The following is a 69,591-nucleotide window of genomic DNA, read 5'->3' on the forward strand; positions in this document are numbered from 1 at the left end:
GGTGTTTCACGAACTGACTCCGTAAGGATCTTCGAGAGGCATTTGTGATACTGATATTATATGTATCTATTAAAAACCAGATCCTGTTATGTTCTGAATAATTAAATGACACACATGAATATTCAACTAAGTACATTTTTGTCACGTGCCAAATTTTACACGCAAAATGTTCCTTCAACGCAAACTTCAAAGCTAACAACTCATTTAACGTATAGCTGCCGTGGGAATAAATTTAAGGCATTCGACTCGACAGGGCAGAATGATTACAACCACTCGTGTCTGTAGGTACTGAAAGAGGGGCTTAGTATGCAGACAGAACACCGATGTTTTGCTACTACATTTGTAAATGTTGTACGTTTTTCACTTTTCTTGATAGCGACAAGAAAATCTCTAGCAAAAAAAAATGTGTAATATGTGTAGGTATCATTTTCTTCTGTCATAAGTATTAGGCTTAGTGGGAGGAGGATAAACTATCTTTCCCGCTCTAGTTAGTTACTTAGTATAGTAGCCAGAAAAAATGGATAATCTCTATATCGGTATAAGATGGATATAGAGATATTGTCGCGGAGCACTCGTGCTAAGCCTGGTGAAGTGTGCAAATGAGATATTAGTATCTTCATACAATAACAATATGTAGTTTGCAAATGATCATACCTAATGGTTTTCCTATTTATCCCATGTAAACGCTTCATCGGTTACGTAACTTCTAAGAGTTCTAAGTAACAACTCGCTTTGATGTTGGATATTATACTTTAAATTCGATTTCCTGTGAAGTTAGGTACGTTCCTTTAAAGTTATTGAATCACGGCCAATTCTATTTTGCTTAAATAAATGCGGGAGGCGACAGCGGCGGCTATCTCGTTACTTCACGTAACGACACGTGCGTTACATTCACAAACATTTTTCACAACTGTACCTAACCTCGTTTCTAGCATAAGTTGAACCCGACGTCTGAAACAACGAAAACAGCGTTCACAGTTACACTGTTTTGTTTAAAAATCGGCAATACGCTGAGAAGCTGTTGTAAATAACAGCTCTTATGTCGTGTCGAACCCCTGTCAACCTCGATACGACTCGTGGAGGACACGTTTTGAATTAATAACCCCCTAGGTATTACAAACTTATTTTTGCCGCCCTTAATTTTAACGTACTAGAACAACTAGTACGAGAAAATGTTTGTGAAAATTATGGGTAGCTGCAAAATGTAGATAACTGTTAGTGGTAGCAATATGATTGTGTATTTTACCTAGGTACGTTATAATTTATAATCTATCCGTAATAGTCTGGTAATAGTAGTCAATGGGGAACACCGGTTAAATGGAATTGGGATTTTGGGGTTACAATTCAAGGTCAAAAATAAAAAAAAGTAGCCGACACGGTAGTTAAATAAATAAATATCTACGAAAAATCTCACATATACTAACCTAACCCTAAACTAAGCAGAGCTATGAGGCTACTAGGCGACGATATACATACTTAAATAAACAAATACACCGTACTTAGATAGATCCATAACTCAGGAACATTCATACATAACGAACATACAAATAAATGCTCTTGCCGGGATTCGAACCCGGAATCTCCAGCTTCATAGGTAGGTTCACTATCGACTAGGCAAGGAGGTCGTTAAACGTTGTTGCCGTATACATTCCTGTAAATCCAACTTTTTACATAATTTAATTACATATATACAAATCACGTCATCGTAGAACCGTAAGAAGAATTTTCAGATACCGAGGTACCTATTTATGGGGGATAATAAATTCAAGCTGAAAGAACTCTCAACTTGTATACGTAAATCATTCCCGACAGATATCGTGTTTTTTTGAGTTCAAATCCCCTCGTCGGACCACAAATTTCGCAAGGCATTTTCGCCAGGCTGCTTGAAGCATGCCTCCATAATTCATGTAGCATTCAACGCGGAAGGCTTTTTCGTTTGAATACTCGTAAAATACTCGTAAAAAGCGCTGGTGGCCTAGCGGTAAGAGCGTGCGACTTGCAATCCGGAGGTCGCGGGTTCGAACCCCGGCTCGTACCAATGAGTTTTTCGGAACTTATGTACGAAATATCATTTGATATTTACCAGTCGCTTTTCGGTGAAGGAAAACATCGTGAGGAAACCGGACTAATCCCAATACGGGCCTAGTTTACCCTCTGGGTTGGAAGGTCAGATGGCAGTCGCTTTCGTAAAAACTAGTACCCACGCCAATTACTGGGATTAGTTGCCAAGCGGATCCCAGGCTCCCATGAGCCGTGGCAAAATGCCGGGATAACGCGAGGAAGATGATGATGACTCGTAAAATACTGCCATTAAGGTGTTGACCTGAGCGTTTTATTTCGCTTTTACAATGCACATGAATGGTCACTTGGTGAATGGTGGAGTTCTTCTACTTAGGGGCATGACTTAATAGATGTTACGACTTACGACGTACTTACTTACGAGTACGCAACAATGCAATGCGTTTTTAGTTTATGTTATGTCTCAACTATTTAAAAAAGTTAAATGCTTAGTAAGATTATTTACTAACATGTCGACATATAGCAATATATTCTTATATAATCCAAAAGGGTAACGATAATAATTTAGTCTATAACACATGTAAGTAATTTAAGTAAGTACTTACAGCTTACAGAATTTTACGTCCTGATGATTTGGTAAGATACGAGTAGTATTAGTTTGCTCTATATAATATTTGGTAAAACATATTTTTCTAACGTTTTGCACCTGTATACATTACACACAACACATTGTCAAATTAACAGTAACCCTATTCAACGTACTGATATAACAAGTATCGCCGACAAAAAGAGTCATTTAGCAAACAACTCCTGCCAAACCAGAGCGCCTACCGCGAACCACATTCGACGTGTTGCCTCTCTGTCGCTCTTGTAAATTCGTAAGTAAGTGTGGCGAACGTGGTTCGCGGTAGGCCCTCTGCTGCTGTAATACTTACCTATTGCGTAAAGGAGTTCGAACATTCTCCGGCCCGGCTACATTCCGCTGCATTCCGCTCGTCCATGCAGCGGCATCTAAAACCACCCTCCTACCTAATAGATTTTTCTACATTCAATATTGACCGATCAAGTGATTTTCCAATAAAACCGCACAGATACAGACTCCGTTCCAAAGCACTCGTGGACGGAACGAATAACTAAATCATTGAAGTTGGGAATTTCGCTGCGCTAATATGAAGCCTGTTAACTGCTGAAACGTGCATATCGTTAGACGGGAAACTATGTCGGAAACATTTAAATGCATGTTCTACATATATACTTACAAATTGAACACTTCACCCGAACGGAGTGAGTAATGTTAACTTCTAAATTTTCGACGTTGCTCATTGTCGAGCTCAAAGAGTCGACGTCGAGAAACAAAGAAATATATATTATGTAGGTACAGTCACGAGCTTTAATTTGGGACCCACGTAAGGTTGAATATCGTGTAGCAAACTGACGCTATTTAGAGCTAATATTTAACGCAGTGTCATAACATAATTCATTGACATAATGTTTACCATCGACATTTACTTACGTTTACGTTTCTAGGGGCAACCACTCAATTACGTCAATAATATTTTTGAAAATGTCACCTTAAACATATTATAAAACCGGAGTGACAACTTTTTGCAAAGAGATTATCATTTCAAGGGTCGATTCGCTATGACTTTTAAATGTCTTTATTTGACATTTCAACATTTTCAACACCATCGAAGTGAAGTTTCAACCCTATTGCATTACGAATGTTCTAACAACATTTAATGGAAATGGGTCCTAAATTAAAGCTCGTGACTGTACCATTCTAATGTGTTCATCTTTAAGCTATTCTCATAGCAAAAAATATAGGTAGGTGCCTAAGCGCAGCGCCGCGTGACGTAGTCGGGCCATAAAAGGTTTTTCACTCTTTGTATCGAAAACTTTTTTGTGTCCCTGGTATCCGAATTTAGATATTTGCCATTTTCTAAATTTTATTACTTAAACCGGCTTTTGCAAAATGTTTTTCTATTGTATTTTTAAGTAAGATTTACTACGGGCACGTTTCACATTTGACCGCCACGAGGACGCGGCTGAGCGCCTCTCCATTTAACTAATATCGGGAGATCAACAACGCTTTGCTGTGAGTAATCCCGATCAATCTCCTACTAATCGAATAACATAAAAAAATAGATCGAGTGCCTTGCCTACACATACATTGGACTGCTCCCTAAACGTACTTATCATTTTAAAACTAGCATAAATTCACAAAAAGAAACTATGCTATGGGATGCGGCTAATCGACAAGAATAATGTGTGTATGTATATACTTTATTGTACATATATAGAAATAACAACACGAGATACACAGTTTGTGGCTAAACATTACCAAGAATTAGGTGTTTATGACATCTATAAAAAAAGTTAATTTTCAAAGAATTAGTACTTTCAAAGTTTTAGTAGGTAGGTAGTTATTATTTACATATTTAGTTTGTATTTATATTGAAGTCGATACAATAAATTATTGAAATTAGTACTTACTAATGTAAATCTACACATTGGGAAACAACGCTCACGATAATGTAAAAGATATAACATATTATAACTAATGTAATGTAGAGTTTTATAGAAGTAGTAAATATAACTAAGTTTCTTTTTCCGCACTTATTTAACACGATCCGATGGTGCTTTATCACTGAACATGGCGTACGGATGATGGATCGTTCAAGTTCCACATGATTCACTGCAGCTACGCTCGCTAGTCGCTACCTATTGATCTCGGACACTTGATGAATCATAATACAATACAGTAACACAAATCATGATCATAAACACGATTTTGTCCATAATTTACGTTGTGGCACGTCTATTATTAGGTAGGTGAAGGTAATGTGTGTAAATACGTTTTATAATAAGTAGGTAGGTAATTAATGGATCCGTCCATTAATTACAGGGAAACTTCGGTAGCACGAATCTCAAGGGAAACGCCAAACGAAGTTTTGTTTATGGTTTTCGATTGTATTAAAGAGGCTTCGAGTTATAGAAGTAACACGCATGAAAAATTCGTAGTCGTGAGGTAAATTCATATTAAAAGGTACCACAGTAAGGAAGTATAGCTTTTTTTCGTAATAACGAGGATTTCGTCTTATCGGAGGTTCCACTGTTCTTTATTTTTTTAGGATTATCCGTTCATTACTTATCTTCTTTAATTTTTTTAGGCAGTTATGGTTGATTTTTTAGGACTAGAATTCTGCTGACGTACCTATTTAGGTAAGGTATTAGGTTTTAAATAGGGCAAGTCATGGCATGAGCTCCAGTAATGCGTACCTACCTATATGTACCTACGCTAAATATCCTCGTAGTGGTAAGAACCAAAAAAACGAATGTACAATCAGCTGTACAATTATACCCGTATTCGTATAAATACATCTCAAATTACACACCTACTACTAATAATAAATATTTATAAACTAATAATTAACGTGCTTATGAGACACAGTACCTACAGCTTAACGCATATATGTTTGACTGACTATTTTCATGGACTAATTACATCACTCATCACTTTGTATGAGTATGTGAGGCAAATCCATACAAATCTAAGTAAAGCCACGTCTTATTTATTAATTGTAGCAGTCGTGAGCAGCTAATGGAAAACTAAAAGCCTGCGGTCGGCCATCTTTGCTTTTTAAATGGACTCGTACGAGAACGCAGAGGCTGGCCTACTTTAATAGAGCCTAGTCGGAAGAGGTTTTCTGTCACGTCACGTCGCACAAGTGGAATAACCAATAGATCATAGATCACTTACCTACCATAATGACCACCTAAAACGACTCTCACATGAGCGTTCCCCTTAAACTCCCTAGTCCTTCAAAGCTCTCTAATTCTGAACCGACTATTGCCAGAACAGAGTGTGGTAGCATCATTATAAATGTAATATTATAAATGTAAAGTGGTTTTATAATACATACTTTAGGGTTAGCTTGGTCCGATTCTAGTAAAACCACTCATTTCAGGTGAACCTTTACGACCTCATATAAATTAACAGCAACGAACATTTGCGTTTTAAGGGTACTTAAACACTAAACATACACTATTGTGGTATAAAACGGTGAAGGAAGTGTTATTAAACTACAGTTGCCTAACTGCCCGTCAGGAGTCAGGAGGGGTAATGCGTCATGAAATAATTTCTTCAAGCGTGTTGAATTTATGTAATTACGTTATTCTCTTATAATCCAAATACTTAATAGAAGAGATTGAGCGCATGTATGTTTTTTTAAATTAACTAACATGATATGTTAAAATACGAGTATATTAAGTAAACTTTAAACCAAATATAGCATATGCCATCAAGCAAAGTTAAATAGAATTTCCAGACAGAAAAATATACTTACCTTTTCATTTTTGTGGATACGATGATTTCGACCACATATAAATTTAGAATATACTTTTCTCCCAGTGTAGGTTGATTTAGACATGAAATTTATTCCTAAAATTTCTATGAAGATTTTAAAAACAAAATCGTGATTAAATGAAGCCAAAAAAAGATATTTAGTGAGAAAAAAGTACGATGACAAAGCCCTGCCCGCCTCGGAGCGAGATGATGACAAATTTCATTATTAGAGCTTTTTGGACGTTAGTCCAATCAATGAGGCTTTATCTACGCCCTATCACAACATTATCTTCTTCAATGCGTATATCACACATATTATATCAGTTTTTAACGTAAAATGGTATAAGGGTTCGTTCTACGTACCCTATAATTGAACTCGACAAAGCTGAATGGTACTAAACCTTAAAGAAAGCTTAATATTTTAGTAACTTTTAAGAAAAACTCGGAAACGTGAGATAGTTTTATTTGATTGTACTGGTAAAACTTAGTACTAAACTGTACAGCTACTTCTGCAGGGTTTTTCCTTTAAAACCTATTAAACGAGTACGGAGGCCGTGCTGTTATTAGACTACACGAGTTTTCACAAGAAAAAGGCATTTAATCCCACAAAGGGTCTACCATTAAAAGCAAAAATGTTGTAGACTAATTCCGGCTCTTGATATTATTATCTAAAATCTTAAATTGAATTTAACAGTACTATAATTTAAGTATATATAATACCGACTACTAAAGTATTACTTTACCGACCTATAAGTAAGGTGTATTCGGGTATTTCCGAATGAACGAAAGTGGCGGATAATTCCGAAAGCTGACTCTTACTACAACGGGATATGAGTGATTTTACAATGATGTTCGGGATTACCCGATTTCCGGAATTACCCCAATAAACCTAAAAGCTGCTAAATATGAGTAATTGAGTAGATAGTAGAAGTATGACAAAATAAACGATCGGGATGCGGAGAGAATACTCTTACTTTGGGGGGTCGTGCAACGTGTTTCGGTACCTAGCAGTTTATTTTTAACCCATTCCGCACCAGTTATGCATGATGCTGAATACCTAACCTTAAGAAACTTAATAACCTTTCTCCCACCCTCCTCCAACGTTCATTCGGAAATCGGTCTATGAATAAATATGTAAACTTTTTATGCAAGCTCAATCTGCTGCTAAAGAAAAGATTCCATCGGAATAGATTATCAGACCGTAGCAAGTAAGTACTTATTTAGCTAATTTTACAGTCTGGAACTCTCGCTTAATCTCGTGACAAAGCTATACAGACTAAAGTCAGTACGGAAGTTTTGATGCAATCTGTATGGTATTATAACGTTGGGTGCGCTTTAATGTGACAACTTTTTACGAGCAACGTGTCTAGTATTTGAAACAGGTAGATGTGTTCTGGTTATTGTTTCATTTAATGTGCAGGCAGTCGTTCGACTTTAAGTAGGTGACCCAAAAAATTACGATACATATTTGGGTTGTCTGCAACTCATACCTACTCGAAATTTTTCCTAATTCACTTAGTACTGCTGAGCTATGCGCGTAGCACTACGTAGCCCAGTTTCCCGATATGAACAAATAACATGTTTCAGGAGGCGTAACGCTTAATGTGTCGTCATTAGCGCTGAATATGTTAAGCAATTAACGTGAAATAAATGAATCTCACAGTAACATTTTATTCCGACTGTACCTAAGCTCTTGTTGTACATACCTGGGTAGTTCGACCTTAGAGACCCGTAACGTCAACACGCGTAATCGGGGATGTCACTTGGGTTTACCACGCACGTCTCCGACGTAATGCCCTCGGTAAGCGTTATATATCAGTCCATAATTGCTTTAACGTAGCTTACTTGAGACACATTGACATCAAATACCATCAAACCTCTGAGGGGCGGAACGCTACAAGCACACGTCGAGCGCTGACTAAGAGCGCCTTTGATGGTATTGTTTACTACTTAAACAACAAAGGTAGGTAAACCTTCCAGCAGCCAAGCAGCCATGATTTTAATCTAGACCACGGCTTTTCTATTTGCATATTTGGTAACAGTAGGTACATACTAACTAGCCCAAAGTAAGTAATTGTGTTAACGACATTGATGTGAGACCAGTTGTGAGACTCATCAAATGCTATCAAAGTGGGCGGGGCGAGCAGACAAGTACACGTGAAGTGCTAAGAGCGCCTTTGGTACTGCTTACTACTTAAACAATAAGGGTAAGTTAGCTTTTTGGCAGCCAAGCGACGTTCATTTCATCCAAGCACTCGGGAATAAGTATTGTTTTTTTTCGAGACCGACCTCTTTTGGATAGGTACCTAATAAGAAATTAGAATTGATAAGTATGTCGTAAGTGATGCTGTGAGACTTATGAGATGTCTACAAGCCTCAAAGGGGCGTGACGAGTAGACGAGCACCGGTCGAGCACTGACTAAGAGCGCCTTTAATGCCCTTACAGCCTTTGGCGGCCAAGCGGCCATGACGTTAACCTCGTAAGCCCAGGGCGGAATTTGCATACTTACTGACGCATTTTTCTTGTGCACCCTGTTGTTTACTGCGGGTTAGTACCTACCTATAAGACCTATGTTATTGTGTTATTTGGCATGTAGCCTACAATGACTAAACCAGACGTTTCGAAAGTACAAATATATCCTAAAACGACAGATCCGAAAGGTTGGAGCGAGCACTGTCGTTGGGCTGTCAAGTAAAGTGGTTTGAGCAAATTATCTTTAGTGACGCTGACGTGGCATTTATCTGTAAGTAAGTATTGCGTCTAGACTCGTTGTCGTCTAGGTCAGATATCTATATGAGCTTAGGTAGGTAAGGTAATATTGTAATCGAATAAAATGTGCAATTTTTTTAATACAATGTGCGATTCATCCTTGTTTTTAAGCTTAAAAAAGTCTTCCATTCGCATTATGCGGCTTAAGTGATCATCGTTTTCTTAGAGTTAAGCTGAATATTTCTTTCAGCGCGCTGTAAACAGTTTAAACCACGATGAATCAACCCACAGAGCATTGTGTAAACTGTAATAAGTACTTAATTACTTATGTAGGTGCCTAATAAAAGCGCCCTGTATATAAAAGTGTGAAAATAAGAATTCCAAGACTATTTTGTGCGTGGCGGTTCTTTAAATGACTTGAGCTATATACCTAAATTGTAATTTTCAGGCTGAATAAAATGCGCTTTAGCGGGACAGTAAAAAATAGTATTCTTTTTATTCTAATTTTTAAAAAAAGTCTAAGTCGTCTCGTCTCGCAACTTGCCCACCGTGGATGTTTCTAACTTGTCACCGCGGCGGGCGGAGGCGCTCGCTGGGCGCGGTGCGCGCGGCAATCCCGGGTTCACGTCGCTCCAGTGCTCTCCCGGCCGCCGACCCGGTTGCTCCCGACCGCCGCCCCCGTCCGCGATCCACGACTAACTTATCGCGAGTTGTGTACAATGGGAACCGACCTAATCGCCACTTGAGTCGGGTGCGTTCGAAGTGCTCGCGTCAAGAGTTCACAAAGGAAGTATTGGAAACTGCTAGTGTCTTGGATTGTGCCGAGTGGATTATGGAATTCATATTTTCAATTGGATCGAAATGCAAGTTAATTAATTTTATTGTTTTCGTTGTGGATTAAGTACATAAATGAATGTAAACTGAAACTGAACATAGGTTATTATATTCTGTGCCGATGTTATTGAAAAGACACGTTACATTTGTGTGCCTACAGATAAAGCTAATCTGAAAGAGGGTAGAACGTTATAGCGTGCTGCGAGTTTAATTGTGTTCTACTCACAAGTACATAGCCACATAATTAGTAATTTTATATCGGGTTGAATGCGATTTAATTTCATTATTTTTAACTTAGTATCCGACGTTTCGGATCAGTGTAGATACGAATATTTTAAGCGTTGTCGTGCCGTAGACAATTAACATACCTAATCAGTTTATTATGTTAAGTGTCTACGGGGTAAAGTTTCAATTTCTTTATTTGTCTACCCTGAACATTTAAATAAACTATTTTCGGGTAGTTTAGTGTTGTACCCATATATCTCCGTGACAATTTTGCTGGGACGTCAGTCATCCATGACCACAGCTTGTACAACCCAGTTGAAACGTCGGAAAAGGTGAAAATAATGAAATTATATTGCGTTCGATCGGTTAAGATTATTAACAAATATACACGGTTAATGCCTCGTTTTTAATAGTATTCTAAATAAATACTTTACTTTACTTTACTTTTTGCGTAGTCGCCTTCACTACTATTGATCCTGACTGTACCACCAACCAACAAATAATCCAACCAACTAATAATTATATTGCCATTATATGATTATGAAATTTATCCATGTAGGTATGTTTACATACATTTGACATGCGTTTTTTGTTTTTGACCTACTCGTACTATTTAAATGCTAAGTACCTATCTGCTTACTACCCGGCCAGAAGGTAGGTACCTATAACTACGGACCAAACTCATTGAAAATATAAAACAAATATTGAAACAATGACAGGCGCAGATCCACAACAACGGGGATTATTGCATATTTTTCCATTCGTTCGCTACGAGCATGAGCATGTTTATGTTTTTACTTGTTCATGATACCTGTATTGGAAATAACTTTAGGTACATAAATCTATATATTACCTATATAAACGTGAAAGACCTGACTGACTGACTTAAATCAACGCGCAGCCCAAACCGCTGGGACTAGAAAGTCCAAAATTGGCAAGTAGGTTCCTTATAAGGTCTAGGGGTACACTAAGAAAGGATTTTTCAAAATTCATCCCCTAAAGGGGTGAAATTTAAAAAAACGCTCCTGCGCGTGCGAAGCTGCGGGCAAAAATGTATATAACTAACAAGAAAAACAACGCCAATTAGGCGGGACGAAGTACAAACCCATTAGACGAGACGACTACCTAGACAGACAAAATAGGATATCAATTGATTGCCCTTCGATACAGACAAAGGAACTAAGAAATTATGCGAGGTGTGTGGCATCATGGAATGTCACATCTCGGTCTACATTTAATGCCGAAAATAATAAGGAAATAGGCGGTAGTTAGCTAAACATGAGTGCGTCGCGCTCGGCTTTAAGACATGCGCCTTACAAAGGGAGAAAACCTTATCACAAAACAACACAATTCCAGTAAGTAAAGTAAATTATTTATCGCGCCTCGAAATTTGGTTATTATTTGTTATCTTCGTATTTAAGTAATTACTTATAAATTAATTATTCCAACCTTACAACTCCTTAAATTTTGCGTTTACGTTTACACGCTTAATAAAGTTAATTAATGACACTTTACCCACGTCAAAACAAAGCGTGGTGCGTCTGTTTTAATAAATATCTGGGCAACCGAGCTTTGCTCGGAAAACATATAACAACTCAAAAATGCGCGTTTTCTCAGAGATAAGACCAAGCTAGATCGATTTATCGCCCCCGAAAACCCCCATATCGAAATCGTTAAAAGTATTATTTTATATTTCAAGTATTGTTAACGATGTTCTGAATATTGCCATGCGGACCCCACAGGCTCCCATGAGGCGTGAAACATTACCGCATGTGAAACATTAGAAAATTTAAAAAACTTCAAATGTGTGATACTAATAAAAATACCTAGATAAAAAAAAGAAATTTGGGTAAAATAAAACAAATTCACTGCCAGCGACCCGCTAGGCGTTTCGTTCGTAGGCGCTTTTTGCTACATAAGGCGTTTCTCATGTTCGGCTACGCCTCGTAGCGCGTAGCACGCGCTGTCACTGAATGTGTTAAACGCTCTTATATACTCACATATACTGTTCGTCACTGTTGAATACAGGTTATTGTTGTATCCATTCCATTGGTTTAGGTGTATTCATTATTTTCATTTTATCGTTTTACGTATGTGTTAGGAATGTTGAATCGAGCTTAATTGATAATTAATCGTCGTAATGGAGGTAAGTGAGGCTCGTGCGTCATACCTATCCAAAATTATATCACATATTAACGAACCATTTTACGCTAAATTAAGCGGTTTGATTTGTCTCGCTCAACTCTACTGATATACATTTATAGGTAAAACGTACAAGGTCTGAGATCAAACATTCGAGTGAAGTCTGCAAATGTAGGCAATTTGCGAATAAAATTAAAAGACACATATAATACCTACAAAAAAACGTTTGTAATTTTTTTTATTTGTAGGATTTTAATAAATATAGGAAAAGTAGGTATATACATATTTCCTTCTACCGAACAGGGAGGGGGGGGGGGGGGCTAGCCAAGGTGGCAATCGTATATCATGCTACGTTAGATTACGGTGATATAAATACATTCCGCCCAGCCCTAGTAGCACGGTCGCATTTTTATCATTTATCACCATGCCTGTCACGTTCTAACAAGTATGTAAGTGCGAAAGTGACGGGCTTAGTGATAGTGGATAAAAATGGAACCGTGCTGAGCCCGCAGGTATACTAATATGTATGTACTACCTCTCTTATGCGTAGAAATAGACATACATTTACACATATTTTATTTCAATTCCGGACACCGAAATGTTTACCTACCTATATTTTAGTGCTATTCAAACAAATATTCAAGTAAATTCATGGACACAACTTGAGTTAGTTATGCAATCACATTTTATATTATAACCTAACGTTTTATTCGTAAATTTCCAGGAGACGGGCACCAAATCTAATAACGGCTGATAAATATGCCAGGCACGGAACGGCGAAGCACCGAGATATTCTTTAACAGTAAATAATCCAGTTTAAAAGTTAAAAAAATAGCGAATAAAGCCTTGGTTTAGTTTTTCTGAACTCGAGTGTTACGTGCCTACGCTAATTTACTCGGACGGATAGCCGCTCTCATACTCTAGCTCAGTGGTTCCTAACCTGGGGGTAATTACCCCCGTGGGGGTAAAACTGGTATTTTACGGGGGTAATAAGCTAACCTAATATAACAATACAACAAACGTACACGTTTTATTTTTAATTACCATTGGGAAGAGGGGTAAAATCAGGTGACCGGACTGAAAAGGTTAGGAACTACTGCTCTAGCTATTTGAACGTGATTGAAGTAGTTCGCGGTAGTTTTTAATGGAACGTCTTGGAAAGAAGTCGCATTAGTGTTCGAACTTTATGGATAAGATAGGAAACTATAAGTACGATATTAAACATAAATTGATTTTTAAAATATAACTGAAATTTTTGTTTGTACGTTGCAAATAGTTTAATTTCTAGGTTTATACTAAAAAAGTATGTAATTAACAGGTCATACTAGTTTTTTCAAATGCTGTACACGAAAATAGGTACTTACGACGAATTTATCAACTCATTAATAATTATGCTTCTTTCGGCACTATAGTTTAACATTAGATAATGATAACCCATAGTCAAGATCGCGATAGAACTAATTAGTAATTACTTACAATTACCCTAAAACACTAAAGTACAAACTTAACCCTATATTCCACCGTCTTGAGAGATGATTTCTGGAATAAAAAGTATCATAATCATTATTAAAAAATACAATGCATGCCAAATGTTTCGGAAAGCCTTATCCCATTTTTGCGAAACAAAGCATACAAATACTTCTTGTAATATTGGGTTGGTGCATTAAATATAGATAGACGAATATTATGTAGAAAAAGTTTTGCAATAGAGCAGCGGTCGGCAACCCGCAGCCCGCGGGCCGCTCGCGGCCCGTGAACCTGTCACTTGCGGCCCGCGAGCCTCCCTGGCTATTTTATATGTAATATTGACAAACGACAATGTCTGATAAAGTCATAAATATTAGCAAAGTGCGGCCCGCATCAACTTCGTTAACTACTATGTGGCCCTTGGCTGCTAAAAGGTTGCCGACCACTGAATTGCGTCGAAGTACATGTTGCCATCCTATAGGTTCGCATTAAAATCCAATGAGGCGTGATGCGTACGGCGAGGGAGCTAAGCCCTTGATCAAAGCAAAACGAACTATTTTTAGGTACTTTTATACCTACTGCAAAAAACCTGTTGTTGAGCCCACGGGCAACCACGGTAATCAAAGCTCCCAGCTATCTCGGTTTATTGGAACATGATTTACATGATCTACCTACCGACCTAATCAGATATTTATTGAAGTGAAAACTTCTTTAGCGGCGCTGGGCACTTTTTGAGGTGGGGAAAAAATGATAAACTCGAGACAGCGTAAGGCGATCACGTGACCGTAAGGCGATCACGTGACCGTAAGCCCCGTAAGGTGGCCACTCATAATTTAAATGACATTTAAATCAATAAAGAACAACTTAATGTTATTTGACATTTATGTTGCGGACTCCTTTTCAAGACTCTTTACCTATGTTCAAATAATTTGACGTAGTCATGGCAATATGTAAATAAACATGTCAATGAAAAAGTGTGATCTTGTTTGAGAATGATAATAATATATAATAAATAAATAGAATACCTCCGCTAAACGTATGTATCGTGTTACCGGGCGTCGGTAACATAGTAAGGTTAGTTTTCACTTCTATCGGCACTCCCGGAGTGCAACCGTTGTTGCTTTTTTTAGGGTTCCGTAGCCAAATGGCAAAAAACGGAACCCTTATAGATTCGTCATGTCTGTCTGTCTGTCCGTCTGTCCGTCTGTCCGTCCGTATGTCACAGCCACTTTTCTCCGAAACTATAAGAACTATACTGTTGAAACTTGGTAAGTAGATGTATTCTGTGAACCGCATTAAGATTTTCACACAAAAATAGAAAAAAAACAATAAATTTTTGGGGTTCCCCATACTTCGAACTGAAACTCAAAAATTTTTTTTTCATCAAACCCATACGTGTGGGGTATCTATGGATAGGTCTTCAAAAATGATATTGAGGTTTCTAATATCATTTTTTTCTAAACTGAATAGTTTGCGCGAGAGACACTTCCAAAGTGGTAAAATGTGTGTCCCCCCCCCTGTAACTTCTAAAATAAGAGAATGATAAAACTAAAAAAAATATATGATGTACATTACCATGTAAACTTCCACCGAAAATTGGTTTGAACGAGATCTAGTAAGTAGTTTTTTTTTATACGTCATAAATCGCCTAAATACGGAACCCTTCATGGGCGAGTCCGACTCGCACTTGGCCGCTTTTTATCGTTTACAATCTCTAATCAACTTACACCACAGATATCGAATACCTACTCATCAGTCTTTGCCTGAACAAAATTAAAAGAATTTTAATTGCTTCATGAGATGATACGACGAACTGGCGCAAAAGATAGATGAGATAACAATATTTTTCGAAACCTGGCTGGCTGAATACATAGATGGCATACTCATACTAAAACGCGACCGTAAATAAACGTAGGTAAGTATGTACCTACCTTTTTTTTACGTTGGGGAAATGCGGTTACGCATGCCATCTGGTCCGGGGGAACCAGTGGGGATGACGGACTAACTACTGGATGACTACCGTCTAAAACCACCAACGAGTGCCAACTCCGCCTTAGATGGGGTGCCTACCCAAGTACCTACCTACCAGTGGCCGGCGTCGTCAGCTTTGGCTTATATCACCCACTTAAACTTTTTATTGGCCTCCCGGGTGCAAGAGTAAGCATAATATGTAATCTATGAAAGGCTACTACTAATTTACTTTCCACTTATTGATTGACACTCAATCATTCTCAGTGCAACGATTTCATTTTAGGTACGTAGTGATTTTAATCCTTTTAAAAACATATCTTGACACCAAATTCAAACATATCATGTGCTAACGCATATAAAAGGGATTACATTTTATTTTATCCTGTTTGAAGTCGATTTTACTTTTTTCAATTCAGAAACTCTCATCTCAATTTTCGATCATTAATAGGTATAGGGTATACCTACCTGCGTATGTAAATTCAACCGCCGCGCCCCTCCCTAAACGGCGAAACTATGTACCTAGTTCTCGATAGCAAGAGACCGATTCGAACTTACAAATATCTGGCAATTTAATTTAATTTTCACTGCCCGTGTATTTATCTCATTCGTATATATATCATAAAACATGTTTAAAATGCTAAATTTCAGCCCACCGTGAGGGTTAAGTTTTTGATACAAAGTAACTTAGTGATAAAATGTTATGTGGAGATACGAAACCTCCTACCAGCGATAAAATGTTATGGAAGGTATTACGTAAGAACGTCTGAATTAAACCACTATATTTCCACTAAATCTAAATGCAAATTGCAAATCTACATTCCCGTAGCATACCTATAATAAATTTGTAATAAATCTAATAGGCAATAGTACAAGTAGGTAGATACTGTGCGGAACCTCAGGCCATAACGATACATTACGTTACGACGCACATGTTGAGATATTCATTGAAATATCTACTGCTAGCGATCGAAGGCCTTAGGAAGGTAATTAATTATTTATGCCCATGGATCTTTTTCATAACAATTATAACTTTAATATTACAATACAATACAACCTTTCACCCTCAACCTTTATACTAAATAAAAGTTTGTATTATCAGCAATTTCAATTCACCGAAAATGTCCAACTTAAATAAAAATTTCGTAGAAAGGAACATAAATTATGTTCTCTTTGGATGGCAAAGGTTGAAGTTTCTCAAAGGACATCATTCTGATTCTGAAAGGAAAAAGTAGAACACCGCCAACATGCCTTTCCTATTCTGGCTAATATCTTATTTACATCTAAAGTTCCCTGAACTTCAGTTCCCCACACTCTAGTGATATACCTCCCCGTGAGCATGTTTGTGTCCACCCCCAGCTGCGAGGTATTGTGCAAAGATGAAATTGATTCCAATCAATAAATCCACAAAGGCAAAAACACAAAGAATATTCAAAGTTGTCTAGCACGGATGGACTTGAAATATGAATTGAATGAGATTGAACTTAATTAAATGAAAAATTCGTTTGCGAAAATGTGAATTAAAAAGTAAAGTTTTCAGCGTAGTAGCTGTGATTGCACTCTGCATTTAGTGTTTAATATTCGCTTGCTCATATCTCGTGCGAGTTCCTATTAGATAAAGCTGGAGAAATTAACTTTTTTTATGTCAGACAAAATTAAATAATAAAGCGCGTGCCAATGAATGAAATTCAATAAAAAATGTTACCGTTTTTCGTAGGAAGACCGGAGCTGGGGCAATGTTGTTTTGTTAAAACTGTCACGTAGCCGTGGACTACGTTCAAATAAAATCAAGCACGCGAAATATTGCAATAATTTTCGATGCTATTTCTGTAATTTGAGCACTAATGTGTAGGTATTGCGTGTTAAATTAACTGCACATTTTTTTAAGTTTATTAATAATGATACTAACCCCCGATGGACTTACGTCTGAAATAAACGATTTTTTTAAATTATATAATTCTAATTTTTATTTTGGTAGCTGCCAATGTTCAAGACATTGGAAACAATATTTATTTAAATGTAGTAGGTACACATTAATATCTATATAATTTACTATGTATACTTAGCAACAATACCTAAGTTATCGTATCTATCTATCTATCTAATACCTTTAAACGAGCAATTTTTGTTTATTTATTTATTTATACATATATAGGATATTTCAGCTTTCTCGGAAACGGCTCTGACGATTTCGATGAAATTTACCAGGTATATGGGGGGTTTCGAGGTCGATAAATCGATCTAGCTAGGTCTTATCTCTAGGAAAACGCGCGTTCTTGAGTTTTTATATGTTTTCCGAGCAAAGCTCGGTCTCCCAGATATTCGTACTTTATATATTTACATTGATTTACAGCATCGTAAAACTGCTTCTAGGGGCGTAAGAAGGTGTTGCCTCACCGTAAAATACGAAAAAAAACGTAAAATAAATCTTGTAACGTTGTGGGTTCACAATCACATAATATACAGTGTTGTTTTTACTCTGCCACTCGGTCGCAGTCACGCGGTGTCCTCTTGGTCGGTCCCGTCGGGCCTATAAATTTTACAGCAGTATTTGATTTTTCTATATATATATATATATAATGGGGTTCTTATAGTGACACAATAAAAAAATACGCTCAGGCAAATGGTTAGTGCGCGGCTCGGCACGGGGTCGGAATAGGTATATGCTAGGTAAATAGGTACTATTGCTACTTCTGCTACTAAGTTAATCCACCTCTGCAAGACATACCTACAGATAATATTTATAAAAGTTTCGTTCTAGGAATTAAGTAGTTAGCTACATTTGTGCGCTACCTATTTTCTTTGTGTTACCATTTGGGAGGAAAATAAAATAAATACAATAGCTATCTTAAGTACGTATATCCTGTAACCTTAAAAGTTAAGGATCCGTAGCTCAGCAGGTAGTAACACTAGTAGAGGCCATAAAAAGGGAATGGCCTCCATTAACTTGGAATGCGGTGAAAGCATGGGCTACGTGACAACTCTTTGAGCGAACGCGGTTTTAATTACGTGTAGGTACGGCACTAGTTAATGGGTTTCTTTTCTGTGGTTTGTGTTTCAAAATAAATATTTGAATTAGGTAGATGTGAACCAGTTATTTTGATGAAAGAAAAATAAAAAGAACGACATGTAATCACAATGTGTTGATTGTGTTGGTATGGCGCTCGTGTAGTGTAGGTACGTTATACCAATCAGTCACATTGTGGTAGTTTGTAAAAGTACCAAATAAATGTTTCGTTCACAAGAATTAACATTATAAGGGCGGATTAACTATTTCTTGTAAAACAATATATTTACACATAATCATTATAGCTATCTAATATAGTTATCTATGGTGCCAGCAATCTCATACTTATACATACTTTTGACTTTTTTAAGTTTTACTCAAGTTACTTACAAAAAAAACACGTACTTACAAAGTTTTACTCAAGCTACTTAATAAAATATTTTGAAAAAATATTATTTGGCAATAATTGCGGAATAACCTAGAGTGGAAGATACTTATTTCTTGAGATGTTTGGAATAACTAATAAGTAAGCTGAAAAAGTCTGAGGAAAAGGCAATTAGTGTCCTTATTTATCTTCCTTGAGCTCACTGACTGAATACCAATGACAAAAACCGGCCACAGCTTATCGGTTAGATGTATTACGTAGTTTGACGTCAATGTACAAGAGTCCCGAACCTCTTTATGAGCTAATAAATGTAGCCGCGCTACCTTACCTTGTGATGGTTCGTCTAGTATGGTTACTCTACTATTAATAATACAACAATGGAGATACTTGCAGGTACTTTGATCTGACCAATCCTTCACGATACATGTCTCTTTGACTGCCTCGACCCAAGTGAACGAACTGCACGACCCTGTCCAACTGGCCTCGTGTCCCCACTACCATAGAGAAATATAATAAGACAAGAGTGCTCACTCCATACATCAGTTCAGACTATTAATTTCAGTGTCGACATCTAGCATCGAGTAGCGGAACTATCAGTACTGCTACTTGACAATAGATGTAGCACCGACCGGAAAGGCTTATGCTGTTGAGATAAGACTTTCCTGTCGGTGCTACATCTATTGTCAAGTAGCAGTACTGATAGTTCCGCTACTCGATGCTAGATGCTAATAGTCTTTTTGGTACTAAAACTGATGTATGGAGTGAGCACTCTATGTATTTTTTTCTCTATGCCACTACCTACCATGTTGCCAGTAGTATAATGTTACTATAATATGTATAATGTTAATATGTATATGTATAATGGTACAACTACCCCTGTATTAATCGGGGTAACGCAATAATATTGCCACATTAAAATTATTATTCAACTGCTATTTTTAATGTAAACATAAATAAATCATGACAACCTTAACATACCTAATCAAAACCTTGTTGGAAACAAGAAATCTGTGGAAACAAGCGTGTCTGAAACACTGATATAAAACCAATCTCTACCTGATTCCGTTTTTATAGCTTAGAGATCAACAATGGCGTCTGTTTGTCTGTACTTCCTTTTAGTAAACGCTTTCCATTTGTTTGATTATTCGCTACATTCAGCTTCAAGTGAAAAACGCCACTGTTTCCGATTGACTGGATCGGATTCTTGTTCGTTCGGTTTACTTTACACGACTACAAACAGCTGACTATAATCAGTTGTTTGTAATAGTCGTGTAAACTACGGGTAGATAAAAACAACACCATAATTCTTTTTCTAACAAAACGAACGCATAATGAAAAGGGTAGATACGAGCGAAACTCGTAAATAAAGCAAAAAAAATCACGCTTTCAACGAGCAAATATTTTGTACGAGACAGTTGCAAACTCGCAACACAATGAACAAAGCGTGTTTAAACATTATATACCTATTCGAATTGTGGCTCGCTCGTTACATTAGGTGATTAGGTACCTATTCACATGAGTGCTTTTATAAATTTGTTTAGTACCTACACGTCTTTCGTCTGGAATCGAATTCTCATAGCGCCACTTGCATCATCCACCATCCCACTAACCCGGGGTTAAGCGGTTAAACCGTTAACCCAGTGTCAAATTGTACTGGCAACCATGGTAGCTTCAGGTTTAACCGGTTAACTTCCGCGTTAGTGAATGGTGCAAGTGGCCCTTGACAACTTTTAAAAACCGGACAAGTGCGAGTCGGACTCGCCCACCGAGGGTTCCGTACAAATTGAATTTTTAGTATTTGTTGTTATAGCGGCAACAGAAATACATCATCATAATTTCAAATGTCTAGTCACGTTCATGAGATACATAGGGTCCCGTTTTTACCCTTTGGGTACGGAACCCTAAAAACGTTCTCATACTTAAATTTAGTTAATAGACCATGGTAACATTGGATAAATTTAAATAATATTATATTATAATTTACCTACCTAATACAGTTAAAGAAATATGTAAGCTGTGAGCTATGTATTAAGGCTTGTGGATAAAATCAATCAAACAAAAGCATAATATCGTCATTAAGTGCTACGCCGTAACTTTTCAGGTCGTAATTTATCCCACTAGTCATAGACAATACTTTTGTGCTCATATTTTGTCTAAAATAAATCCTATTTCTGCCAAAACCTTCTAAGGCCCATGAGTTAGGTTAGGTTTATAGAAGACATATTATTAACATTCCTAACACGTTCCAAGTTGAGCAAAAAAGCTGGTAAAGCGCGAGCCGAGGACACGTGCTCTTTCTACCGGCAAAATACGAGATTTGGCCGTTACTGGGTAATTTATGTTATGGCGGAGCCGCGGTACCGTAGCTTGAGTATATCGCGGACAAGGCTGTTATTGTTGTCGCTTCCCGCACTATCGCCTAAGGTCCCAATTTGACTCGATATAGTGACTCAACCATATATAGGTGACGATCGAATTCAGATTGCACCAGCATTACTGCTGGAATATTGCAACATGACAATACTAGCTGCCAACTGCGGCAGTAATGCATTCGGCAGTATTGTCGCGCTACATGTCTACTGCATTACTGCAGGAAATATCAAAAAGGTAATTTTATCGAGAAATCTATAAATATTGTCCTTTTATATACGCATGTCAAGGACCTCCAGACTAACTGGTTCTTCTTTGGCAATGTTTTCGATAACCCTTGCAATAACAGGGCTGCTGAAAAATGCACCCTTCCGGAAATGTATATTTTTCTGGTTTTCAATTTCATTCCTTAGGAAAGATTAATTCGCGCACACAATTGTATAATATAAATATAACGTTACATTTTTCTGGCAGATTGTAATCATTATTTGTAAATTATGAATTTGATAAATGGTTTTTTTTTTACAGAAATGGCGATCCATAAAATGAATCTTCATAAGAAGAGAACATTTTGCAGTGCCTGAAGAACTGCTTGATTGGTGAATTTAAGAAAACGAAAAGACAACATATCCATGATGAGAATCATTATAAGTAAGTAAGGTATTTGTAAAAAGTGACTTTGTTGATTTGACTTATTTTAAATATTGCAGTATTCACCCCTAGATTACATAAAATACCTCTATGTTAACCAGGTGAGTGGACACAAGATGAATATTATGAACAAAGTACTTGGATAGCTTAGCCAACCCACTGTCCCACTGGTTGACACCGGGTTTTTTATTGTATAAAGGAGTTGACCTACCGCCAACTTCATCAGTCATTCGTTCGTCTATGTGCGTCTTATATCAGTTATATCGCTCTATTGTACTGGAGCGGTACAGAGGGCCTACCGCGAACCACGTTCGATGTGATGCCTCCCTGTCACACTTACTTCGTACGTGTACACGTTTACAAGTGCGACAGAGAGGCAATACGTCGAACGTGGTTCGCGGTACGCCTTCAGAGGCAAATCGAACGAAGTAATTAGCGTCTATAGCCCAGGAGGCCAATTCAAACTTACACATGGCTAGAATCCTCATAATAGACAAATTCGGATTACGAACTTCACACACATATTTCAGTTTTCTTCTTCAAGTTGTTTAAAGTCACACGTTAGGCTAACATCGCTCTCAAAATTGCACAAATGTAACAAACAAAACTGTACAAGTTTGATATTCCGTCTAAACAGTTCTCTAAACTTTCTTTCCTCAACAACTCTTCTTGAAGTTTTGTTTGTTGCTCAATTTTCCAGCTTCATGGTCGGATTTTGTAACTCCCCTTGTTTGGATGAAGTTTGCATTTGTTGAAGGTAAAACGGTTATTTGCTTTCCTTATACAGGGCGTCCCACGGCGATGCCACATGGAGGGAAAGTACCTTAAATATCATAGATAGCATATTTTGCTGAAAGAAGACTTCATTTTATTTTTAAAACTTAGTAAAGTTGCATTCATACTTTTTTTTATAAATTTTATGGAAAAAAAATATCGCGTCATTGCAGGAAAAGTACCTTAATTGTTGTAAATGAACATCTTACTGAAAGAAGACATTATTTCAATTTAAAAAAATAAGTTGAATTGCATTTTAAATAATTTCATGTTTAAACCGGGAATCGAACCCACTACACGAGAAAAAAAAAATACCCTGTAGCTTTGTCATAGCGATCGAAAGGCTTCAATGTGAGAATTACTTTTTTGCTAAATAACGAAATAAAAATAAAGGCCATGCATTTTAATATTTTTAATACAAAATTAAATCAATTTATCAAATGCTCAAAATGTTTTCCATCCTGTTCAATACAAAGTCTCACTCTTTTCATTATTTCACTCCCTGTCGATTTTTTAATTATGGTGTGGTGGATATTTAAAATAATACGCCTAAGTTCTGCTTGTAGCTCGTGGACATTTTCATACTGGTTCTTGTTGTGACGTTTAGCGTCGCATTTAGGGTTAGAAAGAGGTAGGAAGGAAATGAAAGTTGGAAAGAGGTAGGAAGGAAATGAAAGTTTAATTTAGAAAAGTTAATTAATATTAGGTATTTAAAATTACAATAAGTTAGCTAGGGCCGTGAGTCCTTATAACTGAGCCGGCAAGAATGGAATAATGAAACAAGTCTTTAATAGGAGGCACTTTCCTGGGACTCTACTTCGCAGGCGGGCAGTTGTAGATGGCTCCGCTGAACAAAGCAGGCATCGCAGTCGCAGGTCCAGAGTATTCTAAGATGGATCCTCAGCTCGGAATGGAAACCTTCCAGATTGTGGAGCATGCGCATAGCGCAACCCGGGGTAGTGCAGGCTAGTGGGTTTTCAGAGTGAACCCCAGACTTGATCCCTAGCAATATTGGTCTTATTAGAATATGCACACAACGGTGACTGCGTCATCCGGCCCGCAAGGAAAGAAATATCAGGAAAGTTAACCTTTTAGCATTTCTTTAGTGTTCACGGATGAAGCAGTCAGGAAAGAACAGATTAGTTAACAGTATAAAAGAATACAACGTAACATTATTCCCATAAGAAACTTAGATTAGAGATTCACAACACTTACCCGATCCGGGGAAATGTACACAGCATAATAAAAACTAACGGCAGTTTGCGATCTATTTTAAATCAAGGTTAGTATTAATTCTACATTAAATATCGAAGGTTATTAGCGAAAATATGTGAGCAATCAATGAATCTACACCATATTTTTCATGTGACAGATTCACAAGATTCCTGAAGGAAATTTTAAAATATAATGTTTTTTTTGCAACCGGCCAGCACAAAGCGCCGAGCGCAAACGAGGTTTTATAGCAAACCGTTACATACCCCCCTTTTTAGGTTAGGATTTTTGCTAAGAAAATCCGCTGCTAAGTCTATTTTACTTAATAGAAATACAAGTTATCAATCAGGCTTCACACACAAAATACCTCTTCATACTTACAACACGCAGACAAACAAGCAATAAACACTATAGAACAGTGTTTTTGCGTCCATACAGACTGAGTATTTTACTTAAGCTAGAATAAAATACTCTCATATAACTATTAATAGATGTTGATTAGTCTAACTCTAAACCTCAGTATTCAAGTTGTTCCCGCATACCATTCTTTTTTATAAAACTTTGTAGAAGTTTTATAACCTAAATATAATAGGCAAAGAGCTCATTAACCAGTAGGGGATAATGGCAAATTAATTTTTTGAACTTTGTAGAAGTTCATTAACCGGTAGGGGTTAATAAAAAATTAATTTGTACCTATTAAGTAATTAGAAAATTCAAAGAATATGATAGCGGTTTAGTTAGTAAGTATAAGTACGAGTTTCATGAGGGTAGTTTTACAGAATTAGACTATAGACGTAGATAGACGTAGAGATAGCAACAAGGGAAGAAATGAATTTTAACACTTTAAGGATGACAGCATAGTCTCTGACTTAGAAAGACTATCCTGCTTGACACCATTTAGATCAATCGCAGGGTCTAAGTGAGATTCTAAAATAACCTCAGGTGGTATGTTTAATTTTACAATCTGGCTTCGGAGATCTTGTACTAAGCCAGCTGATCCACCTCTGAGAACGACCTCGTATTCAAGCTCAGCTTTTTGCAGAGACAAAAATTTAATAGGGTGAGCCATGATTAAGTCACACGAATAGGGTAGGTGTTGCGATTACACAGTAGGTTGAGAAACAGTTTTAGTTTCTTAGTATGTGGTTTTAAAACTTATTAGAATAGTAGAAGCTACAGTAGAAAGATAAAGGCTAGAAGTGGTAACCTTGACAATAATTAACAAAAATATAGAACCACGTACCAAGGAACTGCTCTAAACAAACTTAAACTAAATATGACAATGACAGTACATAAATGACTTAAAAATTAGAATGACAAATGAAGCTACCTACATCAGTGAAAACTAAAAAAAATGCTAAAGACCTGTTTCGGTAGTGCACAGCTCAGTTAAACCTAGTATGGGCGCCAATGTGACGTTTAGCGTCGCAGTTAGGGTTAGAAAGAGGTAGGAAGGAAATGAAAGTTGGAAAGAGGTAGGAAGGAAATGAAAGTTTAATTTAGAAAAGTTAATTAATATTAGGTATTTAAAATTACAATAAGTTAGCTAGGGCCGTGAGTCCTTATAACTGAGCCGGCAAGAATGGAATAATGAAACAAGTCTTTAATAGGAGGCACTTTCCTGGGACTCTACTTCGCAGGCGGGCAGTTGTAGATGGCTCCGCTGAACAAAGCAGGCATCGCAGTCGCAGGTCCAGAGTATTCTAAGATGGATCCTCAGCTCGGAATGGAAACCTTCCAGATTGTGGAGCATGCGCATAGCGCAACCCGGGGTAGTGCAGGCTAGTGGGTTTTCAGAGTGAACCCCAGACTTGATCCCTAGCAATATTGGTCTTATTAGAATATGCACACAACGGTGACTGCGTCATCCGGCCCGCAAGGAAAGAAATATCAGGAAAGTTAACCTTTTAGCATTTCTTTAGTGTTCACGGATGAAGCAGTCAGGAAAGAACAGATTAGTTAACAGTATAAAAGAATACAACGTAACATTATTCCCATAAGAAACTTAGATTAGAGATTCACAACACTTACCCGATCCGGGGAAATGTACACAGCATAATAAAAACTAACGGCAGTTTGCGATCTATTTTAAATCAAGGTTAGTATTAATTCTACATTAAATATCGAAGGTTATTAGCGAAAATATGTGAGCAATCAATGAATCTACACCATATTTTTCATGTGACAGATTCACAAGATTCCTGAAGGAAATTTTAAAATATAATGTTTTTTTTGCAACCGGCCAGCACAAAGCGCCGAGCGCAAACGAGGTTTTATAGCAAACCGTTACATTGTAAACTACATTTTTTACATAACCCCATAAAAAAAAATCTAACGGGGTAAAAAATAATGGTCTTCCTTTTGTTTCCAACACTATGTTATTTGGCAAAAAAATAATTCTCACATTGAAGCCTTTCGATCGGTATGACAAAGCTACAAGGTATTTTTTTTTCTCGTGTAGCGGGTTCGATTCCCGGTTTAACCATGAAATTATTTAAAATGCAATTCAACTTGTTTTTAAAATCGAAATAATGTCTTCTTTCATTAAGATGTTCATTTACAATAATTAAGGTACTTTTCCTCCAATGACGCGATAATTTTTTTTCCATACATTTTTTTTTCAAAAAAAAATAAAAAAGTATGAATGCAACTTTACTAAGTTTTAAAAATAAAATGAAGTCTTCTTTCTGCAAAATATGCTATCTATGATATTTAAGGTACTTTCCCTCCATGTGGCATCGCCGTGGGACGCCCTGTATATACCAATTAATGGTTCGCTACAAATTAGATTTATCTATTTATAGGTGAGTTTGTGTCCACATCCGAATTATAGAGAAGGTGACTAATCCAGAACTAATTTAAGTATAACAAATTAAAATATTTCTTATTACTTTTCCACTAGTGCGCATTGACAATGTGTGTATGTATAGATATATCACGTTTCACAGGTACTTGTAATATCTATAGTGCTTCATTTGAATTTACTTCTATTTATGGCTGAAATGGGCTGAAAGTTCAATTTTGCTAACGTTTCCCGAGTCGCTTAACGTGCAGGCTTCTAAACAAAAACGATATTTTATACAAACGTCGGCGGCGTCTGACATTAAGCTGTTCCAAACGAGGATATAACGATTTCAGTTAACTTCATCCGCGAGGAACTTCGTCGCTGGAAGCGCGTTCAGATTTTTTTTTTAATAATCATGTCTTTACATTCCTCTTCCACCTTTTATAAGTGCTACACAGAGAGAGAGAGGCTCTAGTCTGACTTAAATATCAAACAACATCATGTTGTTTAAATGTAAATAAGCCTTCTGAAGTAATAGTCTACGCGAGTTGCGATCAACCACAATTTGTATTTGCATGTTCTGGCAGTTACATATTGTTTCGCGACAACTCGGAATTTCTTCCAGTAATTAGGGAAGTAGAGAACAGCGTAATTGATTTTGCGCATAAAGACTTTATCATTCTCCAAAACAATTCCTAACCAACCCACTGTGACCACCAAGTTAGATCCACTCCTTCAAAATAAATAGGTAATCCTAGTAGTTCTAGACAAATTCTCTTCGTTATTTATATGAAACTTGGAAGGTTACCCTTTAGAATTAAACCTAAATCATCTTCCTCGCGTTGTCCCGGCATTTTGCCACGGCTCATGGGAGCCTGGGGTCCGCTTGTCAACTAATCCCAGTAATTGGCGTGGGCACTAGTTTTACGAAAGCGACTGCCATCTGACCTTCCAACCCAGAGGGTAAACTAGGTAAACTAGAATTAAACCTAAATATACCTCATTAATTCATAATACCGTATGTAGAGGTTTGCAATAACAATAAGATTTGGTTTTGAGCTCGTGATGTGTAAGAAAATTGCTTGAGATGTCATTTTATTAGGTACGTATTTATTATTTTGTATCGTGTTATACTATAGGCGTTACGGTGTAGCTACGAGATCACTGAAAAATATAAAAACCTATAGTATTATAATATGTAAATTATGTAAGTAGTAGAGTTATTTTAAATTGCATCGTATATGCGTGCAATCTGGAAACATTTTTAAAAGAGTATTTTCTCAATTAAACTGTTGTTTATAACAATTATTATTAACTTAATTTGCTATTGTAAGTTTCCAATATTTAGCAATCCAAAGCAAGCAAGCAAGCAAAGCAAAAGACATTAGCAATCCACAGTTAGGTGGCAACCAAACCAGACCATTATAAACCTTAAAGTAATAATAAAAAAAAAGTTGTTTTTGTTAAATTATTGGTTGTACCAAATGAACTATCCGCACTTGATGAACTTCAAATGAACTTCAACAGTTGAATTGAAAATGACGCGAAATCTGACAGTTGTACATGTCGAATAGGGGCCCTGTTGCTTTCACAGACTTAAATATTGCTTTCATGTAAAATAATATATTTTAACTGGAAATCGGATCGTACATTTTGTGTTGCCTGTTTACGTTAAAAAATATTTTTAAATATAATATATTAAGGTAATAGCGTTGAGTCCCGTAAATCTTCTCAGCATTAGCATGATATTTAATATATGATCAGTATTAAAAAAAACACCACATTCTATTCGTAGGCGGTGCGAGCGCGCGGACAGGGGTGGTAGTGTTGGTGGTGGCGAGCAGCGCCGGCGTGTCCGCACGCGTGGCTGGCAAGGTCGGCGGCTACTCGAACAAGAGCAGTGGTAAGTGAGCTTGTCTGTTCGGACAGGAGTTGTGGTATTGGTGATGGCGAGCAGCGCCGGGCCACCGGCGTGTCGGCGCGCGTGACTGGGTAGTTTGGCAGTCGCCGGTCACTCCGTCAGTCAGATGGGAATAGTCACTCCAATAAGAACAGCGGTAAGTGGGCTAGTCTATTCGGACAGGATAGTGGGTGTTGGTGATAGCGAGCAGCGTCGGCGTGTCGGTGCGCGTGGCCGGCAAGGTCGGCGGCTACTCCAACAAGAGCAGCGGTACGCTCACTAGCTTGTCTGTTGTGTGGAGTGATGGTGTTGGTGGTTGCGAGCAGCACCGGCGTGTCGGCGCGCGCGTTTGAAAAGTTCGGTGGCTAGGTACTCCTACAAAAGCAGTACCTAGTAGCAAGTACGCAGTAGGAACACGTTAATACCAGGCTAAATCAAAATCATGTTTTACAACATGAAACCCCCCATAATATTAGGCACTTTATGCACCTTTTTAGATTTGTAGCAATCGCTATAAATTTAAAAAGGTGCAAAGTGATTTCAAATTCTTTTTTAACTGCATTTTCTCAGAACATGAAGCGCAGCACATACCTACTCAGATTACTCAAGTACGACTTACATTGTGCGATTTCGATGACAAAGAAACTCTTGGCTTCTGTCCCCGGCAGCATAATGTGGGACAACGGAAGAGCGTTCTGCAAAGCGTGCAGCTGACGTGAGTTTTGTTCCAACGCACACTTCATTTACCGTTTCACCCAATGAAAACTATTTTAATTTAGAATCTTCTGCTAGGACAAAATTTTGATCACGTACCTATGTGTTCTATACTGCCTTGTATAATTAACATTATTATACAAGGCAGTATAGAACTTTGGAGACAATTATGAGTAAGTAATTGATTATTTCTCTAAAAAATCGTTACAGTTTTGAGAAGGGATAACTTTAAAAAAAATCAAGTACATATATAGGTAGTTATCTCATAAAGCAACCCCTTCTTATTATATTCCCAAATATTAACCGAAGATGAGCGAAGGAAACCCGACATACTCTACTCTCCCTTATGTGTGGCTCACTGGCTTAGGCTATAACTATAACATTTACTTAGGCGTGCTGAAGCAAATGTATAATCATGATAGTGGAATATGCAAATGATACGCAGGGTAACAGTCATTTAATTATAACAAACTAAATGAAGCAGTCTTGGAGCGACGCCGCTGCTGTGTTTATTTTATTCATATCATGTAGGTGTTTTGAAAATTGTAAAGGAAAATTATCGTAAATAAAATATATATGTATATATCCACGATATTTAAAAATGCTAGTAAAACGTAATGATACTTCGCCGATTTCTATATTATAATAACAATGGTATGTTAGTTTAGTATAGGTACGTATGTAGGTACTGTATGTAGCTTAGGTAAAGTAGGCGCAAGGCAGTCCTTAAAAAATAATGAGCAAGTAATAAGAAACTTTACGAGACAGGAGCCATTAATTGAGTGTCAATCGGAGAGACCCGTGACAACGGAGTAATAAAGAAAAATCTCTTGAAGCTTCAAGTGTCGGATTTCAAAGCTAATATAAAATATAGTGATGTCTTGGCTAAGAGGTTTTTCGTTGTTAGCTATAAGGATTTATTTTTTGTTTAAATGGCTAGAATGGCTTTTTCAAGGATTATCGGACCGCATATTGTCCTATTCGAAGAAGTATTAATTTCGCTAAAGCAATCCATAAAAGACCTTTCTTTTTTAATACCACGTCGGTGGCAAACAAGCATACGGTGTGCCTGATGGTAAAGAGTCACCGTAGCCTATATGGACGCCTGCAACACCTAATAAAAATAAGTTTCAAAACATACCAAGTTTGGGCTTCTCCAGATACAATACCGTTCAACATTTTTTTGTAGAATATACCTCAAATTAATATCCTCATATCTAATCCTAATATCTGGGTGACCGAGCTTCGCTCGGAAAACATATAAAAACTCGAAAATGCGCGTTTACCCAGAGATAAGACCTAGCCAGATCGATTTTTCGCCCCCGAAAACCCCCGTATAGCAAATTTCATCGAAATCGTTAGAGCCGTTTCCGAGATCCCCGAAATATATATATATATAAATAAATAAATAAACAAGAATTGCTCGTTTAAAGGTATTCTTAGATATAATAAAGCAATTTTGAATTTTTTAAATATAATTTAAAAAAATGACTTAAATTTAATGATGTGATTTTTAGAATCGGTTCAGATAGATCCTTTCGTTTAATACTACACACGATAAGCACACGATAGGTTTCTAAACATTTTTTTTATTCCATATAAAAAAAAGATGACGTCATAACTCCTATCCTTTTTAGGGTTCCGTAGCCAAATGGCAAAAAACGGAACCCTTATAGATTCGTCATGTCTGTCTGTCTATCTGTCTGTCTGTCCGTCTGTCCGTCTGTCTGTCCGTCCGTATGTCACAGCCACTTTTCTCCGAAACTATAAGAACTATACTGTTGAAACTTGGTAAGTAGATGTATTCTGTAAACCGCATTAAGATTTTCACACAAAAATAGAAAAAAAACAATAAATTTTCGGGGTTCCCCATACTTCGAACTGAAACTCAAAATTTTTTTTTTCATCAAACCCATACGTGTGGGATATCTATGGATAGGTCTTCAAAAATGATATTGAGGTTTCTAATATCATTTTTTTCTAAACTGAATAGTTTCCGCGAGAGACACTTCCAAAGTGGTAAAATGTGTGTCCCCCCCCCCCCCTGTAACTTCTAAAATAAGAGAATGATAAAACTAAAAAAAATATATGATGTACATTACCATGTAAACTTCCACCGAAAATTGGTTTGAACGAGATCTAGTAAGTAGTTTTTTTTTATACGTCTTAAATCGCCTAAATACGGAACCCTTCATGGGCGAGTCCGACTCGCACTTGGCCGCTTTTTTTTGTTGGTGCTTCGGGTCAAATTTATTCAAAGGTCCTAAAGATCAATCGTACCGATTTTCATACCTTTAACACCATTTGCAGCGTATTTTGGCGAACCACTAGCGCTAATAATATTGGGTTAAATTCTCCTATACACATTATAAATAAGGATAATATTTTGTAATATGCATGATAGGTGGTAGTTATATAAGGTATACCTACCTACTCCTATATACATCGGCCATTAGTGGCTTAATAATGAAGGTTTATTAATTATTGCTTTCCACAATAACACCAAAATTACAACCTCACTTAAAAAGTAATCAAAAAAATTCATGCTTGTTTTTTAAAAACACAAACTTACTTCTAACATAAAACATCAGATGCTAACGAGTTTAAAACGAGACCATTTTTACTCCAAATTTTTCTGGAACAGGCAATAAAGTTTCCCAGATTTGGGTTTGGAGTTAATTAATACCTACAATATGATTCCAAAAAGTTTTTAACAAAAAATTTTTATGAATTTATGAACAGGGTAGGATCTACACCAAAAAGGATAATTCTCATTTTGGGTCCCTAATTCAATTTTAAGTTGGGAGTTAACTTTTCTAATTATAATTAAGTATCATGGTGTAAGTACATTTGTATTTTAATACCCTGATACTATAGTTCGTTTTTTTAGCATTAGAAAGAAGGTAAGCGATCATGACATGTCTTTTAATTGTAAAACGCTTTTTAAAAATCAGTAACTTATACTTATGAAAGCAGAAGAATATAAATGATCGTATTACTTAGATTCATAATTGTTACATATTTGCCGTGACTTATTTTTAAAACATGTTTTTCAATTAAAAGGCACATCAAGATTGTTTACCTTTTTTCTAATGCTAAAAAAACGAACTATAAAACCCAGTTTTGGTTTATTACATATTACATTACCTTCTGGCGGTCTAGCATGAGTTGCGTTCTCGCGCGCGACTCCATACATCTGGCGCGACTTCAAGTATGGACTCGCGCGCGAGAACGCAACTCATGCTAGACCGCCTGGTGATTACAGTGTGTTGAAACACAGTAGCAAATGAAAAAGCACTTTACTCGCGCCGGTGAGCCATCAAACCTTCTTTATATTCGAATTGATTCTAAATATTGAATGCGGTTCCCATTTAGCTCTATTAGCTTCAGAAATACGCACGGATTTCACCGGGAACTTTTTTGTGAATAACTTTTGCCATAAACAAAGTTCTTCAAAGATTCATAAACGGTCCATTATCATTTAAATTTCCTTTACCTTTATCAACATCCGTTATCAAGGCCTTTCCGTAGCTTAAATTCATAAACCGAGGTCACTATTACATTCTGTGCCGACGTACAACTTAATTAATTTTTTGAGATATAATTTAACGTACACTTTATTCATCTACTTCTATCGGAAAAAAAACTCGCGTTTACAAATTCAACGGCGGCGGTACCTACTTTTACGAGCAAAAATTACAATATATAATACCGTAGTAGTACTTACCGAGTTCATTTATATCAGCTGTTGTTATCTGAGGTGTGCAATAAAGAGTTATGTAATTGTATCGTGTGTATAAAGAAAATAATACTATATTAAGAATTAATGCTATGGGTAAATGGGTGTCTATAAATTGACAAAGTATGGAACGGAACACTAAAAGCACGATCGACTCGTGTGCGTTTACATATGTGCTCGACCTTGACCTGGGCCTAAGTAAGTGTAAATGAGGATTCGCTGTGTTGACAGTTTGAGACACAAACCCATCCTCGTCAATATATTTTAAAAGCTATGATGGTGACTTTAATTATGTTTGTTCAGGTAAATCAACAAGTGGCATCAACGAGGGAATCATCTGGATCAGCATAGGCATGGCGATAGCGATAGCCATACTCATAGTCATCGCGCTCTGCTACATTCTCTGCGAGAAGTGCTCTAAGCGGCGCGCGCACCGCGAGCAATCATGACGATACAAGCAGGAGTTCACGCGCCACGCGCTCTCGGACTCCCTCGTCGACTTCGACTTCCCCCACTACACCCTCTACCCCCAGTACTCCCCCGACGGAAAGGAGTACTACTACAACTTCCACCGTTTCTCTTATCTTAGGGACAGCTTTAAACTACCACCTAAGGATTACCCCATCAAGGACGACGAAGTATACATCAATGCGTGATTATAATGTGTAAACGTAGTTTTACGCGTCGCAGAGTCGTAGATAATTTATTTTTGATGGTGTGTCTATGTACCTACGTGTAGACTTAAACGAACGGTTACCGTTAATCAAACAGGGGGCTAATTGGACTCGTTCTTATGACAGTTCCTGAAATTGCAACCATATTCTACTGTCTTGTGAACAGTAACATGAATTATAGTTCCGACAAATTTCATTGCTGAAGGTCATGTCGAAAGACTTGCAATTTCATGAGTCGTCAAAGAAATATCAAATGGCGTCCCGAAGCTATTCGATCAGTTTAATGTGGAAAGGCATGTAAATATAACGTTAAAAGTAGTAAATGTTAGATGTGATCACGAGATGGATTTTAAAGATTGGATTGTACTGTGATAGAGATTAGTACTCGACTATGCTGTTGAAAAGGGTAATCGGCGGCGTAAACGAAAGCCATAAAAAGTTATTAGAGTCACAACGTATTCGCCAGCATTTCAGTAGGTTTTGCATGGGCACCCAAACCAGGTCAACAACAAGAATACATAACTGGTAATCAAACTCTGAGCTCTTTATGAGCAAAAACTACCTGGATTTTAAATGTGAAACTAATAAAAAAGAAAAAATATTGTTTTTTAAGGTACCTAAATGTGAAACTAAAAAAAAGAAAAAAATATTGTTTTATAAGGTACCTACACATTCTAATTTCGTTACCACACTCACATGAAATACTTAAGGATGTAGTGCATAATTATTTTCCATCGTATTTGCACGGAAACGTACGAACGTGTCTTGCTATTTCAGTCTGAACACACAAAAAGTACCTACTGAGGTTAACTGAAGTAGCATGACAAATACCAACGTTTCCGAGAAAATAAGATGGAAAACAATTACCTACTTAGGCGCTACATTTGTACACTGAAATTGAATATTTGAAACAATACTGTGCGGTAACTACTTATTTTCTTCGTTATTACTACAGTCGCATTTAGTGTTGAATTTATAACAATAAGTTCAAGAAACAGTTTATTAATCTAAAGTCTGTTCTATAGTGTCTTGAAAGTTTATAGCACTGTATTGTTCGTTGTTGTCGAGGAGCCAACTTGTTAAACAAACCAGTTTAATTAATACCAACAGAAATGTTATATTTTATACTACAATAGGAAACATTTTAATCAATGTTACTCTTAATGCTGAATTTAAGTTCTAAATATGTAGGTATAATTATTGTTTAATTAAATACATACTATAAATACGTAAGCTTACACAGTGAGCTTACGCTTTCTCTCTATTTGTTTGTACATACTGATATTGTGCCAAATTTACCTTCAAGATTACCTTTATAGCATACTATAATATATGTACTTACTTATTGAAATACATATTTATAGACCTAAGCGAAACGAATGCAAAATATAAAAAGTAACTTGAAATAAGGTATATAATGACCAATGTATTATTCGTGTAGGTATTAATTTTCTAGAAAGAAATAAATATTTGAAAATACGATGTAGATGGTTATTATTATTTTTAGGGTTCCGTACCTCAAAAGGAAAAAACGGAACCCTAATAGGATCACTCGTCTGTCTGTCTGTCTGTCTGTCTGTCCGTCCGTCCGTCTGTCACAGCCTATTTTCTCCGAAACTACTGGACCAATTAAGTTGAAATTTGGTACACATATGTAAGTTTGTGACCCAAAGATGGACGTGTAACGTAAATAAATGAATTTTAAATATGGTGGCCATTTTTGGGGGGTAAATGAGAAAATTAAAAAATAAAGTTTTTCTAACTATATCGTGTTACATATCAAATGAAAGGGCTCATTGTAAGAATCTCAAATATATATTTTTTATAATTTTAAAATAAATAGTTTAGCGGTTATTCAAGAAAATAGGCAAAAAATGACCATTCCCCCCTTCTTATCTCCGAAACTACTGGGTCTAAAATTTTGAAAAAAATACACAAAATAGTTCTTTACCTATAGATGACAGGAAAACCTATTAGAAATGTGCAGTCAAGCGTGAGTCGTACTTAATTACTTAGTCTTTGACCCTACCCCTACGGGTTTTTTTTTGTTTTCTCCGAAACTACTGGACCAATTAAGGTGAAAATTGGTACACATATGCAAGTTTGTGACTCAAAGACGGCCATGTAACGCAAACAAATGAATTTTAAACATGGGAGCCACTTTTGGGGTGTAAATGGGAAACTTAAAAAATAAAGTTTTTCAAACTATATCTTGTTACAATTCAAATGAAAGAGCTCATTGTGAATAACTCAAAAATGGGGGGAAATGCCTCCGGCGCGCCTCACTCTAAATTTTATATCTGCATACATATAGCAACTATATCAAGTTTGGTGTCTTTTTCGTGTAATTCGAGGATAAGAAATTTTCTGTGACTACATTTTCACTCACCCATACAAAAAATACGAGAAATTCATAATTCATAAAAAATCTTTACACTTTTTTTTTACGAAACTCCTCTACAGAATTAAAAGTATGGGGATTTGGTCTAGAAAAAAAAATACCTGTGAATAGCCCAGTTATCCTACTATATATAATAGTAAACTTATCAAACATTTTTCTTTTATAACCCTCTTAAATAACCCTCTTAAAAAAATTTTTTGTGTCTCACGGCGTACCTGCATTGTAAGAGCGGTAAGCAGCTTTTAGGATTTTTAAGTATGTTTAGATGATTTCTGATAAGTTGTTATGCTTCTGTACGGCTACCATCAGTTTGGCACTGACATAAACGCCATCGAAAACGTAATTTACTTTCTATGCATCTCGGTCGTACTCGCATATTAGTGCGAACGAGATGTATTATAGAAAGTAAATCACGTTCTGGATAGCGTATATGTCAGTTTTGACACTGTCAGTGACTCATGGTACGGGCTCTGGTTGTAGATAACATTAATAAATTACTTCTGGACTTGATATATATACACATACAATTTAATTATTTTTTTAAGAAGCAGAAATGTCTGCGACCGATGCTATTATGCTCAGAATAAATTAAAAATTGGAAAAAATACTGTCTTGGGTGACACTTGAACTCCAGACGCCGTGAGTTCAAGTCTCACCCAAGAGAGTAATTTTCCACTTTTAAATTCATATAAATAAAGATGTTGGGAACACTTTCGCCAGTAGAGTTATTATAATTGTGATAAAATTAACATATTTAGTTCTTAGGATATGTTTGACAAAAAATGCACATAGGTCCGTGCAAATGTGCAGTCAAGCGGGAGTTGGACTTAACGGACGGAACCCTTAGAACGCGAGTCCGACTCGCACTTGGCCGGTTTTTGTGACATAACTTTGGTACCTCCTGAATATCTAAACAACAAGATAAGACAACAGGAACATTATCAGTATTAGAACACAAAAATGTAATGAAAATCATGAGTTGTCTCACACTGCACTTATAAGATGTTTCTTCTCAAACATCATAGTACGACTTAATGGCTTATTTATTAACCGGGCAACTAAAATATTAACCAGGAACTTTCACTGGGCATATAATAATATAAGTAATATTGTAAAGCGATCATAAAATTTGGGTGTTTATATGTAAATATACAGAATACCTAAGATATACATAAGCTTTAAAAACTCCATTTTTAAATAATTTAAATTTAAACATATGCATACCTAGTACCTACTTTAAATTTCCTAATCCACAAAACACCACATTTACTAATAATACCCTACCCTATAGGCGAAATTCCTAATCATGAAACACCTAATGGCAATTATAACATTAGGTCATTTAATATTTAATTACTAATTTCAATAGTGATCACGGTGTTCTGTGTCAAAAGATAGGTGCGACGACGATCAAAGCGAGGAGTAGCGTGTTAGGTTGACCGTGTAGTGACCAGGCAAATTTTAAAAGAACCAATATTTTAAAAGAACTTATTTTTTTAATTAATACCTAGATAGCCGTTTTCTTTTTAAAATGTGCTTCATAAAATAGTCTCCAATATAATAAACTAATGTTGAATAAATATTTGGTACCTGCCTAAAAATAAACAAAAGCTGTAACGGCATTAAAATGTTGTCTCATATTGATATATTTTAAGGCTCTGTTTATGTTGCCAATCTATTAATTTTAGTACCGATTTCTATTTTTTTTAACTACTGACCGGTTAAATACGTGCCGTACATAATGTTAGGTTTCTATATCGGTGTAGATGTAGTACGGATCAAACGAAGGCAAATCATGGACTTTAAAAAGAGCTACCAATTTGTACTCATCCATGTAGATATATTCAGCGAAAATTTATGGTTACAGAAAAATCACCGATTAACTACACTAATAAACTTAACTAATATTAACTTAACGATAAACTTGACTAATCTTACTCAATGTGTTAATTGATTATGTCAAATAGTATAAGTGTAAATCGAATATACCCTAACAAAATAATAGCCAGAAGTCCAGAATGTGTACCTACACATAGAAGGCAAGCAGGTTTGGCTGGAAACTTCTGTAGGTTAAAATGTATGTTTAGCCAGTTTCCAATCATTTTTCCGAACATCTGAAATCATTAATAATCGCTGGAATTACATTGGGACCAATGGGACCACGCCGGTAGCTCCGGCCCTCTATTGTTGGTGTTGGTCTGTCACAGATAAAACACAGACCGTCTGTGTTTTATCCGTACTGAAGGCGACGCCCTGTATCTAAAGTGGGGGCACCATAAAAATGGAAGTTGCACAACTGCTGATTTGCCGTAATCCAAACTCAACCATTTGTTTATTGAACAGGTAACATACCGATTAACTTTGGCCAATTGAATTTAAAGGGAAGAATAATTATTTAAATCAGATTCCAATGTTTTATGATACAGAATAAAATGATAAATGATTATTCCTGAGGCTTCCGAGGCAAGACAAGAACATATTCCATTTAAAACAAATCTCGCTGTAATCCTGCCCCACGCCTGCGAAACATGGGTTCTGTAATTTAATCTTTAAGAAGTAGATTATTATCGGTTTGTATTTAAATTGCCGCTTTCATAAATAATGATCCTTTTACCTTATTGTTCAGTGAAAGTTACCTCAAGAAATACTATAAGTTCAGGTATAGGTAGTAAGGTAAGTCAACTTTTTTTAAATATAATACACGTCTTACACCTTCTTCGTATTCGAATTGAAAAAGAGTGTTTAACGTAGATAAAAGAACCCATTTCTGACTCCTATGGGCACTCTTCCTTCAGTGGCATCTGGTCTAGAGTATCAAAATGTCTAGGGTATCATAATGTCTCCGTATACAAAAGGTCCAAGTGTTAATATTGACCAATTATACAAAATTACCATAGTATCGAAATGACGACAATATTAACTTGACTAGAATAATATCATAAAGACTAAACTATCAATATGACTAGAATGCTTCGAAATAATCAAAGTAACAAATCTTAGAGATAAAGGAAAAGTGGAAGTGGAGTGGGTATCGTTAGCAGACGTTTCTGCTTGATACAAATAAATCAAAGTAACGCCTAAACAATTGTCTTCAAAATAGGAGTTCGCTCTTAGGTTTAGGATTCTGCTGGCATTTTTTAGCACAAGTAATGCAGTGGAGACGCCATTGTATATTTTTTTATTTGAATAAATGCATAACTAAATGATAAATGCCTATAATGTAGATTTTGTAATATAACATTGAAATAAATCTTAGTTATTTTATATCTAGATTTAAAATATTTCTTTCGATAAACCCTAGACATTTTAATACTCTAGACCAGATGCCACTGAAGGTTTTCAAAATGTAATGTCGATAATCTAGTCATTTTGATAATATTGACATTTTGATAATCCAGTCAATTTTATAATAATGACATTATGATAATCTAGTCATTTTGAAATTATGTAATTTTAATATTGTAGTCATTTTGATAGTGTGGACATTTTGAATTCTTCATTTTGTACAGTTAGACTTTCTGGTTACATGGACATTTTGATACTCTAGACCAGGTGCCACTGAAGGGCACTCTTCAGCAACTTCCTTTGCGAAAACAAATCTTACTGATTAGGGGTAGTGTTGCGAGGCCTTTGAGTTGAAAGGATTGTACAAATATACACGAAAGTTTAGTTGGTTGATCCCACAGACTTGTCATTCTCGCGCTCGCGCTTGACAGACAGCTAAAGTGTGCGAAAGGGAAGCCATCACGTATATGAACATCGCATGAGTGCGAAAGAGTCAGACTACAAATGAGAAAACGTGACCACTTTTGAGTTTGACGACGGCCGCTGACGGCCAAGAGCGTATCACCGTAATTTTCAATTTGAAAAATATACATACATTCGGAAGAATAACACTATTTGATAAAGTAATACAATGAAGATAGTGTCTTGTAGTGTACCGGATTTCAGTGTCACGGGGCCAAATAAACCTAGCAAATACTCATTTCAGAGGAATAATAATAATAATAACTATCAAAACAGTGAAATCGTGCTAAGTGAACTATGATTTAGACGCACCAGCATCAGCTGCCTGTCTAAAATGAAATAATAAAATAATAATAAAATAAAATAAAATAATGATATTCCGAGCGAAATTTTCTTAACGATATTTTGTCAAATTAACAGCATAAAAAGTGTAAGAAGCCGGTTTATACAGTTAATTATAAGTTTTTCTTCCTTTGTGTGCTAATATTTTATCATATTACTCAATAATTTAAAATATTTTGTGTAAAAACATAAACTGTTACTTTACGCTAGGGCTTGACAAAATGTTCAGATGACAGTATCGATAACTTGTCGGTATATTAATAGCTATGTAATTATTTCTTCACAAGACATAATTAAGATATTAACCTTTATAACTTTTTTTTTTTATCATTGTCATATCATATATTTATTCAATAAAAGTCAAAATACAAATACAAAAAACAGTAACAACTTAAGACTAGCTTAAGCCTAGTCAAAAAGTCCCCCGCGGGTTGTCCCCGGCGCAAAGGTACCCATCACACTAGCAGCGTTACCACGTTGAATGGCGATGGACAACCTTTGCACCAGGTATGAACCCGCGCGGGCATCAGCCCCCCTCTCCCTAATACGACGTCCCACTTCCCTAATAAAGGCAATAGCCTCCGACCCCCAGCACCCAGTAGTCTCAAACGCAAGGGGCACAAAATAATAATTACTTGCCAGGTTCGCGTACTTATCCCGCTTCTTGACCGCGGCAAAATCTGCAGCGGCACCAGCCGTCCGCACAGTTCGGCCGAGGTGTGAGGCCGCGAAAGTGCTAACGCACGTGGCGTCCCACAGCAGGCACTTGCCCCTCTCCCACGGCACCAAAGTCAAGCCGTCCGGCCTTCTACCATCGGTGCGGCAGAGGCCCGGAGGCTCGAGGACACAGGGGATATTGGCGGATATTAAAGCCCTCCTTACAATGTCATTGAGAGCGTGGTGACGCGGGAACCTTCCTGAACAACGACAACAACTCAAAGCGTGATGGCCGGTCGCCTCCACCATGGAGCCGCAGATGCATTTATGAGGTACACAAACATCGCAGCCCAGGCGGAGAGCCACTGCCACCCGCAATGAGTCGTTGTCCAGGAGTGTTCCCAGATGAGGAGCAGGCAAAGCTTGCAACCACGCTCCCGCTTCGGCATTTGACACCGACTTCAACCTGGCCAAATTCACCCCCGTGGCTTCCCCCATAAGCCGTGCAAGAGCATCCCCAGCCCCCACCTCGTCCCAAAGTCGCTGTACTCGCGGAGCCTCGGGCAGCGACGCCGTAGGGTAACGAGCCGTCCACCTCGACAGTGCATCCTCGACAAACGGAATGGTAACCCTTTCTTCCTGACAACATAAAATTTTAAAGACAAGGTCACCAACTCCATGTGCCGATGCTAGGAAGGCGGGCAAGCCCACATCCCCCGCACACCGCAAACCGAGGCCACCGTGACGTATCGGCAAAGACGCTTGAGTCCATTGTTCATCTGAAAAAGACACATTCAAGATAGTCTCTGCCGTACCCCTCAATGCACCGTCAAAAGAGGATATTTCACCCGGACACAACCATGTTGGAGTGGTTCTCAACAGGTATGTAATTTTGGGAACCGCGAAACACATACGCAGCAGAGTCAGGGCGACATGGGCATTAATATATTTTAGGCGCTCTTGGGTGAGTAAAAGGAGACGCTTCCTGGCCTCTACGGCGTTAGAAATGGCTTCCTGGAATATAGGAGAACCCAGAAGGGTAAACGTTTCGTCTGAAAGCTCCTTGAGACCAGGAAGCAGAGACCTTAAAGAAGAGAAAGAAGAAGAAGAAGAGGTAGCTCCACAGCAGTAAACTTCACACTTCCCCGCATTTACCTCCAGCCCCATATCCCTAAGGCAGGGGAGAAGAAAAGCCAAGTCCCGCTCTACGACCTCAGGCTCCCCACCTAAAGTGCCGTCATCTAAATACCAAATATTAAGAGGGGATTTTAGAGACGACACTGCTTCATGGATAGCAAGACTGAAGACAAGCGGACCAAGTGGATCTCCCTGCTGCGCACCCACCTGCGAAAGAATTAGGGAATCATCATAAACAAGGTTAGATGGAGAATGATACACCTGGTGCAGGAAAGGGTACAGGGTAGGAATATATTTTTCCACTGCGCCCAACAGAACGTCCCTCTCTACGGTATTGAACGCGTTCTTAAGATCCAATTTCATAACGATGCAGTTTGCATTCCCGGGATCCATGACAAAAGTGCGTGTGGCATGAATTGCGGCTTCACACCCCCTTTGTGTGCCAAACCCCAACTGATGTGGCTGAAGAAACTCAGCCATGCGCTCCTTAACCTCATGGCACCCTAGCTTGGCCACCAAACGGCGAAACGTGCTCCCCACGGCAATTGGCCGTATACCCCCCTCTTTTTTTGTCAAAGCGCACAAGGACGCTCCGTACAAATATGGACAAACTTCAACCGACTTCAAATAATAACGATTGTTATACCGTTTTTGAAGGTGCAGATGTTTAGCAGTAAAGGATGATGTTCCGCTCCCATACAAGTTTGGCCCAACACTCGCTAAACATGGGTGGTATATTGTTAGGCTCTAAACATGAAATGAAAGCCCCGACAGTTATTAGAAATTCACGGACACTTCACAGAACATTATAAAAGAGGAATTTATCCACGATTTTGAGGTTAGGAATTCTGACCTGTATTATAACTAATGGGGATGATCGTACGGGCCATATTAAATATTATTATGCCTTATTACAAGGAAATAAGGTGCATTGTTCATTTGTTCAAGAATGTCATTAGTTTTTTTTTTATGGTTTGAGGGTAGGTGTTGCCCGTAGCCAACGTCAAGTAAATTGTAAAAGGGAAGGAAAGTAAACGCGGAACAAGGATTAACATGGTTTCAAATCATAATGACAATTGTGACAGAAGCGGTAGAAGGATGCATGTCATGCATGGTATGATTTATTTTCTCACAGAAAAAATATCGCGTTTAATTGAAAGTATTTGCGACCAAAGACTATATTTTATGAATAACGAAAGGGACCGGAAGCGAAAGAATGGAATGGATGTATTTTTTTATGTAATGGCGACAATGGCGTAGTTTGATGTGTTGATTTGGTTTAATTACTATTTTACTTATTTTCGGTACTAAGAAGTGTCCGTTGCAATCTAATATATGTATGAGATTGTAAAAAATATGATTACATTTATCGTATATATAGCATGCTTATCGAATCGTAGGCCAAATTCGGCATGATCCTTTAAACTTCACTTTCCAACACAGTAAGAGTTAAGACTAAGATAAGGCTGTAACAATTTTGATAGCACACGCAGTGCAGGTGTTATTTTATACATCATAATGTCATAGAATTTTAACGTTTAAAATAACACATTTGAAAAAGTAGTCGATAAAGCAATCAAACATCGACAGATTATTAATATGTTGTAACATGACATCACTATTTTTGATCTCACATAGACATTTTACGCACACACTTGCATTTCATTTTTGGTCGCACTTTTGAAGATTGACAGTTGTTCTTGTCTATTATAATTCTATGGTTGATCCACAAAACCTGCGATATGGTTAGGTTAACTAAGGCATAGTTTTATTATTAAGAAATCAGGATCACCTACAAAGGATTAATCACATGAATTTCAGTTTTAAAGTAAAACTATAAGAATAACGTTTTATAAAAACACAAAAGCCATATTAAAAGTGTATTTAAAATAACAGGGCATTTATATCCGAAAACAAAATAAAGAGATTTTAAACATTTGTTTTCTTGCACATTATGCGTTAATGTAATTTATTACCTAGTAACAAAAAATGGTTGACTTAGCAAAAAAGCGGCATTCTGATTTTAACAACCCAAGCACCCAGGCACATTGATATGCCCTTGGACATTGATATGACTTTACTTTCAGTGTATCTCCCTGGTGCGAGCATAGAGGGTAATATTATACCAACATAAAATCAAATTACAGATTTTTAAAATATGAATGCTACCTTTAATTCTCTAGGTATTTAAATGTTAAGCCGCTTAGCTTCTTTGCTTAATTTGTTTTGAGAACCTTCCATAGCTTAAGTGTGAAATTATGTTACCTTGAATTCCGGCAGCTACCCCATTTCGGCAACCCGCAGGAAAGCGGAACTGGGTCAGTCCGGTGGAGGTCTCGGAGACACGGGAACGACATACTTGGCGATTGCAACATGCCCGAGTGCCTGGGAATGTTGCCGTGGCTTCTGCTTGACCCTGTTGGGAAATTTCAATAATTTCATACATGGTGGTAGCAGGTGGTACTGGAAAGCGGGACACGATGTCGCTTATTTTTGTTTTCTGCGTACCTTACCGTTCCGTCCGTGTATATTTTTACCCTGGGATACCTTCTATTTTTAATTTTAGGTTAGAAAGAATTTACACCTAGTAAATTCTTTCTAACGGAAATTAAATCCGGGGCATTATAACGGGTGACTGGGTTTACCACAAGCCTACACTGCAGAGTATAATACTAGTAGTTCGCCCCGAATTGAGAACTCGCGGTTCGCTAAAATGTTAGATCATTATTTTAAAATTGTAAATTTAATGCAAATAAAGAATTTACTTTACTTTAAAAACTATATTATAAATGTGTAATCCGAGCACTATCATTTGATACCAAACTCGACCATACTTTCTTGCAAAAAAGATGACCAGAATAGCAAGACCCCTCACAAATAGCTTTTAGCCTTCTAAGCTCTTCTAGCTCAATAACCGCTTGATCGAGTCTGCTCATAATTTAATGGCTAAAATATAATGCCCTCCACTACACGTTTACCCAATTTCATTTAAATTAGAACAAATTTACTTAAGTTATTGTGTATCAAACTATCCTCTGATAGTTCAGCTTAAAAACATCGAAATGCCGGGACGTGCCCCTAGCCAGCCGTGTGCTCCAAGTTGAATGTAAGAACTTCACTTCGCTTCGCTCGCTCGTTCGATAATATAGGTATACTCTGGCAATCCAACTCTGTCAGTAGTAAAAGGCTCAGGATTCAAAGTTCTTATGCGAGTTCGGTCCTTCGCGCCGTCATTTTTCGAATTTGGCGCCTCTGCTCTCTCGAAAGACTGATTTGCCAGGGTGAATAAGGATGGCTGGGGTGAATAGGGACAAAACGTAAGATGTGATTAATCTGACAATTTCTCACAAATTGTATCATTCGATTGAAAATAATAGAAGATTTCGCACGATACAATCTGTGTGGATGTTTTTTAAGAAATTCGCAGGTTGACTCTATATGTTAAATACTCGTACCTACCTACATTTATTTGTTTACTCACTCACGGGGTTATTTGAATAAAACCGGTAGAAATCTAAATAGTTAGGTACCAAAATCGTAATGTACCTTTTCTATAAGTAGAAAATATAGCTTAAGTGACGTTCAATCAACATAACGTGCCGCTGCCGCTAATTTGACGATTCGGCGAAATTGTCCAATTTAGATGAAATTGTGCCACATGATTTGATTTCTAACCGAATACTAATTTAGTGATGTAATGAAGCAAATTCATGATAAATTGACTCATGAAATAGTAGACCTAGGTGTTTGTATAACTATTTGTTTACAGTCGATTGCCTTTAGGTACTTGCTTGCTTGCTTAGGTAATTGCCTTTAGGTATTATTAATAATGTAGGTATTCGAATGCTCAATGTAGGCAAACAAAGCTTCGGTCAAACCCGAATAAATTCGGTCAGATATTTGGTCCAGTGGTTGATCTGATAATGTGGCATAGCAAAGATATCCAGAGATATTCATTAGGACAGTGACAAATTGAGAGTTGGTTTTGGGTCGGGCAAATCTGAATCACCGTCGGCAATTCATCTTCGTCCATCAAATTGCGGTGTCGTAAGTCACAAACACAAAGCTTTTGAGTTTAGGCCAAGAATCTAGTATTAAACTGGATTGGGCATGAGTGGTAGGGATAACTGACAGAACGAGATAGTCTTATGTATCTTTCAGTAGGAGTAGCAGCGAAAGCGCTATTATTGTTTGTCTTTGACACAGTCTCACATTTTTTTATTCCCCACCATAAATTAGTACGGATTATGGTGGGCAACAAATAAATTCGACCAATCATAGTCTCGCATTGCGTATGTTTTGTCCCTCACGGAGGCACGCGTAGACCACTTCTATAGGATGCTACCTTCTATGGTTTAGGCAGACTAGTATTCAAAAAAAATTGTTTTATGTGTCTAATGCATATGTTTGAGCCGCCAGCGCCTTTTGATTTTGATAGAAATAACACATGTATTGTAGGAAACATGAAAATAATAACTTGAAAGTTGATGAAATTAGTAGTGGTAATGATAGGTTTCGAAGTATGAATATGGATATTGCAATTTTGTAGAATACCTATATACTTACATTGAATATTGTGTTCAAGTACTTAATGACCAAATTATTTACAGCATTATTGTTATAATTATTAATGTGAAAATAACCATAATATCTTCGGGATCAATATCAATGTTTTAAACAAAATTTCAATATCCTAGTATTCTCGTATGATTGTGTTTCTTTAATATATTATAATTGAATATGTGATTGAAATAAATATTAGAATTATATATAGGGGAGCGGGGGGTAATTGGAGCCTACTAAGGAAAATTGATAATAAAAACGACATATGTTTAAATCGTAGTGCATTTTACCGAACCAGCTCTAGTAAGTCTACTTATTAGTTATTGTTTTCAATGAAAATTTTGACAACCAGACCTGCTTAAATAAGAGACATTATATTCTCGATACTCGAACAGCCTCGTAACTTGACTTTACTTCAGGAACTTTGTTTTGCTCTTCATAAGGTTGCTTTGGAAATAATGTCATTGTACTTGTAGGAAGTTCGGAGAGTAAACACATAATATCCTTTGTCTGCCGTATTTTTTCTTATTTCCGCTCAGGAGGACGAGGATTGAAATGAATCTTTCTGGTCTTTTTCCAAATTAAATGTAAATATTGACTGCAAAGATATTACAGGGTATGACTGTTGATGTTGACGAAATTAAATGGCTGAAAGACTAGGTATATTTCTGAAAACTTGGTTTTTAAAGAAGTCCTAGGTAACATTAATTAATTTTATACTCAACGAAACGGAGCATTTTCCATGTAAATTTGTTGTTGCAAGTTTCAAATATTTCGGCACTTAAATGTAATTTAATATTCACGTGCTGTGATTTTTACTACAAACCATACCTAAACCTATGTATTGTAGTTACATATACCTACATTATCTTGAAAACATATAACGTTAAGTAAAAATTGGTTATCGTCAAATGGGGTAACACCATGGCAGTTTGTTATCATTATTGAACTAATGTAGCTAAATAGTTGAAAGACCCTTTGATTGCTTGTTCAAGATTCTAATACCTACAGCCAAGTTCACATAAATGGGAAGTATTTCCCTTGCCTAATGTTACCCTTCGTGTCCCCCCGTGTCCTTCGTGTTAGATGACCATGACAAACCACACGTAATGTAAATAAATATTACATTTTGTATGTATTTATATCCTTTATCTTTCTGGTACCTTGTTGTACATTTTGCTGCATTTGTCACCCTCTTTTCACTTTCTCCTCTCATCTACTCAAAGGTTAACTGGAAGAGATCCCTCAAAGGGATAAGTTCGCCTTTGTACTTCTTACTAATTGTATGTTATTTTTAATATGTCTTTTTGTACAATAAAGAGTTTACTACTACTACTACTAAATATATTTACTTAATTTAATTACCCTATTTGACATTACCTAATGGTTAGTTGGTTACTTAATTTACATTACCATGAACAAAAACTGCCGTATACTTACATATCATACCTTCTACTGACTTACAGAGTTGCAACTTTTGCTTCCCAGTAAAAAAGTATGCTAGGCTATTTAGGTTAACTGCGTAAATTAAAGGGACTTTTTTAATATAGAAAATTTGTTATTTTGTCCAAATTATATCTCCGTACCGAGAGTGCTCAGTCGACATCATTAAATATCATCTGCCCGCTTTTTATCGCAATTTTAAGGACACAATTAGTTCACATTAAATCTATCTCCCTGTTCCAATTATTTCAATAGTCCGTCAAATGGAACAGGAATTGCCGAAATCGCTACAGGCGCTACGTTTTATACCATTCAATTACCTTAACGAAGACACTGAAATAATAATAAAGCTTTATCATTTAAACACTGTTTTAGCTTCTAGCTAAGAATTCCTTATCGCAGTAAATATAGAGTATAGAATCTATACTCTATATTTACTATTATTTACTGATATACGATATATTAGTATCTGATACTAAGCAGGGTACTGTATAATGGAAACTAAGTACTTAGATAGTATTAAGTACAGGGCACCTAAAATTATTAAAGTACCCAAGACTCTTATCTACTCGTTTACTACTTATACTTAGATACGCAGTAGTAAGTGGTACAATACTTTGGCAAATGGCTAAGAATGAAGAAAAAGTTGCAGATCACTTATCGTAACGAGTAAAGTTCGCACGGCAAGCCCTTTCATCGTTACAAAACTCAAAACACAGGTAGGTAATGTGATTACGTCGAGGACAGACGGTTGAGATCACTTTAAATAAGTAAGATGCGGCAGAAATATCCGTTGTATTTAAAATGTAAGTACTTATTTTATTTTCTCGCTACTTTCCGAAGAGAAATAAACTCAATTGCGTGTAACGTCGTGCAAAAAAATGTTCATTTTATAAAATAAAACCTTGACAACACAAAGAGTCTTTAATATCTTCTTACGTGATGACTTCAATGCTGATAGGGTCTAATATATTACTAAGTTAGATTTTTCCTGCCATTTTTTACATACAACTCGTTAAATTGTGCTGTCTTCCAACCCCTTTCGCCCCCTTAGGAAATGAACTCCGGGATAAAAAGTATGCTTCCCGTGTAGATTTTAGTATTGTGTAACTGTACTTAGGTGTTGATTGCACGTGTACATTTTCATTACTCCTGGGATAAGTTTTATCGGACGCATCAGTGAGGTTGTCCGACAAAGTTGGCTAATCCGATACAAACCGAAACTTTAACCGGAAGCCCTGATTTGCGCTTTATATCAGACAAGTTCAGTATTAGAAGTATTAGGAAAATGGAACATAAGGAAAACCATGTAGTTGAAAAGTTGAAAGGTCGTAGAGATTTCTAGACGACAACTTCGATGCCTTGTGCCGTAGCAAGTAAATTCTGTTACATAACTTATACCTAGTAGTAAAAATTTCCTGCACACGTACCTACGCAGCATATAATTTTTTTTTTTAATTTTCGTGCTTGCGTCATTAATTTAGTATAACAAACTAGCAGGATATTCATAACTATCATATAAGACCTACAGGACGCATACATACTTATATCTCTTTACGATCCACTCAGTCACACTTTCAAATGTACGACCCGAAACGCGGTAATATTATCACGTGATTAAATTAATCCAATATGTATTCAACAGATTACGCGCACGCACGGGTTCGGGATACATTCGAACCTTGACCGTCCTACGCTTGGCAGAAATCCTCTGGAGGCCCACATAGGCTAACAGGCTAATAAATCTCTACGTAATCATATGGATAGATAAAAAATAAATTGGCTCTAATGGAAAGCCGATAATCCGGCAGATTCCGGAGGCACGTAGTGCGGCACAAAGCCAGCAAACGAGCGGATTTCCCCGGGGATAGTGGGGGCCCACCGCACTTGATAATGGAATATCAAATAGAGCTGACAAATTAGAGAGTAGAGTGAGTTACTATAGAATAAGCTAGCTAGCATAGATTAGTTATCGAAAAAGAGAAGACTACGCACTTGACTCGCATGGCAATCAAATTAAGCAGTCAAGTATTGCTACGAAACATTTTCTTATGCAAAACGGCGTAGCTAAATTTGTTCAGCTCGCGCACTGAATGAGCAAAATAAGGGATTATTATATCTACCTTTTCGTCGTAGACATTCTGCAGATAGGGACAGAGAAAGGGTTATGCCAGTCAGTTTCGGAATAAGAAATGACATGCTGCAAGGCTACAAAAACGCTTACTGAGAGCATCGCTTTAAGACTAACCAGTTTAAATGTGACGTCCACTTACGACTTTGTTATGTACCTCGAGGTCAAGTTATAAGCTCCTCGTACAACTAAATGTTTAATGGATTAGGTAGCAGAACCGACATAGCCGTATCAAGTTCCGACTGCCAAGCGTCGGCTGCTACTGTCAGCAGTAAACACCTCGAAACATTCGAGAACTGCGAAATTCTACTAGGTGCCATAGATGGAGGTTTTTCTAATTCTATTAAGTACCTACCGTAATAAATCTACCTCGTAATAAGTTATTATGTAGGCCGATAGATTAAGAGTATATATGACTAAGCGCCACTTGCACTATTTCACTAACCCGGGGTTAACCGGTTAAATCAGGAGTTACCATGGTTACTAGTACATTTTGACATTCAGGTTAACGGTTTCAAGTGGGCCTAAGGAAACTCGAGATTGAAGGTCAGACGCTTTCGACAATACAAGGGTTTGGGATTACCGGACCCCGATGCGACTGCCGTAAGTGACTTGCTGTAGTTTGAGCGCTTCTTTTCAATAAGTATAAGGAACCTAACTAGTACAAAACTTCATTTTCAATTCATGAGTTTCATTACAACAAATATTTTTGTTTTCATGGCAGCATAGGTATCAGAATTTTTTTCTCGTCCGTTTTACAGACACAGATCAAATATTGTTTTCATTAAGCGAGGAAATTTATAGCATTAATTAGCATTAGATATATATTCTGTTATTGTCTTACACAATTAAACTAGGTAGGTACATGTACGTGTCACACACAGCATAATTACGTAGGTATACATGTACATATGTATTCCTTCATTGATTTGCGGAACGTGTTGTTGATCGGTATTGAAGTGGAATCGATGCACACCCGATTAAATATCATATCAGACACCAAGATTAAATATCAGTATAATGCCAATTAAATATCAAAATCTTTACGTTGCTCTCACACATCTATTCGTACTCAAGAGCGACCATAGCGTACGTAAACAATTACGATTTAATTTTGTATGTCAGTTCGAGAATGAGGCTCGTGAAGTGCGCCCTGCGTGTTCGTTAGTCGACAAGCTGGTTAATTGATAAAGCATGTTTACCAACTTTTCAACTCACAAATTTTACCTGGCAGTCACGTAAAGTATGATGAGGTATTTATGATGACGTTTACAACGTGGTTTGTGGTTAATTTGTATACGAGTATGTAGGAAGGCACCTGACTACCTAGCCTACACCTTCAAATAATATAATCCAACGACAAATTATTTTATTTTAGACTTTATTCCTTCATATGACTGTTTAAATTTGAGTGTATATTTTTATTTAATTTAGATTTATTGGTGCGTAAATATCGTTATAATCTCCGTACCGGTGGCACACCTGTTTCGCCCAGCGCTGGAAGGCGTATTCAGATTTTGATATAAAAATATTATATTAATAATTAAATCGAAATCGTACCCCTGACTAATTGCAATTTCATACTACAGGGACTACAGTAGGGCATACCGTGAGAGCCGGGAGCTACAGGGCATATGTACAGTCAGCCAAGAAAGTGGTCTACCACTTTTCGACTCTATCATCTGATTGATAGAGTCGAAAAGTGGTAGACCACTTTCTTGGCTGACCGTACCGTGGTTAATAAGTTAGGTTCAATGGTATTCTGGGTGGTTTTCGGCTATTAGGTACTCTAGACAGTCCAACATAGTCTGAATAGTCATAGTGCTCCAGAACACAATGACGCGCCCAAAACGTCCAAGGTTTTCATATTTATCTCATACGACAATAAGTACAATAACCTGTTAGAATTTTTGACAGTTCAAATAGTATAGGAAATTGAAATTGATATTCCGATGGACATACTTCTTTTGTGTTTTTTATTTATTTATTTGACATTTAGATTTTATTCTAGAAACATTCTAGACTAGTGTTTTTTATACAGTTTTTTTTCATGTTTGACGATCCTTTTGTGAAATTCTTAATTTAATTTGTGTTTAATTTGATTTGTATAATAATCCAATATTCTTATGGAATAATAACATCAATAAATTGCTCTGATAATTAGCTTAAGATAATTTATAAGTATGTTACGATTCATAAGTGCTTGTTGCTAGGCCTACATGAATAAAGTATATTTTGACTATTTGACTATTGAGTAAAATACTTACAAAAAAACTCACAGGAATCAAGGTTGTGTCAATATTTTTGCAAAGTATTTCGAAAATAGGCACTCACAGATCAATCCAATAGTATACTACACAAAAAAACCGCACATATGCGGCCGGACTTGCCCACCGAGGGTTCCGTACTTTTTAGTATTTGTTGTTATAGCGGCAACAAAAATACACCATCTGTGAAAATTTCAACTGTCTTTTGCTATCACGGTTCATGACAGTCTGGTGTCAGACAGACAGACGGACAGCGGAGTCTTACTAATAGGGTCCCGTTTTTACCCTTTGGGTACTTTACGGAACCCCAAAAACGAGCGTTCGTCGTATGCGACCATAAGTTTGGTCTCCGATTTCGCATAGTTCGGTCGCATAGAGATAAACATTCGCCTGCTCGGTAAGCAAAGGAGAATAACAAGCCAAATGATTGATCGACTCCCTTACAACTCCCTTACACATATTATTAGCGAAAATGTCACGTACCTAAATACCAATAAGTAAGTATGCCGTATAGAGTCCATTAAGTAAACTCTCCATTCTGAGGTCCTTACATTACGTAAGTACATATTTATATAATAAAAGGGGCGGATATATAAATTCTCAAATGCGATTAATTTAATTGTGGGATTATAATAATTACATTACATAATGTACGTGGTAATAATAAATAATATATCGAGGGAGATTTATAAAAAATATACTCAACAAATTTTACTATGGGGCCTGTTCGGTATGGGGTTTGTTTATATTATATGACCTACATATTCACATTTCAAAGCATGACTAAGCGTAACAAAAACATCTCATTGAAAAAAGAGAAGCCAGATAGAGAAAATACAAGATTTATTGCCAGACTGCCACCCAATTCATGCAACGGTGACGAAAACTGAACGAGCTTTCGATTTGAAAAGTTTGGAGTAGGTAGCTAATAGCTACAACACCCCTGAGGTGCCGATAGATCTGGGGTATGATTGATTGATCTGCCACAGTCTTATTAACTATTAATATCAGTTGGTCTACAATAGTTTACATATGTAGTGTACCTACGAACGAAAAGAGGAGGGAGTATTTCATAGATATATTTGTAAACCAACCTTGAACTTTATGTTTGAGAAAAAGGATAAATTCACGCCGCCAAAAATTGTACGCAAATTATTTCATAGAATGAAACGTTAAAATGAGCTACGCACTACGCCGGCAATAAAATTAATGTACAAAATACATTATAGCGGAAGGGGTTGTCATCAATTTTGGTAATGGGGCGGCAAAATGACGCGTTTCGCGTCATAGATGATAAGGAGCCACATCCATCAAACATCCGAGAACACCCGGGACTGTCAGTAGACCAGAGGTTATTTAAGACACATTGTCTACCGTATATCAATAACATGACTATCTTTATTACGACAGACTTTAGTTCTGTGAATGAAGCTATTTGTTTACACGAGTAAGTAGATACTTGCAATGGTGGCACTTCGTGTGTAGGTTTAGCCTTTCTGGTGAAACCTAAGTGGAGATCAATAGGTATCGAGTTCCGAGGGTTAATGTTTAAGTGCTTCAAAGACGACAAATTGCTTCTGTGACCTCCTTACTCAAGAATCGAGATACATCAAGAATTCTTTCGTATATACAAATGCAATATACATATATACGAAATATGCACTTAAGTAGGTACCTATTGTTATTCCATCCCATCCATCATCATTATTATTGTTATTCCATCTCCATTTTGGATTTCACGGGCCTATAAATCTTTTGATAGGCTTGCGTGGGGATATAGATCCAACACGTAGAGCCCATATCCCTTTGGAGAGCTTTAATTTCATGTAGAACGCCCAGCGCCTGCTGGCACCCATTCACAGGCGCAACCTATTGTTATTTAATTTATTATTACTGCTTTTCTATGAAAAACACATTCGGTTATAGAGATCCCTGAGGGAGTAAGAATAAAGCAAGCAATATGAAATATAGGGTCGCATTGAATAGACACCGAGTGATAATATATACTACGCAAGGGCGTCAAGGGACCCGACGCAATGTGTTGTATTACATTAGACATTGTCATAAGAACCTAAAATATACGGAGAATAATACATTTACACTACCACTGACCTAACGAGGGTTTCGGGGTTACCTAACTATAGATTTTAAATAAAGGCGTAATAAATTAAAAATAAAAGTAGGTAACATTGTAAAAGTTACTTTATTGTTGATGAGTTTGGTCTTGAGGTCCAGCGATAAAATAAATTGTAGAGTGTGTACTATGCCTCACCCACACACTACACCCTTACATGTATATAAACAGGCTGCCACGAAGCCTATAATTTACATTTGAACAGTGTTCAGTGCCATTTACCACGTCCCTAAATTATAATTAGCATTACAAAGGCTTTTAATTACAAGGATGATCGCAGAAAACCCGAAAGCGACCGAGTGAACATGAGTTTGATAGTTCGACCGCGCTTGCTTATATGCCGTCATCCATCAATGTCCAATGGATTAACAAAATTAGTTCAAAACTCTAACTTTACTACGTCATGAGAATAAAGTTTTAAATTGAATGAGGTTTTGCAAAAACGAGGGAGTTTTCAGCGGCGCTTCAGCGACGCTTTAATATAGCCTAAATGTTAGAATTAATCCCGGAGTAATAATCGACTTAAATATTACTGTACCTAATGCAGTAATGAACAAACGCCCCGAATGTGAAATGAGGCCTTTGCCTGGTATTCCGGATGAAGGTTGTTCAAGAAGTGTCAGCATGCCTGTAATGGCCAATTCGAACGTACACTGATATCAGAATGATATTTAAATTATGACATTTAGTTATTGTGCGTCTCGCTCGCGTAACTACAGTTTCGCGGTGATTTATTTTCTAGCTATTTAGCTGTGTATTGGAACTAAACTGTATATAAGTTACACTTTTATTTACTTAACATACTTAATGAAAATCTGCTGATCTAATCATGCCAAGCCACCAGTCCAGTCCTGACCAGTACAATTTCTTCCTAAACTCCTTAACTTAACCTCAGTTAAAAAGTAAAATATTATTGTCCTGTTTGGTGAAAAATTTCACACAGTATTAACAGAATATCTAAGTAAGATAAATTATCTTCATTGAATATTGCCTCACTAGGCGAACCGTGGCCGTTGATTTATAGATCTTTTATAGACATAGACATAGAAAAACTTTATTTAACATCACATTAATACACATACTAAGATCTAATAATGTGTATTTAGTCTAAGCATTTGAACATAAAATCTTAAACACTTTTAAAAACAAATTAAATTTATGTTTACATATAGGTAAACAAAACAACGTGATGTTAAAAAGGGGCTCGAGTCTCGACTCAGCATGATGTTGCAGTTAAATTAACTGCAACGCTGGTTTTCAGTCGGACCCTAATAAAATAATAAAGATCCTAAAGTAAAAAAGAAAAATAAAATATGTGACGGACATGAGGCCTTTGTCTGGGGGCCTGGACGTTCTAATTAAATCAGACTTACCTTGAGGCGAATTAGGAACTGATATTTTAACAAGATGAATATTCAACGAAAAAACAAAATATGAGAGAAGACGAAAGTAATCTGTAGCAGAATTTAAATTACATTCTAATTAAGTACCTACCTAGTAATTTAGGAACTCGTGTCCCTGGTTTAAGTAGAAAAAACAGCTGACCCAGATACGTAAGTAGATGTACTAAATCATTTTATCTACGTAGCTTGTTGTTCCCAACCTTACCGAGCACTATTAAAATTGATATCTAGCTAAGCGCACCAGTAAAAATAAGTAAAACTAGTATGAAGTAAGTAGTAAAGTATTTAATAAAATTATGAAAACATTTGAATGTCAAAGGCAAGTTCTGATTCTGATTGACTCGTAAGTATAAATCCGCACACAGTCTCATGGTATAAGTATTACGCCTTCTTTGGAAACAATGTTAATTAGACATATTATATTACATAGTAGTACCTATTTATGTAGAAATTTTACTTTGCTCAAAAGTTACGTTTTTTTTCTGTTTATTTCTCACTGCACCCACCTTGACGCTTTTCTGTTTGGCCCTATGGTTGACTGGTCGAGAATGCCTATAGCGGCATTAAGTCCGCCTGTTGTACTCTTTTTTAGTGGAATAAAGTTTAAAATAAATAAATACATAGAAAGGTAATAGTAAACTACAGACACTAATATATACTTAAAAAACAAATTCAGGGTCTTCACTTCGGACTTAGAACTCTTAGAGTGACCTAGAGCACACACTAGATTAATCGCCACTATTCCGTTTACAGCTTTGGGCTCCCACAGCTCGTAAACCTAATGAATACATACGACCATCTTATCCGTGCAATGTGCGAGTGTTTATTTACAGGTGGAGCAGATTTACATGATCGATATCGTGGGCAAACTGGCATAAAACTGCGAAGATTATTATAAGGTATGTGAGAGGCAAGATATATGATGACGATGAATAGGAAGTTCAACATCTCACGCTTAAAATCATTAGGTAGGTTCGGTAGGTAAGTAAGGGGCTGCCCATAAATTACGTCATCTATTTTTGACGATTTTTGACCCCCCGCCTTAAAATCATCCAAAAATCATGCTTCGAATGACCCCGTTTCCTCCTCCTAATTTGAAATGACGTAATTTAGCCCCTAGGACGCTAAGCACGTCGAATTCGTACATTGGCCCGCTAGCCCGCCACTTCCTTTCTCTATCGCACGCGCGCGCGTAATTACGAGTATATTGCTTTTCCTGATTGTTCTCACTAGCCGAACTCCACTGTATCAGGGCTCGTAATAACAGCCCATATAGCACAGCGCCGATGGTGGATTTGTCTAGTCACTCTCGTCACGCAAGACAACCGAAAGGAAAAGATCTCTGGCAATAAGACATTGTCTTTTTAGGGTTCCGTACCCAAAGGGTAAAAACGGGACCCTATTACTAAGACTCCGCTGTCCGTCCGTCCGTCCGTCCGTCCGTCTGTCACCAGGCTGTATCTCACGAACCGTGATAGCTAGACAGTTGAAATTTTCACAGATGATGTATTTCTGTTGCCGCTATAACAACAAATACTAAAAACAGAATAAAATAAAGATTTAAGTGGGGCTCCCATACAACAAACGTGATTTTTGACCGAAGTTAAGCAACATCGGGCGGGGTCAGTACTTGGACGGGTGACCGTTTTTTTGCTTGTTTTGCTCTATTTTTTGTTGATGGTGCGGAACCCTCCGTGCGCGAGTCCGACTCGCACTTGGCCGGTTTTTTTTCTTATATATCCGCTATAAAAAAGGCCATAAAATACGTGAACTGCTTTGGATATATGCCAAACCCATCAATTATTTACTAAGTGTTAGTGATGACAAATGATATAGTTAACAAAAGAAAGGGTCCTGAAAAAGAGGTCAGAGATAATTCATGTCGAGAAATAGTGGCAGAGCTGTTCAAGTGTTCAGGATGAACAACAGACATACCTACATATCTTAGTAGTTATACTTAGTAGAACTTCAAACGCACTAATTACCCGTACAAATATTAACTCTATCTCTACAGACAGAATCCTGAAAAATAGTGCTTCTCAGATCCCAAGGTCCCCATAGATACCCCATAGAGGCCTTTTTATTAGGTTCTAACGAAAAATTGGCCTATTAACAAATAGAGAAAGTTACGACTTACGAGGGGCGTTCAATAAAAAGTGAGAATGAGTATGTTATATACAACTTTTATTAAATGTTATTTTATTTTTCGACATAGTCACCTTTTAGCATAATACACTTAGTATATCTTTTTTCTAAACTTAATATTCCATTTCTAAAAAAGGTTTTATCTTGAGTACTTAAAAAATCTTGTACTGCAGCGACTACCGCGTCGTCGTCTTCAAATTTCTTGCCTCTTAGGTATTTCTTCAATCTCGGAAATAGGTAGAAATCACTAGGGGCGAGGTCTGGTGAATACGGAGGATGCTTAAGGATATCGAGCCCAGCATCACGTATTGCAGCCATTGCAACGGCGGACTTGTGTGCCGGTGCATTGTCCTGATGGAACAACACAATTTTCGAGAGTTTACCTCGCCGTTTTTCACGGATCTCATTGCGCAATGTTGCTATTTGTTTGGCATATAAAGAGCCCGTAATAGTGGCTCCATGCTCGAGATACTCAATCACTACGACCCCTTTACCATCCCAAAAAACAGAGCCCATGACCTTATCGGCAGATGGGCCCACCTTGAATTTCTTCGGAGTTGGAGATGATGGCCTTTTCCATGTCATAGACTGCAGTTTCGTTTCAGGGTCGTAATGATGGAGCCATGTTTCGTCCATTGTTATAAATCGCGCCAAAAAAAGTTCCCGGTCTTGCTGTATCAGGTCCAAAGCTTCTTGACAAATCTCGACTCTAGTTTGTTTTTGCGTGTCAGTAAGCATTCTGGGTACCCAACGCGCTGATACCTTTTTCATACCCAAGCGTTCATGTAAAATATTATGCACGCTCCCCGTTGAAATCTTTACATTTTCAGCAATAAAACGAACCGTGACATGACGATCCGCCAAAACTAAGGTTTCGACTTTTTTCACAATTTCTTCAGTTACTGCTGTAGTAGGGCGTCCGGAGCGGGGGTCATCCATGGTCGATGTTCTTCCACGTCTAAATTCGGCGCACCAACGTGTAACTGTCGAATACGGAGGAGCATTAGACCTTAAAGTGTCCCGTAAATCTAAATTGACTTGGTCCGTAGAAAAATTTTTCAAACACAAGTATTTAATAACGGCGCGCAGTTCAATTTTCTCCATTTTCGCTAACGTACTCAACAGCATCGCAAAGAAATCGCCGTATTTTTTTTTAAAACAAAAAACAGTTAGTTTTTTTTTTTCATGGCAATCAGCTAGGTAGATTAGCTTTACCGGCCAGTATTTACTTTCCTAATATTTAAAGAGTTTGCATCTCATTCTCATTATATATTGAACGCCCCTCGTAGTAACAAAATGTTATGTTCCAAAAGGGGTCCATCGTTACAAAGAAAGTTTAAGTATCAGTGTGAAATGTACGAGTACATTTCACACTAAAACTGTACTTAAACTACTTAGTATACAATTTGATTAAGTTAAGAGCTAAATTGTAGGACGTCACTCAGAAATAAGCATTCTACTTGATACCTAACTATAGCAGTTCACATGTGACGTCTATTTAGATTTATTTCTGTGATTTGGACGTTATTTTCAAACGACACAATTTCCGTACTTGGCACCATTCTGGCTCTCTGAATCCTGGTGGCATGGCCGTGGCGTGGCGTCGCGTCGTCGAGTCTAGTTTAACTGAACTTTGCGCATGGTGAGAGCTTTGCAATTTATTGACCCACTAGCAACTGATTTTATGCCAAATATTCACAGAATTTGATAGCAACGTAAGTACGTGCATTTCCAGGCCAAAGTCGGACGATAGAATATTAGAGGATCAGTAATAATCTATTCACTCTGGCTCTTTATACCGACATAGATGCTTAATATCTTCTCGTCCAAAATACCGCAGTTTCTTGACGATTAGCAACCAGTTTTTGTTGCCCATGGTAACATACATGTTGTGGGTAGACTTATAAAATAAAATCAGTTGTCATCCAACCGTCGTTTTCTTACATAACATGGTGGCAGGCATTGATACCGGTTGAAGTGCCAAAGTTGCCATGGTGTCAAGTTGGCACAGACATATTTGAATACTTAAAAAAATATTATCTAATAGTAGTAGATTACTACTCGGGATTTGTTGAAGTTTCAAAATTAAATAATTTAACTAGTTCCGCAGTTATACAGGCTTTAAAAGAAAGTTTTGCTAGACACGGAATTCCAGAAAAAGTAGTAAGTGATAATGGCACGCAGTATACCAGCAGAGATTTTAAGCGGTTTGCAGCAGATTGGGGCTTCGAACATATAACGACTTCGCCAAATTATGCACAGGCAAACGGAAAAAGTGAACGAGCGGTTCAAACAATAAAAAACATATTGAAAAAGTCAATTCAAAGCAACACCGACATTCACTTAAATCTACTTAGTTATCGCAACACACCGCGAGAGAACTTGAGTTCCCCCGCCCAAATGCTAATGGGTCGTATGTTGAAGTTTCGTTTGCCAGTTCATCCTGATCTGCTGCAGCCTAAACCACTACCCGCCGATCAATACGACGTGATTGTTAACAATCAACAAAAAAGTAAGCGGTACTATGATCAGCGGTGTAAGGCGTTACCAACTTTGAAAAAAGGCGATAATGTTATAATATTAGACAGAAATTACAGAACGAGAGGTCAAATTGTATCAAAAAGTAGTACACCTAGATCGTATATAGTGAAAAATAGAAGGGGAATTTATAGACGGAATAGGAGACATCTCATAAAATGCTTATCGCATGTTAGTGACCAAGCCAATGTTAATTGTGACGATGAGGGTGATGCGGAACAGGAATTGTCACCTGACATGGACCGCTTTTCATCTGCAGAGTCATCTGAGGAAAGTGTTGTCGAGTCACATTCCCCCATGATAACAATCAGAAAACGAGGCGGACAAATAGCCGAGTAATCACGCTTTGTCCCGCATCACTCTATAGGTACATACATTAAAATGTTTTTTATTCATTTTTCATTTAGGTTATAAGTATATATATAAGGTATACGTACACATTACTACGTTAAAAAAAAACCCTATTGATTGGGGTATGTATGGTCAACATACAAGTTATGTAATCTGGTGTTGGGTAAATATATTAATTTGTAATCTTTAAAAGGGGAAGATGTTGTGGGTAGACTTATAAAATAAAATCAGTTGTCATCCAACCGTCGTTTTCTTACATAACAATACATAAGTACCTAATACGGCGGACGTGACGCGTGGTCGGTAATCACCATGGGTCTCAGAAGAAGGCTAGTCAGTATGCTAGTAGGAGTTTGTAATGTATGCGATATAAAATTAGAGAAGCAAAGTCGCTGACACATTGCATTTGGATTATTTGGGAAGTGCCATACCTACTTAAGTGGAAATTAGGCGGAAAATTGCTTGTATTCGAAGAACTGTTCGGCCAGTATTCGATTTTTGAGTGGTGATCGCACTGATCACGAACCGGAGGAAACAACAAAAGGAGGCCCCACAGTGGAACGTAGGTTCGAGGATCTAGTCATGATCGCATGATGATGGATCTTTGGAGTTATGTGTCTTCGACAGATGTAATGATTGATGAAAAACTTATTGAAGTAATTTACTAACTTATTATCTAGACATATTTAACTGAAGTAAGTAATCTAGACTAGCTTGAAGCACGCAACTTACTCCGCCTCCTAAATGGCTTCTCTTAGGCACCTTAAATTGTATTATTGGTACGAGAGCACGATGTCAAGTTCGTTAGAAGTTTCCTTATAGTACAGTCACCACACGGGATTGTTACGCTTTTAGGGTCCTAGCTAAATTGGTTGTTCCATACTTACGCTATGGAATGTCCAATAGGCAGAGAGAATTAGGTATACTTACCGTATTTGTAGTATCGTTTTTTATTCTACGGTTACTGACAAAACTTGTTTGCCATACTATAGGTAGATAAGTAGGTATATCCACGGCTACGCTGCAGAAGTTTCCAAAACGCTTCGTCGCATCCAAAACCCAAAGACCAATACGATTTTGTGTAGGTACCTAGGGGGGTGTCACTCCGCAGTTTAGGTACATTTGGCCGGCGCGCCCATCGGACAGGCGTATGGCAGTGAGCTGCAGGGCTGCCAGTATAATTGGATACGAAATTCGTATAATGGAAATTTTTTCGTATCCATTACGTATAGGTGGTCACTCGGTATAATTGGATACGAAAAAAACACCGATGTTAAACTACTGACAATAACTTCAAAAAACAGTCTGTCAATACTGTTATACAATTTAATGGAACCGTACGTCAACGTCAGGGCTATAATTGCGAAAATCGGAGATCGCAAATTGCGGGCGTCCCTCTCTGTCACTCTTATTACGCCTTCATAGGAGTAAAGGATAAAGACCCCCGCAATTTGCGAATTTCAGTTTTGGCGGCAAAACCCCAGTTTTTAAAATATCGATTTAATATTAATCGATTTTTTTTAAATTGTGTTCTCGTATAATGCAATCGAATTTCGTATAATTGCAGGCACTGGATCGTATAATAAAAATATATGGACTGGCAGCCCGGTGGGCTGCCGCTCGGCGTGCACGATAGTCGTGTCACGCGGCGCTCGCGCAAAATTGAAAATACACAATGGCTTCGAAACTACTTCCGTGAGAATCAGACATACTATCTCCGGATAAAAAATGTATGTTTACATAATCAACGTTTGTAATTCCTGCATATTTATCTTAAAAACAATAAATCAGTGGGTATAGGTATAAAAACTTGTTCAGCCCACTAGCACCATTCCAATAACCTGGGGTTAACTGGTTAAACCTGGAGTTATCATGATTACCAGTACAATTTGACACTGGGTTAACGGTTTAACCGTTTAACCCCGGGTTATTGGGATGGTGCAAGGGGGCCTTAAGTGATAACCCCGTGCCGACACTCACAGCTCGGTCATAACACTGCGGCGCGCAAAGGAGATTCACGGTTCATGCGCGGTTATAAGTTTCAATTTTGCTTGCAGGCGGCGATATAGGTGTAATTTTATACCTAAATCTGACTTTTGTGAAGGAGTGAATTTTCTAAAGGTATAATGAGGTTGTTGTTTGGCTACCCGTATGGCCCGGACTCACATGCTGACCTGTATAGCACGAAATAAATTCTTATTGGCTTATGTTTTTATGCCGTAATGTATAAAGTGAATGGAATTACGTCGTCAAACTGAGAGAAGTCTAAATAGGACCGTTGTAACAAATATTTACCGAGCCGAGCCTGATTTTTCCAGCACAAATTCAGGACGAAGGTGGGATTAATTCCCGAGACCGCTAGTAATCCTCTCTCACAAACGTACCTACGGCAAATATTATGTTAGTTCGTGTTGGGTGCCCCCGGCCGAATGTTTGTCTCCGTGTTTACTAACTTTCTCAACGTTGCCCGATAAATAACATGTAGCGTCGGCAACTTGGGTGAGAAACTTAATTAAGTAGCTCTACGTAAGCTTTATATCTACATAATAAACTGGAACACAAGATTTAATTATCTTGGCGTGTAGATGTAGATGTGGATTTTAGGAGACAAAGGCTCCTGTTGCTACGACAGCAATCTACTAGCGTAGCACTATGTATGTTGCTGCTAAAGAGTTTAATACGTTGCCCGTAGAAATTATGACTAAGTATGACTTGAAATTTTTGACAGCACTTAAAAAAATTGTCATTGAGTCATGCCTTGAACGACTCCACGTAACTTGAGGGGCTCCTAGGCCTCCTCGGGGATGGCTTGCCGCTTGTCAAACTATAGAGATTTTTTTTTAATATACAATTTTTTGAAGTGAAAACTTCTTTAGCGGCGCTGGGCACTTTTTGAGATTGGGAAAAAATGATAAACTCGAGACAGCGTAAGAAGATCACGTGACCGTAAGGGGCGTAAGGCGATCACGTGACCGTAAGCCCCGTAAGGTGGCCACTCATAATTTAAATGGCATTTAAATCAATAAAGAAAAACTCAATGTTATTTGACATTTATGTTGAGGACTCCTTTTCAAGACTCTTTACCTATGTTCAAATAATTTGACGTTGTCATGGCAGTATGTAAATAAACATGTCAATGAAAAAGTGTGATCCTATTTGAGAATGATAATAATATATGATAAATAAATAGAATACCTCCGCTAAACGTATGTATCGTGTTACCGGGCGTCGTCGGTAACATAGTGAGGTGAGTTTTCACTCCTATCGGCACTCCCGGAGTGCAACCGTTGTTTTTTTTTTTTTTTTTTTTTTCAATTATGGCAATCGTCTTTAGACATTTCTGCCAGCTTCACGTCAATATATCAATAGGAAAAAAAAACGATTTAATGACCATTGGCGAACTCAGATCTGGGCTGAAAAAACAATGGTTAATGTTATTGATTAGATGATTAGTATTATTAATAATTAGACATACAACTACAAAGATTAGTCTGTAAGTCCTAGTTAAAACACATAAATTCAAGTAGTAAATCTATATGATACATATGTATATATTAAATTTTAAGTTTATTGACCTCTAGGAAAATTGCTATAAATTTAAACACTTTTGGGTCGAACGAGAGCAGAGAGTAAACATGTGTAGGTAACGGAATTTTTTGTTTAATTAATCCACGATATAATTGAGTACGATTTAGTCGAGGACAAGATAAAAGAATGTGATTTAATGATCCCTCTTCAAGCCCGCACTCACATATCGAGGTGTCACGTATTCTTCGCTTTTTTAAGAATACTGGGGAGCTGCAGTGTCCAAGTCTCATGCGAATTATTGAAGATGTCGCTAGTTTATTTAAAGCTAATTTGGAAAACCATGTCTTGCGTGGGATATCTGGCTGGATTTTGTAATAATGGCGTGTCTTTGTTCTAGTACCCGACCTCCACCGCGACTTCCATGAGTTGTATAGATATAATTTGGGAAGGGATAAAAGATCGTAACAATAATTTTTAAACGGAAATTTATCGCCACATACTACTGCCTCTTTAGCTATTTGATCCACCCTTTCATTACCCGCAATACCCGAGTGGCCTGGGACCCAAGCCAATACCACCTCCTGCCCTCTCTTGTTACAAAGTACTATAGCTTCTTTAATTAGGAAAATCAGTGGGCTGTGTAACTTAGAGGAAAAAGGGTTAGTTAGTAGTGCCTCCAATGCACTACGGGAATCGGAAAAGATAATAGAACGAGTCAGTCTCCCCAACAAGACATATTCCAAACACTTAAGAATACCTAGACATTCCCCAGTAAAGACCGAAGACTCCGGTGGACATTTCGTCTTTTGCACAATACCATATTGAGTGTGATAGGTTCCGACCCCAACGCAACCCTGGGGTGATAGTTTGGAGGCATCTGAGTATAGTGTATGCCATCCCGACCACTCTTCCCCCAAAATAGAACAGGAGCGAACATTCGCCAACGGATCACCTTTTAGGATGTTAAAATCTAGAATCACTTGGGGACGAAATGTAACCGTTTCATACGGGTGTTCGAATATTGGAAGTTTCAGAGAGTGATCCGCCGGGTCACGAATATTATTAAATTTACGGAAGCTATTGACGAGACATGGGCATATTTTGTTTCTCCAATATTTCGATCTACGAGCATATTCGTCTAATAGCTTAATTTTATAATACATAGGATGGGCTGTAAATTGCAAAACTCTGAACAAATATCGATCAGACAGGTATTGTCGACGAAGATCCAGGGGAGGTTCTAAGCACTCCACCTGCATGCCATTAATGGGGCTAGACCCCATAGCTCCCAATATTACACGAAGTGCCTTAGCTTGGACACGATCCAGATAACCCATGCCTACACTACTAGCCGGTTCCAATAAGTATGTTCCATAGTCTAACACACTTCTAATAATAGCGTTATATAGGATCTTTAGAGAAAACGGGTGTGCTCCCCACCACACTCCGGATAAGCATCTAAGAATGTTTATATTTCGTTCACATTTTTCAGCCACATACTCACAATGTGATAGTCCCGTAAGTTTTGAGTCTAGTATCAGCCCCAGAAACTTGATTTTGGTTTTTATTGGAATGGGGTTACCCTTTACTGTTACAGAGACGTTGGGGATCTTACGCTTTCTAGTAAAAATGACAACATTACTTTTCCCTGGGGACAAGTCCAAACCATGTTGCTCTAACCACACATTAAGAGTCTCCAATGATGTTGAAACTGATTCAGCTGCTCTTTCAATTTTCGAGTCGTTGGAGAAAAGAAGAATATCATCGGCGTATTGTAAGATATTCGATTGTCCAATACTTCGTTCTAAATCATATGTATATATATTGAATAACAGAGGGCTAAGCACTGACCCTTGAGGAAGGCCCTTCCACACACGCCTAGATGGCGTAATTGTTTTACAGTTGCCTCGAAATGTGATATGTCGTTCAGACAGCATTAACATAATGAAACTGATCAGTCTCGCCGGGACTCTCAGCTCATGAAGCTTTTTCCTGAGAGAGGGAGGCCGAACGTTATCATATGCAGCTGTTATATCAAGGAATGCCGCGACCACTGATTCATTACGAGAAAAGGCCAATCGAATATCAGTAGTAAATATACCGAGACTGTCGGAGGTACTTTTGCCTTTCCTGAAACCGAACTGTGACTTCGCTAGTAGATCATTCCTCTCCACAAACCACTCTATTCGGTTCTTTACGAGGTGTTCCATAATCTTTAGCATGACCGATGACAGAGCTATGGGTCGATATGATCGTGGGTCCGCTGGGTCTTTGTTGGTCTTATGGATAGGCATTACTAATTGAGACCTCCACGATTGGGGTAAGTAACCGGAAACAAAAATAGCATTAACAAGATCTAAGTAATAATGGAGAAATTGATCATTGGAATTACATATGAAGGAATAGGGAATACCATCCAATCCAGGAGTCGAATCTCTCACAGAGCTTAAAACGTTCTTTAATTCTATCATAGAAAATGGGGAGTCAAGTGGATCTGAGGAACTCAAACAATACTCTAAATTTGTTTCTAGCTCACTCGGAGCATACTGAGGTGCGAGCATATCCATGAAATCGTCAGCCCACTCAGGAGAGGATGGATGGGTATAGGTAGTCGCCTTTTTGGATCCTCTGTATTTCCGAATATTTCTCCATACTTCACCCGACGGAGTGGTAGGGGAAATCGATGAACAGAACGATTTCCACCCTTCTCTCTTTTTAGAACGGAGAAATAATTTGGTCTCAGCCGATATCCTGTTAAGAAAAACGTAGTTATCCTGGGTCAGATTATAACGATATTGTTTTTCAGCTTTTTTCCTTTCTTTAACCTTATTGGTACATTGATGATCCCACCAGGGTGGGGACGGGATTTTGCCAGATGCTGCATTTTTAAGTGGAAAAACAGCCTCTGCACATTTATCAAGAGTATTTGTAAAAGACGAAGCACAGTCCTCAATTTTCCCAGGAGAAATAGGAATTAATAATGAGCCAAAATCATCTTGTTTATCTTTAAACTCTTTCCATCTGGCATTGAGAATATTAAATCGGAGAAGGGGAACATTGGGGGCTTTATTTTTAAGTGCTAAAGGAGGAAAATCAATTATGATTGGGAAGTGGTCACTTCCGAATGATGAGTCTAGTACTTCCCATGTCAATTGAGAGGCTAAATCGGGGGAACATAATGATAAATCCACCGCACTAGTAGCTTCGTTGGGGCGTGTCCGTCTGGTGGCAGAACCGGAGTTAAGAATGCACAAGTTGCATTCATCCACTATTTTAAGTAACAGTCTACCCTCGGGTTCAGTCTTACCGCTGCCCCAAACCTGATTATGACAATTAAAATCCCCTAACACTAGTAAGGGGGGGGATAGGGATTTTAATATCAACAATAATTTGTCTAATATACATTTGGAAGGGTGTGGAATATAGAGGGACACGAGAGTAAATTGTTTGATTTTTATCGCAACAATATGTAAACCTTCAACGGGTTCCCCCGTTGGAATGACATTAAAAGTAATATTGTCTCTAATAAGTAAAGCACAGCCGGCATATCCATCATTTCTGTCGTCACGAATGTTGACGAATCCGGGGATACGGAAATTAGTATTCGGCTTAAGCCAAATTTCTGAAAGTGCGACGATCCTGGGTTTATGTGCGTTTAATAAATAAATTAAGTCATGTTTTTTACTGAGGATGCTACGACTGTTCCACTGAAGGACCAACTGATCCATTATTAAAAGTTGAAATGAAAGAGGAGAGTAAAGGAAGGAAAGAGGCAACGTGGGACATCAGATTGTTTGGTGGGGACCATTTCGATTTGGAAATAGTAGAGATTAATTGCGTGAGTAGGGCAATAATAGTTTCCGAAGCGGAAGAACTATATGGGTTATTCAATGCAGTTCCATTAGGTGACGATTCTACCTCTTCATTAAATAGGGCCATATGGGCAGCTCTGTCATACCCCTTGCGAGGAGGTGGAGATGTACGGGGTTTTGAAAATACCGTTTTTTTATAAGAGGTTTTGCTAGAAGGCGAGGACGTGACCGCGTTGGAATACGATTTGCCTAATGTAGGATGCATTTTATTAGCCTCTGCGTAGGAAACGTTACTTTCCGCCATGGTCTTCTTGATGTTGCACTGTCGGTTGTATTCGGGGCAAGCCTTGCTAGTAGCCCAGTGACCCGTCTCACCCTTACAGTTCACACATTTCGCAATATCGCTCTCGTCTTCGCATTTGTCACCCGTATGGCTGCCGCCGCAACGGAAGCAGCGAGGGGCTGATCGGCACGTATTTTTTGTATGCCCAAAACTACAACACTGGTGACATTGAGTCGTGGGAAACGTGTACACCTCTACCTGAAAGGAGTTAAAACAGGCAAAAATCCTGCTTGGTAAGACCTGTCCGTCAAATGTGAGTACCACTGTTTCCGATGGGACCCATTTATACGTACCATCCTGATAATTATTTTTCTTGAAGTTCAGGCGCCTAGATTTAATTATAGGTCCACAACCCATAGGGACCTTGACAAAACTTTGTATGTCTTCCGGTGTCCACTCAGTTGGGATCCCCCTAACAATCCCTACTCTTGTCACATTAAACGAAGGAATGAACGCTTTGTATTTTTTATTGACAATTGTATTCGATAGGAGAAAGTTATTTGCATCCTCAGCAGAGTGAAAACTGACCGAAACCCTATTCCGCCCTATACCCTTAACGGATCCGTCAATGACATTCGGAAATTCCCTGTGATGGCTGTGAAGAAATTGCCCAAAAGTCACAGGATGCAGCGTGGCACCTGAGGATTCACTGTCATATTGTACGTGAATGGTAAATGGCCCAGGATCATTAAGTTTGTACTGTTTCCTATCTGTGACAGCTAGCGATG

At 37.5% G+C, this 69,591-nt stretch overlaps 1 protein-coding gene across 2 annotated transcripts; it reads left to right on the forward strand.

The window, feature by feature from the left end:
• Positions 1–21,960: 21,960 nt before the first annotated feature.
• LOC134650717 (uncharacterized) lies at positions 21,961–33,810 on the forward strand. Of its 2 annotated transcripts, XM_063505650.1 has the most exons (3): positions 21,961–22,123; positions 28,690–28,797; positions 33,551–33,810. In XM_063505650.1, the coding sequence occupies exons 1-3, from the start codon at positions 22,105–22,107 to the stop codon at positions 33,694–33,696; spliced, it is 273 nt and encodes a 90-aa protein (XP_063361720.1). In that variant the 5' UTR covers positions 21,961–22,104; the 3' UTR covers positions 33,697–33,810. The 2 variants fall into 2 exon arrangements, 1 of the variants encoding a protein (XP_063361720.1); XR_010097073.1 differs by lacking the exons at positions 21,961–22,123; positions 28,690–28,797 and adding an exon at positions 28,971–29,064 and having other exon boundaries at positions 33,551–33,688.
• The last annotated feature ends 35,781 nt before the right edge of the window (positions 33,811–69,591 follow it).

This window comes from Cydia amplana, chromosome 9, assembly GCF_948474715.1.
Source record: "Cydia amplana chromosome 9, ilCydAmpl1.1, whole genome shotgun sequence".
NCBI lineage: Eukaryota > Metazoa > Arthropoda > Insecta > Lepidoptera > Tortricidae > Cydia > Cydia amplana.

Excerpts from the sequence above, each read along its gene's own strand:
- LOC134650717 (XM_063505650.1), top strand. Across the intron at positions 28,798-33,550 it reads CTACTCGAACAAGAGCAGTG|GTAAATCAACAAGTGGCATC; the intron begins GTAAGTGAGCTT and ends ATGTTTGTTCAG.